Genomic DNA, 72089 nt, shown 5'->3' with positions numbered 1-72089 from the left:
TGGTTTTTGATACCTTTACATATTAATAAATATAGCAATAAATAGCTCTTAAAATGCATCAAGAACATAAAACCATCTTGAATCTTTTTCTATTAATGATGTAATCAAGAAAGAGCACTTTTAGACAAGATTGTATAAATAAAATCTACTTGAATAATGCCTTTACAATATTAAGATGGGTATAGGCATTAGAATAGATTAATCTATTGTAAAAATCCTCAAATATTTAATCTATTGCCATCAAATTTCTTTGGCATATTGATCTTTGATTTCTTTAAATTTATTATAGAAACAATTTTAGAATCTAATTATGATGTTTTTTCACTTATACTTCTTTCTTGTAATTACAAAACTTCTTGAAAAAAAATTTAAATTTTATTATTAATTTCTTTTCATAAGCATTGATATATAGCTTCTATAGTTAGAATTGCTAATATGTGACATTTTAATTCAAAGAATATTAAAAAAATCATAAAGATTTGTAATTTTAATAAAATTATTTTCACTTTTTCTATGCACATTTTATTTTTTTTCAATTTGCAATAATATTCTTAACAAAATAATAATCAAGAAGTAAGATAATTTATTCACTTCTCAATATAATAAAAAATAAAATAAAATAAAATAAAAAATCTAAGAAGTAGAATAATCTACTCACTTTTCAATATAAAATAACTTAAAAAAAAAAAGGGAAAAAAAAAAAAAAAGAAGATTGAACTTGAGTAAAAAAAATTAGTTTTAAGCATTAAAGACTAAGATTATATATAAAATAAGTAAATATATAAATAAATATGAAAAAAATAACTAATGATTAATATAAAAAATAATAAGGTCTAAAAGCAACAAGAAGAATTAAGTCAAGTGATGAATTGATAAGATTGAAAAGAGCCTCAATCTTGTCTCTACTTATACTATTTGCAAGACTTAAGGCTTAGAGTTTAAACCTCTTATGTTGTCTTAAGCAAGCTAATAAATGACTTCTTAACGAAGTCTCAAGAAGCCTCTCAAGAAGCCTCTCAAGAAGCCTCATAAAAAGACTTGCAATCCAAATTAAACCACATTGCTTGATTATCAAGCTATTCTAGAAGTTTTTTAGAGTGCCATCTAAGATAGTTTAGTTTTTAAATTACCTATTATATACCTCTAAAATTTTTTTAAAATATTCTAGAAATATCTATTATAATATAGAATATTCTTTAAATATTTTAGAAATATCTATTATAATATAGAATATTCTTTAAATATTTTAAAATTTTCTTTATATGATTATAATAGAAACCAAATATATAAGCAAAAAAGGGTGTTTCTACAATACATATTAAACATGTTAGTAGATCTAAGTTCTTTCTTATTAATTGATTTGAATTCTTTCTATAATTAATTCAAAGTAAAATTTTTAATGCCATTGGAGTAAAATAATATATATATATATATATTATCTTCAAAATCAAGTTCATATATATTGGAACAATAGAGATGTAGAATGAATAGTTAAAAATATTAATTAGAATAAATAATCTTGTACATAAATTCTCAAATATCTAAACTTTTACTATAAATTAAAATCTTGTTTGTTATAATGTAAGAAGGATAAATGATTTAATTAAGGTATTAAAATTAAAAAGGTATATTTATTATCTTTAATCTAATTATAATATCATATTTATGTAGGACAAAACAATAGTAAATGAATCCAAGACCTAAAAAGAACAATATGATTTTAGACTAGTTTTTATTTTCTTAAAGTATCACTCAATTATGTTGTAAACTTGGATGGAACTAGAGCCTAAAGACTATGTATATTTATTATGTCTTAAATTAAAAATTAATTAAAATATTTGTAGAAAAATAAAAGAAATAGAATAAAAGTATTAGAAAAATTTAATAGATTTTATTAGAGAAAAAACCACTTCTTTGTTCATAAAATTAACTCATATTTTATTAGGGATATTATAAGTCTCTTAAATCACCTTCTAATAAAAATAATAATACAATTTAGCTAAAGCTCACCAAGAAAATTATCTTATAAAAAATTTATAAGATATCAACAAGACATTGAAGTCAAAAATCAAGTATAGGAGACATTATGCTATGCTTTAAGAGATGGCGGTTATTCCAAAGAATTAGTACAATTCATGAGATTTTATAAAAAATATTACAAACTATATATATATATATATATATATATATATATATAATAGGCATATTTATAAGCAAAAATTCAAGTAAAAATAGTCTAATCTAACCTACAGAAGGACTTATGAAATTCTAGATTGCAATAAGCTATCAAGAATATTAATCACAAAACAACCAAAGAGTTAATGCATTCTTGTGTTACTGAAAAGAAATAAATATTTATTCAAAAATATTTATAATATTAAAACTAAAATTACTATTGCTAGGAATCCTTGAATCCTTGAAATAAGACTAAAAACAAAAAAAGGTGTTGGTAAGAATAAAAAAGATTTCATTCTTGTCTCTATATATATTTTTAACTAAGAAGCTACATAGTGACGTTCTACAGGTCATTTGATACAAGTCTAATTTACAAGGCAAGTTTCCAACATGTGCAATATATGGCCAACTTATAGGCCAAATTTTCTACCTACCAATCACCTAGAAATACTTATAAAGTCAAATTTATTTCTATTAAGTTTTTCTATAAGATATTATTATATTTACCTAATTTTATTTATTTCTACTTAGCTATTCTTATTTAGATAATTATTAGTGTTTAAATGTATGTATGTGTCATAAAATCTTAAAACATCTAAGGAAAGGATATTAAATTATGAAGATTAAAAAATTAAAGTCTAAAGAATGAAAGTTAGTATTAGATGGGAAACATAAGGCAATATATTCTTCAAGATATTTTTCAATAAAGTCAAGGAAAGACATCAAAAAGTTTAAATATATTTTCTTTAAGTTCTATATAACAATCAAATAAGTAGAAAAGAATAAATTAAAAAATATATGCAAGAAATTTTATGCCAAAATTTATATAAAAAATGATTAGTTAAATCAAACTATTTTAATACTTTAAAATACATATTAGAAAATTTATATTTAATAGCCTAAGAAACAATAAATTGGACTAAGAAGTCTAATCAGTTTTAATCACTATTAAAGCTAGATTTTTCTAAAACTTATAATAGAATGTTTTAGGATTTTTTTTTATTTATGACTAGAAAAAATGGAATTTTGACAAAAATTTATTTATAAGATTAAAAAAAATTCTAATTAGGATTAACATCAATTAGTATCAATGAAAACCAAATCGACTACTTTTTATATACGAAGATCTAAAATAAGAATATCTTTTAGATCCATATCTATATTTATTTTAGTAGAAAATATTCTAAAGATGGCTATCCAATTTGATATTAATTCTAAAAGACTAAAAATAATTACATTATGAAATTGCAAGGAGAAAAAAATATTAAGTCAATATGTAGATGTTTCAACTTTTATAATAATTATAAATAAATAATTTGTAATTAATTTAGTAGAAATCATGTAAAAATTTAATTAAGTATCTATATTAGAAATTTATCAGGTTAAATTTATAATTTACTAATATTATAAGAAAAAATCAAAGCTACTATTGATTAATCATTTTGGTTGGACTTGTACAAATAACTAAAAATCTAATAAACTTCTAGACACTTTTTTAAGTATCTTCTTACAAACAAGACATATTAACTAATTCACACAACAAAAAAAAATCAAAAAAAAACAAAAACAAAAAAAAAACAAAAAAACAAATTCATATATTTTTTAAAAATTTATTTAGGCATGCTTCTAAAAACTATTTGAAATCTCAAAGAAATGATCAGAAACTTTATATGAAGTGGCAAAGAAAGATTTATATATGTCAAGTGTCTTAGAATATGTTTTGCAAATCTGAAAAAGAAGAAAAGCCTAGAAATTGTAGACATTAAAAAGATCATGACTATCTAATTTTGTAAATAGTTAATAAAATAATTAAATCTAAGAGATTCTAATATCTAATTTCTTTTTGGAAAAAACATTTATTGAAAGCTGTATTGTGACCTAAATTCAAAAGATAGATTAATTTTGAATAAATACTAATTTATAATTACAAATAGAAATTAGGCTCCAAAAATTGATTAAGGATAAGAAAAGCATGAATCAAGATGGTATTTTATTTTAAAATAGAGTATGCTCTTATTGTGAGACAAAAATTATCAATTATAGACTCCATTATTTATCTCTAAAGATCTTGATTCCTCCATATCAAAGAAATATAATAAATTTATTACATTTTCTATTATGATTTGCAACATTTTTTAAATAAAGAAGAAGCAAAAATTTTAAACTCCAACCAAAAGATTTTGTATGTTGGAAATATATTATAGACTTCTACATAGAGTAGCGACAAATATTATTTATAGGGGTTCTAAAGCCAAAACCAAAACCAAAACCAAAAGTTTAAATAAGGATATATAAATAAAAAATAAAGATAAAAACTTCAATTTAGTAATAGTTTTCTAATTCCAAGGCCAATTGTACAATATTGAGATAGACAAATGGTTATAATTCTAAGACTATTTATAACTTAAGTCTATTAAGTTGTTATTCAATCAAAAAATATATATTTTAATGTCAACTTCATTAAGATAAAATATATTTTAATGTCATTTATGAGATATATGCTGAAATTAAATGATATATTCATCAAAATTTGATAGAAAAATTCTGAAAAAAAATCACACTAAGATAAAAAAATTTAAAAAAAATAAAAAAATAAAAAAATACTAAATACATACTTCATATCTCTAAAACAAATAAAATTATTCTGCACTTCCTGCAGCTCAAAGGCGCAATCAAATCCTTCGTTCAGCTAGCTCCTCCCTTCCTGCTCATGGAAGAAACTCTTTGCTGCGTTGTGTTGAGCGTGGACCGATTAGTGCCCCGGGTCAAACAACCAGCTCTGAGAGCACAGAATGGATGTCCATGATCACGTACATGATGAGTGGCGCTCTTCATGCCCAGGTTCACCTTGGATGAACGCTAGTGGGTCAACTTCCCTCCCCCTATGATAGTGCATTGGTGAGGAATTCGTGAGGTAAAGCTTCATACCCAAAAGCTTGCTGATCTCAGTATCAGAGGCCCAGGTGCAAGGGTGGCTGTGGGGAGTTCTCGTGAATGGAATGAAGAAGGCATGTACATGAGGTGTCCGGTGCCAAAAGTGTAGTTGAGCAATAATTTCATTAAAACTGGTGGTCACTGTCTTTTGTTGAGGACTACTGAGGCTGCTGATGATTAAAAGTGAACAGGGTCTTCATTCTAAAAATGTCTTTTTTGAATTCTTAATGTGTGTTAGACTTGGTGAATTATTGTCAAATTTTCAAGGCCAATAATGCTCCAATATGAGTGTGCGTAGATAAATATATATATATATATATATATATATATACGCAACCAGATACTCTGTTGTAGTTGCCTTAATACTCCTAGAATATATTCATGATAATCAAGAAATGGTTGGATTTTTTTAGCATTTTTGGTCTTCAAACATTTGCGGATGCATACAGAATCCAAGCATTTTTGGTCTTTTCAAGCCAAGTGTATAACAGCGAGAATCTTGGACTCAAGACTATAAATATAATGTTCTACGATGTAAACCCGATCCAATCAAGCTATTTGTTTTTGGTCCACGACTTGCTTATTTTTCTACAGGACTTTCAAGTATGCTTATACTACGAAAAGGAAAGAGAAAAAACTAGAAAATTTAAGTGGTTTCGAATGCTGGGAGGCAGCAGGTTTAGGCAGATTTTGATTGAGGAGAAAGGGGGTGGACTGCTGGTGTTCTTTTTATCGATATTGTCTTCGTCGTCGTCTCCGTCACCGCGGGGGATCGAGAGCCAAGCTTTACAGATCCTCGCATCATGCCCAATATCTCGCAACAAGAGACTTCGAACTGCTGCACTTCCCGAGTCAACCAAATATTCCGCGCTCAGATCGCGCGCCGCCCGGTGGCCGGCATTAAGCTGGATGAAGCAACAGGAGGTCGCCATCTCGCTCTCTCGCATCCCACCCCAGCCAATCTCGATCAAGTCTCCTAGCATCGGATAATTTTTCGTGTCTTTCAGATTGATGACAACTTCATAGGGAGGACATGCATCTAGACAATAGTGCTCCACCGGCAATGGGGAGAATATTCAAACGCCTGGCTCCTGGTGCCATGCATTGGTGGCATGCGTCCTCGGCGTTTGTTCGGTGACCTTGTCATAGCGACGGGCTACCGACCCATTTGTTTATATTCAATTGATGAAAAACCATAAAAGAACTGAATATTTATGAGTATGGCCAAAGATGCGACTTGACATGTCACATGACGACCTGCAGACAATTTCCTGCCATGATATAATAGGAAACGCCGATCGACAATTTATGTGCTTCGTGTGCGCTGCGATGTCAGAACACGTGAAGAAGCTAGCCATCATCCACGTTGCTCACAGCTTCGGAAGGTGGTTAAAATATAGAATAAAATAATAAAACTTGTGCAAAGATTGTGTAAACAGAGAAGTAGAAGCCGACAACTCTTGGAAAGGAGAAACAGAACCCATTATAATGCACATGATGCATAATCCGCCGCAATTCGCGTCGACGTCGTGCAATGCAGAAATCTGCATGATGAATCCGAGGCGGTGACTTGAGATGAACTGATTTCGGACATTTGAACTTATCCAAACTCCACCCAACCGGCTTAGATCATTTCTTTCAAGAGCATTGCCTTCAGATAGGACATTAGCTAACGTACTACTTCAGATCTTGATTAGGCTCGTTTGAAAAGTTCGGCGCGCCTAACTATATCGTGACAGAGGCGTGGTTTGCAAATGGCTGAGATGTCAGACTTGGCTCGACAGAGCAGAATCCGCGTGTTGGACTCCTCGCCCATGCCACGAGACTCGACTGACGACAAATCTTCGCCTCCACTAGCCGTTCGTCGAGCCGCGGTGGTGAAACCGACGCGAACAGAAAAAGTCACGCCAGATCTGATCGCAATCCGAAATGGTGGATTCTGGGGTTCGAGGAACACAGTGGGATGGTCGCACCGCCATGATGAGCGGTCATCAGCGAATCATCGACATCGAGAACCGGAACCTCGTCGTAGTCCACTCGATGGACCGCTTTCAGCATCTCCAATGATGCTTTAATACTAATCTCAGCGGAACATCGTGACCAATCACGGGAAGTCGGGAGAGGTTTTTGCTTCGATCGCACTGAGCAAGCAACCACGAGGTGGAAAGCGTGCAGCCCCGGATATGCATTCCAGGCGCATCTCGATGGAACCGGGCATCCCGCGGCGACAAGTCGCCGAGTGGAATCTCATGTACCGACGCCGATCATGAAAGGTGCGAAGGATGCATTGGTGATGTCGATGATAGCGGATCCGCTTAGGAGAACTTGTGATGCGTGAGGGTACTGCGCATTCGTCATCGGCTGAGGCATCACCGACACCAATACATTCACGCGACCACCGCAAATAGTGTTGTGGCAGAGTGCTTTTACGGATTAAAATAAGAGAAAAACAAGAGCTTCAGGAAGTTCGTCAGGATTCTAAAAATACAACAAATTGTACATTGAATAAAATATTAATCATAATTTTTAAAAAAAAACATAATTGAAAGCTTATTAAATTTTACGAAGGGAATTAGAGTAACGTCTATATTACTACAAGTCTCGTAATAATTATTTCAAACCTCTGTAGTTGATGTGGTTTGTGGTGAGTGTTCTTTGTTGTTAGGAGTATTATGTATTTATCAACCAATCGGAAATTCCCACTTTCAAAAATGGATATTAGGTTCTAAATGAATAGTGAGTAATTCCATTTACCGTAATTTTTCATAATAATAGTCAAATAACTTATATTGTTGCATGTAATCGTGCACTAATGTTATCAAAAGTTATTGGACCAAATCAAATTTAATGAGAACTAACTAATACTTGCAATAAGTGAAATCTAAATTTTACTCTTTAGAAAAATATTTGTAGGTTTAAAATTTAAATCTTATTGCACAAGGTACTGTCTTAGAACATAATGTGTAAATTGCATTAAACATCAATTTATAGCATGTACACGATTGGCCACGTGTAGGAGTCACGCTTCTAACTAATTCTTCTATTCTGCTAATTTAACTATTAAATTTTTTCCACTTTCGTTCAAAATACTATATGATAATTGTAGTATGATTCAAATTCAAGTTTATATATAATTTGACTTGTAATTCAAGAGCTACTTCTGTGTAAATAAGTCAATCAGAATTCAATATCATTCAATTTGAAAGTACTGCTTCAAGTTGGATTGTAAGTCTGCAGACAAAATATTCATTTCTCAGTACCACAGTACAGATGAGGTTGAACAATCAAGCAATTGTTCATTAGGTGTCTTTACTCTCTAGTGCATTGTCCTCCACTTCAACTACACACATGCATTGATTGTACAATATCTCAAAACATTCCACATAACATCATCAACCAACATACACATCAATATAGAATTGGCACTCTTGATTGCGGCTCCACTCACTATCGTTTTCTCTTCTCTTGTGCAAGTGTGCAATGCAATGAAGCAGAAATTTGAGACTAAAACGTCGTCTCATTTGATTGCCGCAAACATGTAGACACAAGCATCAAAGACGGAAAGCCCATTTAGCATCGAGCCATTAACTGCATGAGGCAACAGCCTGTCCGTCAGACTGCTCTAGAAACTTCACTATCAAAGAAAGGTTGCGACGGTGAGAAAGACGAACTATTTCACAGGTTTACATCAAGCAGAATGATGGAAGACATGTCATGGTGAGAGGAATACCGCTCTTGTTCGATCAAAAATATGCTTCCGTGGGAGGAGCTTCACATATTCATAGAAGGAAAACCATTTACAAAAAGAGGAAAAGGAAAAAGAGAAAGGCACCAAGCGACCCATCCTGCACCATCCAATAATATACAGGCTCCTCGCTGGAGGACTCAGAAGGCGTGCACACAGTAGCTCAAGTAGAGTTTTTGGCTCCCACAAACTGTCAACTTCCTAGACAGCTTGCGTTCGGTGAACTCTACCATAAGAACTTCGTAACAGGGGAAAGGAGAGCAGGGTCCATGAATGAATTGTTCAAGTGACACTAGCAACGTGTAGCAAAGTGGAAGACGGGGATGGGAAAGATGGAAACCTTCACACAAGCAGCGATCTTCACTTGCACACCACCATGGCTGGTCATTCAAGCCATGAAGCTTCCGTTATTACTCAAGCCGTTACAAAAACCATCTACAGTCTACCACTCCATTCACAAGCTCCATCCGTGTGGGACTCGCGTCATGCTCTCATGGTTGGAACCAGAACCCTTCAAGCCACTCATCCGAGCATAGAACATCACAACCCACCTTGATGATCATTCTCTCAGCCGACCAGCGTCAATTACGCTGCGTATCGCTCTAGCTTGAGGAAGGCACCCTCGCCCTCTTCGCCGCGGAAGTAGCCCTCTGCTTCACGAGGGCGGCAAAACTCTCCCAAGGCAGTTCCGGGGGGATGGGATATAGCTGCAGCTGCTGTGGGGAATCCTCAAAATTGTACGGGATCTTCTTCTTTGTGTAGAAGATGCCAACATCGTAGGCCCGGGCAGCTTCTTCCGGAGTTTCATATGTTCCCAGCCATATCTTACGTTTCTGAGATGTGGGTCGAATTTCTGTCACCCATTTGTTTAGCTCGGGCCGGTGCCGAACCCCCCTAAAACTGGTCGTATCGCCAGTGTTGCTAGCAGAAACTTCTTCGGTATCCCATGCCGATGGGGCCTTATTTAAATCAATATTCCGAAATTTAAAGGCATTCCGACCGCTAGTGTCTTTCGCCGCTAACCGCATTCCCTTGGATTCTTCTTCCAAACTAGATTCAGACTTGCTTTCCTCAACTTCTTTTTTCACTTTCGGGGATTCTATTTTAGTCGTTAACTGCAACGCCTGTTCTTTGACCTTGCCACCACAAGGATCCCACTTCTTTGTTTTGGGCTTCCCCTGTTCAATAATGCTGGAAATTGTCAAATTCATGAACTACCCAATTGCAACCCCTCCCACCGGGATGGATTGATCGCCAAAATTTCGTAGTAACTGCAGGAAGAACATAATAAAGCGTTAACAAATCATGTTCATAGCCGCGTAATACACTACAAATTGCGCTAAACTTATCGTACGAGCAAGACTCAACAGAAGATGCACAGCCATGCTATCTCAATTTCACTCTTCATTTAGCACCGATGCACAACGGGAATGTGTGCGATGTACAGAAGTATGCAACCCACCTTAACTTTCATACAACAACTTGAGTTCCTTCGCTATTAGGGACACGTGGCAGAAACTTGGACGTGCAAGCGTATGTACTCATCAGAGTTTGACAGCGCATAAAATCATATAAAAAGTCTTGAAGAAGCGTTGTTTAATTCATGGGTAACCTGCATGTCAAGAGAACCTGATTAGTATGCAGTCTTCTGATGAAGATATCCTAAAAGAGCTACAAAATTGGACCTCAATCTTCAAGACCAAACACAAGGCACATGAAATCTCGCCGTAGTGGGCAAAACCAACACCACTGATATTAAAACCATAACATTGATGGGGTATTGCACCCCAGCTGTGCTAAGGCGCTGTACATATTAAACTAGAAATAATCTCTTGCCTTTATTCAAATATCTGCCTCACTCAACTTGCACTACAGTAAGAGCATCAAATCTACACTACATATTGATTAGTAAACATACTGGAAGACACCAAAGATTGGTAGACACGAGCCGTTACTAACAAGGACACGTAATGTGCAAGCGACTTGTAGGATCAAGATTTGCGAAATCATTCAAAGAGTCCTCGGTGTGTTTATCAACACGACATAGAAACGGAAGAAAAAATTATAATTCAGCGACGGGCTCTCCTACTTGGATGCAATCGTAGTCGTGACTAGATATCACGATGCATTTCAACAGAAATTCCACTAAATTCCTAATGTCCGCAATTTCCGCCTACGAAGTCCCATGACAGATGCCCGAAAACGCGGAGAAACCAGAACCAAAACCAAAACCAAACTTGGAGCGCCGATGGCCCGACGACGACGAAGGACCTCAGGTCAAAACAATTTAAATCGACACATCTACTACTACCACCACCACCACCACCCAACTTCACAAAGTCCGAACTCTGACAACAATGACTCAACTATCGATTTTGAACACCACGCCCAACAACGATTCACACCAAAAGCATCAAGGTCTTTCACCTCCTAACTCCCACAACCCCTGAGCATCATCACCGACTTCGAACCCGTCACACCAACTCCACACACGCACACACACACACACACACACACACACATGCACATAATAGGACAGAAGGGATGTTACAAGTGAGTAAGACACGTACCACGAGTTACGCGGAGCGTCGGCAGCAAGGAGAGGACGACCAGGCGGCAAGAAGATGCGTCGGCAAGAGGAGCAGGAGAGGAAGAAGAAGAAGAAGGAGAAGGAGCCCACTTTCTTGCTGCAACACAGTCTCGGCAGACTAACACTCGCCTTCACCTGGCGATTGTGAATGGTTTGATTTGGGAATGAGAGAGGGAGGGGGTGGTGGGTGGTGGTAGAAGAAGGGGAAAAGGGTTCGAGAAGATGGCATGGAAGCCTCGACGACAGTGCAGCGCAATGGGACAGACGCCCCGGGCAGGGCAGGACTCAGATTGCTGCAGCTGGGGCCTGATTCTTCCTCCTACTACCCCGAAGGCCCTTCTACTACTTCTTCTCCAGACCCTCCTCACTCTCCCTAGACAATGGCCCCGTCTAATAGCCAGGCAGATAACGTAACGTTGTAGGTTGGACCGTTGTACCGCCCCGCCACCGCCACACCAGTACTTGTCACGCATCCCCACGCTCACCTCCCCCCACCTACGTTCACCGCCGTTATAACTACTTCCCTTCATCCTCCTTTCCCGACGAATGATTCCTCCCCTCTTTCCTTTTTCATTTTCCCTGTGTGTCACCTCGGTTGCCTGGCCCGCTCACTGGAATGTTCCACACCGATTTGGCAAAACCCACCCCCCGCGTTCCTGCCGGATATAGGCTGAAGCACAATAAATTCCTGCCCTGCCCCCCAATTTCGGGTTAGTGCATGCTCATTTACAGACACTCGATGCGCCTATTTAGGGTCCTAGGGAGAAGCCAAACCCCTCTGGTCGGAAGAGATTGAAATTGTCCACAAACAGGCCTCTCCATCGACGAGCACAGCGACCTTTCGTCAATTTCATCCAGACGCTTAGGCTTCGTAAGAGAGGCTTCATCTCATCAGGCCTTGACCTTGGTTATTAGTAGTACTAGTGGCAGCACGGTTGGGCCAACCCCCCTCCGTGGTATGAATGGTATCTTTTTACCATGCCATGATTGACCACTGATTTGCCATTTTCTCGCTTCTGAAAGAACGCAGTCAGGTGAGAAACCCATGGGCGATGACAGGGTTAAATGTAATGTGCCGCTGGTGGTTGTTGACAAGAGTTCAAAGTGGGCTCGACCTGTGAAAGTCAAGATGCCGTGAGAAAACAAGGGACTTGTGTGTAGAATGTGTGCATTACAGACATGCAGTCACACGAGCTTAAGATTACTGGTGCTCGTCATCGTCGCACACCGTTTGAGCGGATGATGGCCGCCTACTATGATGTAAGCTTCACTCCACTCCATCCATGGATTTTCCATGTTCTGAGGCCAGGCACAGTTGCACTGTCTGTCTGACTATGAGTGTGATGTCCACCGAAGTTGACCGCAGCCTGAGTTGGAAAAAGCACCGCAGGTCTCGTAATGATAGGGTGGAGAATTTGCTAGACGAATTTCCTGGACCCGGTTTTATCGAGGCCCACAATTCTCTCTAGACTCAACATACACTCAAACATTAAAAATAATATTTTACTAAACAACCTAAGCTTTCACGGTGACGGGCTTTGACAACCCCCATGGCACCCTACGCTTCCGGCAACTTGCAGCTCACACATCACATCACACACACATCAACATGAAACCAAATCCTGATGGGCTTCGAAGGGATCGTGATGCTTGCTGCAAGCTTCGGAAATATAAAAAGATAAAATAATATTTACAACAACATGAAATTGTCGAATTGAATAAAATGAAATTCAAGCTAATTGTATTTTAACCGCTCCAACAAAGATAAGTCATAAAACAATGATATTGGGATGTTAAAACTTAAAACAACTGATGTTGCAGACACAATGTCGTGCAATCAATATATAGTTTTGTTTTGTTTTGTTTTGTTCATGTGTGTTTCTGTTTCTTTTTATTTTATTTTTTTTACTGTCAAGTCCTACTAGAATCGAATTGCTAATCCTGTTCCAAATATGCTTAAGAAAAAGCTATAGGAGTAACGATCACATTCTTTGAACTAAAATTCAGATGATTCAATATCATTTCAATTATTAATGATTGTGTTTGTGTGTGTGTGTGATTATATATATATATATATATATATATATATGAGCAGTACACGTAGATGACAAATTTCTCCATAGATAGTGACATGATTTTTGTCTTCACCCCCAAGTGTGAATTAAATTGAGAAACAACTCCAGCTTAATAGTGGAATTTTAAGCACCAATGACACAAGCACGATGATTTACTTTGTTTTCAAGCAAGTGGTGAACAATCTTTGAAGAAGTCCACCTTTCGACCTTGGAACCCATGTCAACAAATCGCATCTAAAAATCGTAGAAGTGACGGTTTCCTTATTCATATCCGGACCGCATCGTTTGTTCATCAGACTTTTGCTGATTCAAGAATATTCATATTTAGACTGTTCCGTTTGTTTGTTTGTTTGTTTGTGAAGGTACTTTTATATTTTATAATATTTTACCACAGTGCAGTTACCACCACTTCAGAAGTTTGCCAGTTGTTCATAAATTGAGTTGCGACTTTCCGAACCATACCAAGTCTGCACACTCCCTGAGCGAAAAACCCCAACTCGACACTAGTCTTTGAATTGTGAGCAATCCGCTCTGCAACCTTCGATTTGGAGTAGTCCCCGCACATGATTGGTGTACCACCCAGTGGCGGGATTCCCCAGGTAGGTCAACAGATGAGTTGGTGCTTTGTGCATCAAACGAGATTGAAACTTCGGAAGATGCACCACACTGAAGATGACATTTAACACTCCATTGAAAAAGAGCCTATTATAATATATATCCTATTCATGTTTTTCAGGCGGACAAAGCGGAGTGAGGGGACAACGTATTCTGTTAAAGGTTCTGCTTATGTGGTTTATAAGGATAACAGTGTTATAATAGTCGAAGTAGGTGGCTCGTAGAGTCCGACAGTAGCAGTGACGCCGAAGACTACAGTCGCGCATCGGTAAAAGTGAAGGAGTTTTAGCGAAAGACCTGTAGCTGCCTACCAATAATATAGTAAAAAAGAATCCATCAGCCTCACCCAGCTGTGTCCCCCAAACCTCCAGTTCAGTCGGTGGACAACAGTGCTCGATCATCGAGAAAACAAATTCGGTGTGCACCACTTTTCCAGCTGAATCCCAGGAATGGCACCACTCCCGACTACACTAACTTCTTTTCCAAAGTGCTTCCGTCGTCGTCTCGATGCGGTTCCCCATCACAGAGGTGGCTCTGGCCCCCCCGAATTCAGGCCAACATCATGGCGATAGATACCAGCCGATCCTCCCTTCTCTCTAGGATCGGTGTCTATCCGCACCTGCCGCTCATTTCTCCCTTAATTCAAGCCCCCGCGAATGAGTGAATCGAGTGTATGTGAGTGGAAGACTGTGCGAATGTGCGTGCCCAGGCACATTCCCGTCACGGCCGGCTTCTGGAACACCCTAAACTTGACCCGAATGAATGCCCCCTACCGTATTCTGTACGACGATGGGCACTTACGAGACGATCCGACTTCGGCAACCTCTTCCAGCAATTCTTTGCTTCTGTCACGCCCACGGAAAAAGGACGAAAACGACGAAAAGAAGAGGCTTCGGCATCGTTGAAGAAGGTTAGGGAGGAAGGTGGGTAGGTCGCTCCGTGGAAAGGACGAGGAAAAGCATCACATTACCGACTATTTGGTGTCGAATTCAAGCCCCTCCTCAACGCCGAGTCCTCCTCTCTCCCTCACGCGTGCCGACGCCGGTCTAGAAGCATGACGTCATGGTGCACACCGAGACCCTCGCGGACTGTGACGTCATCGCTCAGTCTGGCGGTGACGCATCAAGCCTTGTCCCCAGCCCCCTTCTTTACCACGTCTAAATTCCCCTTCATTCTTCTGCAAATTTGAATCAATCACGTTTTATAATGTTGTAAAATATGGATTGGGTAGAATTTACAAAAAAGAAAAAAGAAAAAAAGATAACGGAAGGAATTGGCATGGGTTTGATTATTATCATATCTGGAATTGTTTTATTTTCTCATCATTGTTTTATATTCTTCATCATGGTTAGGTTGATTTGAGAAAAACCTTGGTCTCTTTAACATTCCCCTTCTTACGTAGAGTTGAATAATGTTGATTGTTTATTTTCTATCTTGCTAAATTGGTGCACGAATATCTTCCAATGGGATGAATGTTTTAGTGGGGATAGATGAAGATTTCCCATCAACCTCACATTCCATTTGTGTGTGAAATGAGGCAATATAGTTTTCATACATCCACATCCAACAATAGTCTGTACATCCAACTAGGGCGGGAATAGGTTGCCAATTTCCCATGCAATCATTCCAGATCGTGGCAGCGTTCCGGCGGACAGTTGTCACGTTCATATTGGACATGCTGATTCCGTGGGCCCCCAGTGGAGAGAGACAAGCGCATGGGGATAGAAACCCGCGCCAACGTTCCCTTTAGCTTTAAAGCAAACGCTTGAGTCTGAAACTGAGCCCCATATGCATTTATATTATACAATTGCTATAAAACGGGTGCTGTGCACTGATACTTTGTTTTAAATTTTTACAAAATATGAAATGTACATTACGTACAAATGAACGTATTTTTTTTCGCACCCGTTATTTTTTATATTATAATAGATATCAAAATGATCAAAAATAGAAATGTTGAAATATACACTCTATCGAAAAGATTTAATTTAATTTAATTTAATTTTAAAATTTGATTGATAGTGAAATTTTTAAACTCAATTTTTTTCAATAAATATAAGAGAGGATAGTTATAAAGTAGAAAATACTGTGTGTTTGATTCTTTGCACTTATTATTGAAGTGAGCTTAAATTTAATTCATACAGAAAATTTACAAAATAATTTCAATTATATTATTTCTAAAAATAAGACTTGCTTATTGAATTATTGTATATAATTCATTTGTGTCATGAAAAAGTGAATCAACAAATAGCAGCATCTGTAAATTTCGATTAACCCACAATTACACTTTCCTCTACAGTAAGATTCCGACTTCCTTATAAAACATCAACTTTTGCATATCACTGTAGCGGGTGTTATATTCGAAAAAAATAAGCATAATCTGCAACCAATATATTACACAAAGGGGTAAAATCCAATTTACTTATTTTATAAATAAAAAAAATTCAAGATATCGATTCAACTATGAATTTAGATAAGTACATTATACCGAGTTATTATTATTATTATTATTATTTAAATTATGTATGTATTAAAAGGACAACATGTGATTAAAAATAGGTATTATAAAAATGATTATAAGGCTTTCAACCACATACATTTTGTGCATATCTTTTCTCTGTAATTCTTGTTTTTATTTTAGTTTCTTTTTACACATATATGAATAAGGAAAAAATATGTGATTTTATTTGAGTTACAGGTTGGTGTGATTTATTCACAGTTTTTTAATGAAATTATAAGTATTTCCTTTGAACCTGTAGTATTTTCATTTGAAATTGATTAGAAAATCAAATTAATGTTTAAAATTTTGCACTACACTTCTTTTATTGATTATTTTTATTTAATGTAATTGAATATTCTAGTTTATTAATTTCATAAAAATAGTTCTTTTTGTCAAATTTGACCAAATTCAATCACCTTGTCTATAGAGTCATAAAATTTTCTTCAATTCCAATACCTTACAACTTTCCATTTTGTATAGTGAATTAAAAATAAATTATTTACCTCACAATTGCATCTGTTTTTTAATTGTTGCTATTGTAGTAAGGTAAAAATAAAACACTGCATTATTTTCTTTTCTAGGAGAGATCATACTTTGTATTCCTACAGCAAGTATTCTTAAGTACTTAAAAATATAATTTAATTAAAATTTCATCATTATCATTTTGTATTTGATTTATGTCTTTTCAACATTAATTTGTGAAAACAAGTAAACTTTGTAGTAAGAATAAAACATAATAATTTGAAATGGATGAACAAGTTTGTTTGTTTATTTTTATAATTTTAAATTTTAGATTTAGATATTTTATGATGGTCATTCTTGTTCCCTTCTTTCTTCATAAAATATACTATTAATTTATTCATGTCAAGGATGCAAACTGGAAGAAGATGCATAAACTCGTGGAATCTGTCCCAAAAAGAAAGTTACAAAATAGAAAAAATATATGTATATTCAAGGAAGAATTGGAATGGTTATTACCAAAGACTAAAAAATATAAGACTCTTGAAACTAGACTAAAAGCAAGAAAGAAGTTGTCAAGAGTGAAGAAGGCTTCACTCTTGTCTCTATATATACTATCTAACTAGGGGCTATGTGGCGATGTTCTATAGGACCTCTAATATGTGTTGATTTTGTAGGACACATGTCTTGACTTACAAGGCAAGTTTTTCTACATGTAGGCAACATGGTTAGCTTGGTCTTCAAGCTAACAACATATGTGGCACAACAAGTTGGCCATGTGCCATACATTTTTTTTTAGATCAACATGTTTATAATCCAAAAAGTCAATTACAGATAGTTATAAAGTCAAAGCAGCATCTATGAAGCTTCTAAGAAGCTTTTATAGAAGATATTATAAAATTAACTTATTTTTACCTACTTCTACTTACTTCTACTTATTTATATAAGTAATTATTGAGTTACATGTATATGTCCATGACAATTCAAGGTTGTTTGTATCAATGAAGAATTGAAAAGTGCATGTAGAGAAAGAAGTCATAAATAACTATCCAAAATAGAAGGACTTCATAGAATAGAATTAACAAAGAGAATTGAAAGATGGCAGAGTTTGAAAACTCTATGACATTCGGTGCTATAAATGAATAAAAAAAATACAAAAAAAGAAAGAAAAACCCATTAACTTACTTCACTAACTTACTTACTAGTAAAGGCTTTGTGTACATTTATCACAAGACTTCTTTAAATTAGGACTTTTCTTAAAATACCTAAGTTAGCTTATTTTAGGATTATAGCTAAGTTTTATTTAAAATAAATTAAAAATAGATGAAATTCATTCATAAAGCTATCCAAAAATATTCATCTTTGTCAAATTTGTTAGACTTAGTCAAATTTTTTAGTATATAGGATATTCTTGAATGAGAAGTTCATGAAGTAGGAGCTATACTTGTCCTTCCACTCTATGACAAAGAAGTCAAATTTGACAATGCTTGAGATAGGCAAATCGACCACAAAATTTTTGAAGTTGTAGAATTTGACTATTCCAATGAGTCCATTTGGTATGAAATTTCGTTTGCAAATTGAAGCACTTGTCGATGATGTCCTTGAAGATTATCTCCTTGTTTTAGATACACATTATGGCTTAGTGGTTATTTTCAATATCCTTGATGGATTGAGCATTTCATTCAACCAATTCTAACTGCAGCTTATGCTGATAAATAGAAATGTACAATGAAGATGTTCATAGTGCACATAAATCATGGAACAACACTTTCAAAATTTCCTCGTTAATGACATTGTTGTTTTAATTGCATTAGGTAATAATGGATGCTATACCATCAATGAGCTCGGCAAACAAGGCCACTATATTATAAACCATGGTATTGGCCTCTATTGCAAGTAGCAAAGCCATGAGGCTCACTACGAAGGTGCCTTGATCTTCAATGAAAGCCTCTACACTCATGAAAGCCACACACCAAAATTTGCACATGACATAAGCTAGGTTTTTTATTCATGTAAAAGGTTGCTCAGTTCTTATAAGCATGTCACAAAGGTGGAGATTATCTCAGCAATGTTGTTGAGTGTAAGCAATACTATCTACCAAAAAAAAGGAGTACATACAAGCAACTTCTATATGAGATATTTACAAATTATCATGTATCTATTTCATAAAAACCTATTCAATTTTCTTATAGACCACTATTGTGTATCTATGAATTTGAAGCATGTAAAATTCTTCTTTTTAATGAGATTTTACTATCGATAAAAGTAAGAGACAAGTCCTATTAAGATATTGACAAACTGGACATCATACAACTTGACTTACTTGACTTGGACTACGAAGTCAAATTGGTGCAGAGCATAATACACTTGTGCAATTTGATCACCACCCACCTTGACCATCTTCATTGCAATGCCAAAAATCTACTTAATGATTATTTTTTTATTATTTGTGCTAATTCCAATTAGTTATGTCTTACATTTTGAAGCAACAACATCCAAAAGTTTTGCACCCACAACAAAGATTACTTTAATTGTCTTATTATCAAAAAAAAAAAAAAAAAAAAAAAAAAAAAAAACAAGAAGATAGAGGTTGTATAACTTCAATTGATACTCAAATTAAATTCATAAGTTAAGATAAGAGATGCCTTGCTTTGAGCCGACATCAAAAGTGAGCAAAAATACCTATTGTATGTAGACGAGCTCAAAGTTTTTTTGTAAGCTTACAACACAAACTACCCTCACAAATGAAGTCGCACAATTTTCACTACATCCATTGAAACACCTTGTGTGCAATATAATCTTTGTAACATCCACAAGACATGTTGCCATTTAAAACAAAACTCTATAAGAAACAAAACCGATCACAAGATGGAATAACCACAAAGAATGGATCTCTTCCTTATACACTTTGCAGTTCAAATCTTGTTCTTCATTGAGCTCAATTTAGTCCTTGTTTGCATCTTCAAACAACTTGAAAATTGACTATGCTTATTCACAAGTTAAAGCAAATTCCTTGTTATCCACATTGAACAATATGTCTTTAATGACCACGTCTACAATGTCCCGATTGATTGTGGATGTGAGTACCTTTTAGATCTTGAAATAAGATGTGATGGTGTTTTTGAATTTCACCTAATCAAAGAACTACTTCTTTAAGGTATTTGCGAAGGCATTATACTTTGTCCATGTTTTAATGTCAAAGGTATTAAACTATGTCCATTCACCATTTGGTTACACCTTGTGAAATTGACCTCTTTATAATTGATCTTCTTACAAAATAAGTACCACACTAATAGAACTTAGTCGATATTATAATCTCGTGGATTTATCCCCATAGAGAATTTCCAAGGGGTCTACAATTCCTTCACCTTGGTAATTCAACATGAATATCTTGACATGATTGCTGTGACTACAAATCAATATTCTTTCTTGTAGATTGCATCATGTGGTGCCTCCTCCAACCATGTGGAGGAATACCATTGGGGCCTTATTTTAGAGCTTTTCCTAAGCTTATTTAAAAAAAAAAATGGATTTTTTGGAAAAAATTCCTAATTTAAAGAAGCATGTTCATCACTCCTATTTTTCTTCTTTTATTTCTCAACCCCTTGAAGTCTTCAATGTGGAAAAAGATGATATTGGTAGCTTCCTTGTCAATTCATATAATCAAATGAAAGAATTAAAAAACCGTAAGAGAAGCTTACTTGCTTACTCACTCACTAGTAAAAAAAAACCCATGTTCGTAACTCTCATCATTTTCTCATGTTCAATCCTTTATTGTGACCGATTGTTTCACAGTTTCTTCATCCCAAATATTTCTACATGCATTTCTATTCATGAAATTAAGGGGGGTTAGTCGAATGGGGAAGAATGTGCGCCGAGAGCATCGGTGAGACACGAGCAAATCCCGAAGCGATGGATCTCGGATAGGATTGCGCCGATGTCGCAACACCATGTTTGTGATGAGACGAAAGATGATGGCGCAATAGACTGCAGCATATGGTCAGGGATTGAAGGGCACCGCCATAAAAGCTTTCTTCCCGTATCGGAACCGTGCCCACAGGGAGCCGTAGCGCCTATCCGCCTCGCCGTTTCTCCACCACCGACTGGAACCGCCCCCCACCTACCCAGTCCTATGAGTCTGAGTCAGGGAGGCTGGTGGTTGGCGGAGGTGAATGTTCTCATGGGGCCCATGGAGCAGATTCGTGGCAGCATTGAACGGGTAGATGGGCTGTTTGGGACCACACTACTCCAGTGCCACCGACTCCAGAAGGTGCTTCATGCGCGACGACTACCTCGCGTAGAATCATCGTGCGAACGGCATTATCTGTCCCGCTCGTCCACCTCATATAAAGTTTATTAGAGAAGAAAAAGAGAAAAAAAGGAAAAGGAACCAGTCCAGCTCTGCGCTCATTGCAGGCATGATGCGTTGGATGCCATAGGTGTCGAGCCCATATGGGCTTCGGCCTCCAAGATTCCTGTGCTTTGACCCCCTCCTGCTGAAAACTCATCATGCCTGCCTACGTTGCTGACCACTAGGGGCTAGATTGAGCCCCTTGCAAATGCTTACGGGTGTGTTGTGATTGAAGATTCTACTATTTCGTGGTCGGCATTGCTTTTGGATCTTTTCGAGGTGGCTGATTGGGGTGCGATTGACGTGCGGTTTCGTTTCGTTTCGTTTCGTTTGTTTCGATTTTTTCATCATTTATCTTCTCAGGCGGCAAGTAACCAAAGGTGGCGGAAGATTTAAAACCCTGCGTAGCAATTGCAGCCAGGTTATGAAGTGAGCAGTGGCAGTTGTGCATGTGTCGATGACGTGCCGCCAGCTCGTACCAAAAAGGATTGGACCCAAAAATCATCGGAAAATCATCGAAAAATCATCGGAAAAAGACGGAACCGAATTAGAGGAGGGCCAGCTTGGTGACTTGTGGAATGGAGCAGGGAATACTGAGGTGTATTTGAGCGACGCAGCGGTGGTTGATCCTACATGTGCTCCCTCTAGCCCGATCTACGTATGAACAGGCAGGAAGATACAGTCGAATTTTCTAGACTCGGCTTCCTGCACTGAAATTGTGTGCACCCCACCCACTCCTCACCCGCCACCTGTCAGGATCCTTAACGCCAAACACGACTTGCCTTTCAGCTGCGGTGGGTTATAGCTAACGATTGGGTGCTGCTTTGCAACAAAGAAAGCAGATTCTTCACGTGGGTCGACCCCACCATAATATACCGATTGGCGGTGGGGTGCCAGTAGGGTCGGTAGAAGGTTCGTGGCTCGGCTTGGCCCGGTCTTTAGCACAACCATCCGAAAACAGTTGCTTCTTGCCATGTTCATCAATCTGCCTTTTTCCTCTCTTGCATCGCGACGTGTCACACATGAGTTGCTTAATTAACTTCAACTTTCTATCTTCATTGTCACTATAAACGCCAGATTATGGATCTTCGAGCGCACGATCGTCTGGAGCCTGATTGAAGTTACTCCCTACCTTGTCGTCAACGACATCATATGAAGAGTGGGAATCGACCCAATTTTTTGTTTTCCTGGAACTTTGTTATCGAATCCGTGTCATACGACTTCAAAAGCGTGATTTGGCGGGCTATTTTATAGCTTGGGGTGCAGTAGGCATGCGAAAAACTAGGGCAACCATGTGTGAAATTTGAATCGGAGTGATCTAGATTGATGGACAAATGAGTTAAACCAACCCCAGCCACCGAATTATCCATATGAATCTTCGATGAAAACTGGAGGACTCACAGGAAAACGTAATCAGACTTGCAGCACAAGTATTTTCCGAAATTTTATACAAAAACTCATTACTCATTAAGTGCCGTTCATCGCTACGACCGAAATATCTGTTTCGAGATTATATGGTAACTGGCGTCTGGGGACGTGAAAATGATACCAGCATGGCAAAATGTAAACGATGCTACTATCTAGTAGCAGGTTATTTTCTGGACCTGACCAAGAACATGGGGTTGTTGATAGAAAGTAGCTGGTAAAAGTCAGTCCAAAACTGCAATGCTCTGGTGATACAGTGAGCTGGTGGATTGTAGGGTGCGGCTCATTCTGGATCATGACCAAATCCAATTTGGCTAATACGTGCATGCTGTAGTTCCAGTCTATTTGAATGGCCGTTAGATACACAAGTGTACAGCAACCCATGTCGCCTGAGATCAACGATCGATCACTGCATGTCGATCTACGACTAAGTCTGAGCTCGTGGATAGAAAATAAAATCTAGTCGGCAACCAATTGATGATCGCAAGTTGCCATCGTGGTGGCAACTTGGAAGAATTAGGACAAAGCCAATTCGCTTCAGTTCGACTCACGCTTGACTTGGTTTTCCAATCGGCCGTAATCGCCGCTATGCCACCGACAAGTATGTGCGTCGTGCCTGCCTCGTGAGACTCGCCCGTCGGTGTTCAATACAGTGAATGGGGTCCCAAATCAGCCAAACGATCCTCAAGGAATTGCCAATTGAAACTTAAGGGAACTGATTTAGCTCTTTTGTAAGGGAAAAAACCCTAGTTTGGGTTTTATCAGATTGGAAATCAAAAACTTAGTGCAGAGGAAAACCGATTGGTCATGGGAAGATTCATGGAAAACCTTGCCTAGTTTTCTTCGAAGGCCTCCCACTTCTCCTTGGCAAATGTCTGTTTTTCGCAGTTATGCAGTTTGAAGTCAGACCGTGGATACTTGTTGCTTATTCGTGGATCCGCACGAGAATCATTCGTAGAGGATGGGCATGAAGAGTTACGTACGGTTTGCATGCGGTAACATCCTATTTCGAGGAATAAACAGGACCCAGTCGTGGGATATACCCACCTCGTCAGCATGGACTAGTTTCTACCCATCTCGCGACGGTGGTACGTTGCACTTGCCACAACTAGCCACAGATCCATCTTATCTCGCAATCTGGGTCACCGAATACGCAAGAAACTTCAGAGTTCCTCCCTATTTCACTGGTAAATTGTGCGTGGTATTCTCTTGAGCACGGATTCGGTGCACATTGGCTAACTCACTCTTGCATGGTCAGCTCAACTTTGGACTACCTCCTGCAAAAGACTTCAAATACAAAAAACCATTAGAAAAAAGGCATTACTATCCAATATGATGTACTATCAAATATTTCCAGTTTTCGAACCGGTTTAAATTTGGAAAACATGGAAAACAAGGAAAAACTAGTTTGGAGCATATTCATGGAGAATCTCTCTCTAATACTGAGAAAGAATCTGGCAAGGCATTCCAGTGTGACAGGAACATGTGGGAAGCCGTCAAATCAGCTGGAAATTCATAAGTTCTGAGACTCTCAATCAGCAGAGTTAGTAGCCATGGTGCAATCTGCCTGCACTCAAGGCTAAACTCTGTGCGACGTCATGGCTGGACGAGGAATTCGAACATAGAACTCAGACTCGATGATGCTCGCAGTACGTCGGCTGTGCATCTTGCTCTTGTGCTAGCAGTGTTGCGCCCACTACGCATTTCCAGTCTAAGTTATTGCGATCATCCTGTAAGCATTCTTCGTGGAGATTCTCGCTTCTGATACTCGAAAGGCAACAGACACCGAGGAATCACGCCAAAGCTCTCCTTGAATCCATCCCAGCACTGCCATACGTGACTGTCGGCGAGCATAAGAGCAAAGTTGCGAGGAGCACGAGCATCTACCTCTCCATAGTGGATGTGTAGCTGAGGTTCAAATGTGGTGGCCACACGATGAAGAGCGAGCGTGACGAAGCCAAAAGATTTTATTCTAATTATGATTTTTTTCCAATATTAATAAAAAATTAAAACTTTATTATATATTTATTGTATTGAAAATACAAACAAAAACAAATCTTCAATGATTTCATGATATGTATTTTTATAAAGCTTAAAGTAAAATAAAATTAACATGAAATTTTAAATTAGGAAATTAAAAATAAAATTATGATTTAAAAATTACATATAGTGGTCTTTATTATGGAATAAGTGATATAGCCAAGGCTCCTTGAGTGTTTAAGTATATTTTCCTTAACTATAGTGCTTAGTTATGTTTGCTTAAGGAAAATTCTTGAATTATCTTTCTAAGTTTTTTCAATATTAATTATTTTTATAAGAGGATTGGAAAAATCAAATAATAGAAAAAAAATCTGTTATACAAGATTAAAATTCAAAATTAGGGTAATATTTTTGATTTTATTTAAAAAAATAAAGTAATATATTCTTCTTCTTTCGTATAATCTTTGTCTTCTAAAGTCTCCTACAAGGGCCATTATTGGCTCTAAAGTTGTATTCTTCACAGTATGCATATAAATTGCAATATAAAAAAATCACATTATGTTGTTATGAAAAATAAAAACTATAATAATAAAATTAGTATATATATATATATATATATATATATATATATATAATCTTCTACTTGCAAGTTTACATTTTATATAATATCAATAAGAAAGACACATGAATTTGGCTACAAAAGTTGCCAATAATCAATAAGATTTATATATTCAATAAAAATAAATGCAACAAATGATACAACATATATATATATATATATATATATATATATATATTATGTATAATTATTCAAAAATACAAAATGAATGTGCATATCTATTAAATGATTTTTTTTATATATGATTAAAATATATACAAAAAATATATTTTTTATTTTTTATTTTTTCTAATATACTATATATAATTATTTTTATATTTTTTATGATTTTTTTGGTTTTCCATTTTAATTTAATATAATTTCTTATTTTAATTTTTACATGCTTATATGCTTTTCTTCAATTTCCATTTATGTTTTTGTCCAATCTGCACCTTTGTATAAGTGCTTCAAAAATGTATCTTCTTTGCAAATGTTTTATACCTTCTAAGACAAAAGATGGGTTGCAACTTCAGTTTTTTTTTCTATTGTAATAGTTTGTTAAATCTATTCTATCAAATGGATTATCTTACAAGATTTTTACATTATATATTTTTCTAATGATATTTGACTAGAAATTATACTAGTATTAAAGCTAAATTTTACATTATATTATATTTGAAAATTCTAATCCATTAATATAAACTTGTATAAATCTTAATTTTAGAATATTTAAAAAATATTTAATATTATTTTATAAAATTCACAAATTAGAATATTTTATTAAAAAATATTTTATTTTTGAAATCATTTAAAACAATAAAAGTAACATATTTTTTTTATATGCATAAGTTGTCTTTTGTTTTAGTTGATATATTGAGTAATACTTTGTTGGGATTTCAAAAAACTTAAAAATACAACCTTAGATATAGAGAATACAATTTTCTGTGGAATTATTTTATTAAACAAGCTCAAGAAATTGGAAACAAAATTTTATTTATTAATACGATGCTAATATCTTGTATAATTAGCTAACAATATTTATATCAATGTAAAATTAGATGTTGCTATAGCATCTTTATTTGGTCAAACAATTTGTTCAAAATGCCAAAAAATAGGCAAATGCCATTACAAGTTAAAATAGTCTAAAGAAATATTTTTGCTAAAGTAAAAAATACACATATTTAATTTTTGTATAGAAGATCTAATATTGTTGTTAAGAATTTTAAGAACTTTATGGCGTTGATTCAGGTTTGAATATTCACAAGAAGAGACCTCTTATACACCTTTTGATGACCAAAAATTAAAACATGTTTAAAATTAGTTTTATAATTTACTATTTTGTTTTTTAATATATGTATATAAAATCACTACTTTCTTATGCTTTTGATTATTTAATAATGTGTTTATAGAATTACTCTAATCTAATATAGACATGATAATTCTTTGTAAAAAATTTAAGCATCTAATAACAATGGCATGTTGTCTTTAATAAGTGATAAATTGACATTTTAAGGTGCAAAATATCATTAGTCAATAAGTTTGCAAAGTATCATTAGTCAATAGCAAAGCATTCTTTATCCAAAATCTAAGTGAATTATAGATAGTCAACTATTATAAGAAGAATACAATTAATATAGAGTTAGTTTTATTTTTTAGAAAATCCCTTTATAGATGCTAAATAGATAGTTATTGTTAAATCTTAGAAAAAACCTTATAGCCATCTTTTACTACATAGTACTCATAATAAATAGTGGATACATTCTTTTGAATTTACTAATCACATAATGAATGAATGGCATTAAAAACATAAAAAACATAGCATTTTTATTAATACTAGTTCTTAATTGGTAGTAATAATAGTTGGTTTAATGCTTTATAAATATTGGTAATGTATTTGAATGCATATCAATGATATAATTCTGTTTTTGTATAAAATAATGCAACTAAAATTGTAAAGGATTTATTAAAGCTTGCCATATCAACAATGTGAAACATTAGTATGCATAAATTAGTTAATTTCTTTAATTAATATTCTCTTTAATTAATTAATTTTATAAATATATTCTATAATAAGATATTAAAATATATTTGTACAAGCTCAATATATTTAAAAATTACAAAAATAAAAGAAATAACTTCATTATAGGTATTGCATTTATATAGTAAAATTAATAATTGATAATTTAAAGATTATTGAAGAAAATATAAATAGGTGGATGTTTATTGCAAACAATATGTTTCTTGTTATAAATTGTGTGTACAATAATATGTAGTTTAGAATTTTCATATTGCAAAAATGTCAAGATGTATTTTGGTGCAATCTCAACTACTAATTTTTGTAATATTTTGACTTATTAGTCTAATTATAGATAATAAGCAACCACGTGCCTAATAAGAAATTGAGATGGTGGATTATTACAAATGTTACTTCTAATTAAAAAATATTGATATCCATAAGATTAAAATAATTTTTTATAGAATGTAAGAAGATAATCTAATATTTGTTTAGTACTATTCCAAAAACATTAAAAAAAATATATTGTGTGCATTATGTGAGTTGCTATAATTATATTTGAGAGTAATCTCCTACACTACCTTCTATAATATATTATTTAATGATTGTATAGCCTTTTGCATTTGTACAAATATTAATAGTTTGTTTTTGTCTTTTTATGGATATTAAGAGATGGCTTAGCACGTACAACTATATTGAATTATAAGTGAATATTACTAGTAATGTATAAAGTATGAGAGTAATATCTATGATTATATATTTTTTTGTTATACAAGATATAAAATATTAATAAATGAAATTTAATAGTATTTACACATTTATATAATCTACAATTAAAAATTCCTTTTAAATCATTATATAAAAAAAAATCAACTAAATAAAAAAACTATAGAAGATTATAAACCAAATAATATGACATGTGTTGGAAATTTCCTAAATACAAAGTTTTATTTAGCCATGAATAAGAAGTATTTTCTACTTAAAGTGGTTATGTTTTAAAAAATCTATAAAATATTTTAGAAAGGTTAGAAAATAATATATTTATCTATTCTATACTATATAAGATTATTTGGCTAATATTTCTTTCTTGGTATTCTATATTAGGTTTTTAAAAAAAATTGGTTAAATCATCAATCAATAGTTACATAATATATCATGTAATAAATTGATTTACGAACTAGATAGATCAGTTTAATAATTTATTTAATTATATCATTCCTATGTCTATCATAATATTTATAAATTATTTTTTGTAAAAAATGCAATATACTTGTATCTTTTAAAAAATATGATTATTTTTTTAGATTTTTTATGGTTATACATAAAAATATTTTCTAATATAATACTAATGTAATAATATACTTCAATTTTCATAGAAGCATAGCAAATTCTATTTATTTATGTATTTATTTATTCATTTTTTTAATGTAAATAATATAAAGGTGATTACATAATTTAATATAAATATGTAACAAAAAAAATTTATCACTAAATACAAATATTTTACTTGCTATGTATTTATTTAAATTTCTTTAGTTATTTATGATTTCAAATATTCTACTATCATAGAAAGGCCCTAAAAATATCCTTATAGTATATGTAATTAATTTAACACGTTTATATATAATACTTATTTTAAATTATAATTTTATTTAATAATTTTTTTTTATTATTTATCTGTTTATGATATAAATCAGTAAACATGTGCAATGTATATAGCATTTGTAATTCCAAAAATTTATCAAAATGCGTTGTATTGTTAAAAATTAAGTACTACCAGATTTTTTAATTCAAAAATAATATTTATTAGTTAGATTCTAATAAAAATGGAAAATTATTTCTAAATAAAATAAAATTTCTAAAAATAATCCAAAATATTTTTATAGTAAAATTCTTTAATATTGCTTTATTATACCTGTCAACTAATTTAAATAAAAATATTAATTGGATTTTTTCAAAAAAACATTTATTATCTAAATATATATTTTTGAGAATATTTATATTTTTAGTATTACTATATATTTGATGAAGTAATTGAGAAACCATTCAAAACCTCTCTTAAAATCTTCCTTCCACTATGTGCTGAATTTATGTGTATGTGTGTTTATATAATATAAGCTTTATAATTTGATGCCAAAACATTATAAATTAACAATTTATTACTATGAATTATATAAAAATTCAAGTATAACTTTATACTTTTTTATCTTTAAAACTTGTTGTTTTTCTGTTGTAGGTACTATTTATAGTCATAGCATCCTATGTAATATTAAAATTTTAATATTGATTTGTTTTGTTGTATTATCAACAATGTGTTCATTAACTAAATTAATAAAACTGTGAAATTCGAATCTATTTTTATTAGTAAAATGCCAACCAAATTTTGGAGAGTACTACAATACTCTATTAATTTTTTGAATACATATATATATATATATATATATATATATATAACAGTTTTTATAAAATTATAATAATAGAAATGGAAATGTAAAACATAAAAAATAATTTTAATTATATTTGGCAAAAACACACGAGAGTGAGCAAGTGAAATATTTTCTAAGGTTTATACAAATGATAAAAAGACGCAACTGTGTGTTATAACGTAAATCTTGCAATTTTAACAAAGGGGAGGTGGATGGTGATCCTTGTATGCAATCTCTGCTCATGGTATGGAACCACAACATACATGAGAGCAGCAATCTCATCATCAGGTATTCATTTCTTTCTACAAGCTCGGATTGCAACCTCAAGATAACCTTGTGTTTTTTTTGTTGCTACAGTTCACCAAAACAATCACTGATTGCAGTTATTCACTTCCTCATAAATCAGTTCTCTGCAATTGCAATGGAGATAGATTCCAGTTGGGTCCCACAAGAAGATCCGAAACTGGTGGAAGAATTCTTTGAGAATTCTGGTGCAAGTTGTGCAATTACATGATCCTGAGCTTGATGTCAATTTCATTGCCTTTGTCCTGCACTTCCATCACGTATTCCTCTGGGTTGAGCTTCTTGTTGCCCATGCGCACATTCAGTTTCTCAGAGCTCCATCTCTTGGCTCCAGGACTAGTACTCAGCGCTGGACTCGGCGTTGTTGTTGTTGCAGTCGAAGCAATCGAAGGACATGACGATTGCCTGTTCTCCAACACTTGAAGCTCTTCTGCCAGTCGCTCCACCTCTGATTGTGATTTTCCAACCCCCACTCGCAGCTTTGATGCCTCCAGTTTTTCGATCTCTCTCGACAGTCTGGCCACTTCGGCGTGTGCTTTCCGGGTGGCTGCTTGCAGCCTGGAGGCCTCAGCAACCACCTCCTGTTTTTTTATTTCAACCTTCCTGAGTTTTGCTGCCGATGCTATCTGTTCTCCGAATCTGCCGTCTGCGTGGACTTTTTTGGGGCTTGGTACCGCTTCTGTTTCACTCTCGTCTGTGACACTGAACTCTCGTCGTCGGATGCTACTGCTACTTCTGATATGAGATTTTACCTTTCTGCGAAGTTTTATGCGTGGGAGTTTTTTTCCAAGAATTTCGTTTGCAGCAGCAACTTTTTTCGTTTGCTGCAGCTTCTTTGATTCCGGGAATTCGTTGGATATGTTCGGAAGCTTATCCAGAATGTTGCTCAGTGCCCGATTGTCATTTGTATCCCCCATCTGTTGATTGAAGGTTAAAGTGTCAGATTGTCTATGTTCATTGAGTGGCTGAATATGATATAATCTAGAGAGGTCGAAGCGACAACCGATTACTAGCGTCACCACATATTTTGAAAATGACGAGTTGTTTATGGATGGGTAACGTGTGAGATGTGTGATGTGCTTGTCAAAGAATGTGAGGAAACAAAGATTGAAATTATTAACGTTGGACTTACGGAGACATATTGTGAAACGAAGCGGCACGTCATTACTGTTACAGTTACAACACTAACTGTGAATGGTATCTTGCGGATATTAGGGTTACGGATATGTTGCCAGATGCAGTTAAAGAATACTCTCCCCCGGGCATCAAAGCTAGGGTTTATAAGCATACACTCATTTCCAATGAAACGGCCGCAATGTATCCAGCTGCTGCTGGTCTTGTAACTTGAGCGCCCTATTGGTCTTGAGCAACTTCCATTTCCAAACTTAAGTCATGTGAGTGCCTAGCTGGGTCTTCTATGTAGAATAAACTGTGTTTGAGCATCTATGAAGAAAAATACGACGTAAAAGGTAAAAACATCCGGTACTTTTAAAATGGATTTTCAGGAGACCTCTGTGAGGCAAACAGTTGTTCTTCACATTGATAACGTTTAGTAAATGAAAACGCCACTCAACAAATCCAGGGCACACATGTTTGCAAGCTAAACTCAAAGCAGCTAGAGTACAACATATCCACGAGAGACAAAATGAACGCGCAGCAATCGTCTGAGCATCATTAAAAGCTCTCCTGGTGACTGATTCACGAACTCAAAACACTGCTCAACGGTGTGGCTCCCTGAGTATATTTTTGTGTACATCCAAGATTGCTGCAGCTTTTTTTCGTGTTAGCTGTAAGAACAGACTTGGGCAGACTTACACCCGTTAAAAAAATAAAAATAAAAATAAAAATGCTAAGTCTACTTGAAGGCTCTAGTGTTCATGACCAAAGTCAGCTAAGCTTCTATGAAGCTACAGGTGTGGGGGAGGGCCTGCTCTCAAGAAGCCGGTTTGGTGCCGGTCGAGCTATTAATCCTTCGCAGATCCATCCAACACCAGCAATATCTTGCCTTATTTGTTCAAACTGATTCACCACAAAGTCATGCGAAACACGAAGTACACCTCCATTGCCAGAGTCGTGCATAAGGTTGCGGTGGGATGTAAAACCAGTTCCCTGCAAGTAGTCGAGATATATTGCTTGCATCATGGCCCGCAGCATGTCGCGTGGCGTAGCTCCCTCTTTCAATACAACCTGCATTAAATTCAAATTTCTGAGCCATGAATTTTGAGATTATGCTTCGAAAAAAGCGCCTAACAGTCGAAGATTAGACGTCTGCGGGTCCATGTCAAAATAGAATGATATCTCAGACGCAGCGAACAAAGACCACAAAATACACACACATCGAATCTTTGATAACATCAACTCAGACGATCCCAAATATCAAGCATATATAAACCTAAATCTTGGTTGAAGTCCTCACGCACAAAAATCAAATCAGTCATGAATTTAACGGGGAATACCAGAAGGCGATCATCATGCTGTGATAAAAGATAACGTTCACTTTTGTAAATATCGAGTAGAGCGTCTGCTTCTTCACGAGTCTTGACCGCAGCTCCAAATGTAGCCCCGAATTCAAGGTGATTTTCTATAGAGTGTGCCACAGCTTTCGATTCCTCCGACAATAGTGTTCCATCTCCCTGTAATAGAAGACAAATGGATAAGGTACGAGCATAACACAAAAAGTAGGTGGACGCCACAGTAGCTAATTGAGAACGATACATCAGTATTGTGATCTACACATATTAAACACCTTGGTAACAGAGAAGCTTGAAGAACCTTTGATCCTCGCAGTCTGAAGTTGAAGAACGAGAAAGGAAATATGGGTTCTTCTCCATTGACCTCCCTAACAGATACCACATTGCCGCTTCTGAAGTACTCTGCAAGAACCAGACCTGATCCAAGACACTAATAAATCAGCCAACAATCTTTTCATTTATCAAGCTAAACCTTAAATAATTCGTTTTAAGAACGCCCTTGACTTCATCACCGTCGAATTTATACTAAGGAGAATTTACACTAGGGAGAATCCTTTGCAGCAACCACCAAATTTATTGGAATATCCACTGGACAAAAGTACCAACAGTAATGGATGTGAACACGTATATACTGTCATGAAAGAAGGGTCGTCAGACTGTTTTCCCAAAAAAAACATTTGTCTTACTTGCACGGTACGGATTCAGAGTTCGCAGCTGCACCGCCTGGTAAGACTTGAGATTGCAGAAAATATGAAGTGCCGTGACTCCAAAAAAAGTACCCACAAGAAGTGGACCAGTGCTGCCAACATATGCAGACACTGCAATACCAAGTGCAATTCCGATAGACTTGCTCACCATGCCCTGGGCCTCTCCCTTGGCTATGATCTGTGTCGGGTACAAACCAAAAGTAGACACCATTTCGGCAAAACGTGTAATTTAGAAAAAGATTAACCTCCCTTTCCCATTCTCTACAACCTTTCCGAAGATACAAACAGACTCGACAAGATACGCATCAAATGAAAAAAAAAAAAAAAAAAAAAAAAAAAGGGAGGGGGGAAAGAGAACTCTTTTGAGTGTCATACCTCAGCAAAGTTTCGATTAGCCGCCATCCCGGCATTGAAACAGCTCTTGGTTGCGGCCTGTACCAGCCAACTCGAATTAGAATATCAGCGGGGACTGGAGAGAGAAGGACGAATTTAGAGCTCATCATGCAGCTATTTCGATACAATATTCAGAACTAACCTACAATCTCCAACAAGTCCAAATTGAAACTCAACCACATTTTCAGCCCACCCTTAAGCATGTATACCTGTATGAGGCCAGATGCGGAACGACCAGCCCCAGCAGCTGCTGCCAGATACACAAAGAGATGGGGAAAAGCGGGTGTCAGCAGCTCCAAACCATACGACATGTTTTCAATTAAGTCAGACACAAGTCTCCATCCTTTGGGATGCACATCAAAATGCCGACCATACTTAGAGAGCACTATCTTGCTCAAATAACCAATGCCATCCCTGAGCACCCAGTTTACTGCAGCTGCTGTTGGTATAGCGCCCTTTCCCAATCCCACTGCATATAGTAAAGCCTGCAGAAGGTAATACAACCACAAATCTAAGTTCAAAATCGAGCTACAAAATGCAACATTCTAAGCATACTTCCGTTGCTTCACACTGATCATAAAGAATTACTCAGGTATCAAAGCACGCAGTCGCGATTTACATCCTATTACCGGAACGGCGCCTCCGATTTAACAATCGAGATATTATTTACCTATTTTGACCTACTTTTGAGCTCAATATTATTATGTGGAACAAACTAATTAAAGCTAGGTGATTCATATCATCGTCTTTCACCATGTATGCAGGTCAAATTTGCATTTGACACTTGCAAAGATGAAGAAAAAAAAAACTGAATATAAATGCGCCATTTGTGAAGGACATGACGGGAGTCGTCACAACCTGCGTAGTGAGAACTCCACTAATCTGGCTGGCAATAACTTGACCCATCCTCCAGAGGGTGTACTCGAAGTAATCGTCCGTCACGCTTTGGGGATAACCGTCGGGCAGCACAATCTGCTTTCCAAGTTCCACAAACCGTGTAATAACACTATTCACCCCCTTCTGAACACCATCACGAGGAGCTGCCTCTTTTGGTTTCTCATTCGCTGTTTCTCCCTTCAACTCTTCCTCGTAGGCGAGAGCTTCCTCTTCACTATTTTTCACTGTCTGTACCACAAACTCATCTCTCTCAGGATGTTTTACAAGGTACTTCCAGCGTCCGCCTTTAACTTCCCAAATCCCTGTGCGAGCTTTATCAACCACTTCTCTCGGTCCGAGGAGGGCAATAGCAGACTGTTGTTGTAAGAGGAAGACAGCGAAGCCTGCCAGGGCAATTGCTGATGTTCGGCACCATTTTCGAAGCCCCTCATTCATGGAGGAAACTCCACAGAATGCAAGCAGAAGTCCTAAAAATTTGTGGTTTTGAGTAGACTCCATACCATCAGCGTCATCCTCATCTCCATTTCCGTCCCCATCCCCATCCCTACCCTTACCACCACCGCTGCCCCAACCCCCTCCTGAATCTCCAGATCCGCTTCCTCGTAGAAATTCCACATTGCAAACCACGTCTTCTCCATTCTCGGCTATATTCTTCCCAGACTTGATAGACAAAGAAAAATCTCTAGTCACATCACCATTCCTTGAATGACCCAAAAAAGGCACTCGTTCACGAGCTCCAATACAGCACCAAAAACGACCATTCTGTGAGAAAATACGGCTGGGTCTCTTCAAATCCTTCCTCCCCACCCCGGATAACGAAGCTCTCGTTATCCTACTATTGCTTGGACGAAAGCTGCTCCTAAACTCGCACGCCGGCGCAGTAGAATTCAGCTGCGTCCGCATACATAACTCCATTGTTCCAATGAACCCAGTCCAAACCTCTTCTTGGAATCAACTTTTTTACGAAACGTCACAATTCAAAAAGCATTCTACCAGCTCAAATGCTCAAAATCCCACTCCAAAACTCCTACCCTTAAATCCTCCTAAACCCTCGATCATCCCTACAATTCAATCCCCTTATATTTCTACATGTCTCCAACATACTTCCGCATGCCGAAAACCACAAGCTCCTACCGGAATCCGTTACCCTTCTCTTCGTCACAGCCTCGAGCATACAATTACACAACAACCTTCGCAAAACCTTCTAAAACCACTCTTAAACCCCACTTGCACCTCACTAAGACTCTACGAAAATTCTTAACTGCCTCTAAGTTATTCAATTCCCTTTAACAGAGATGGGACTACGACTCTCTCAACACTTGCGCCATCGGCAGGATGACTCCGAACGATGAGATTCCAGCGCCGGAGTTGCTCACACAGTGACAAGCTTGCCAAAGGTTGTGAGTTCTAGGTCTTGAGCAAACCCAAGGCGCCAAGGCGCCGAAGTAGAGCTGCAACAGAGGTCCTACGTGGCGGACCTCATCCAAAAATGTGCTGATCTGGACGATATAAGTTAAAAGATAACCCAGTTTTGTGACATTATGGTGACCTTTCGGCGGCATACATATACCCGGCGGATACAGGTATCGATGGAAGCATTCCCCTATTGATTTCCGGCTTCAAAGTGGAGTGATAGTTTACACTGCCATGTTGCCGACAGCTTTTAGCTATGGCATCGTCTGCTTCGGCGTCAACGTTGGCGGTACTGCTACTCTTCTCTCTCTGCCTCGCCTTCGCTCATGGAACCTCAATTGCGGTTGACCACCTGATGGGCGGCTCGGTAATTTTAAATTCTAGTTTTTTTCTTGTCTGCGTTGAGTGGTCTTGCCGTTTGGTTTATGTAGAATGCCTCACTGTGTCTGTAACGAATAATGCACCGATTGGGCTTTAGGTTTCGTTCTATTCGTATAGTTTTTGGTTTCAGAGTTTCTGAGTAGGAATGACATGGATCGGTGTCAGGGGAGTTTATTTTAAGAAGTTTGAGTAGGAGTGAACCTTTTTGTCTTTATAAGTGACGGGAGGGCATGGTGATGGTTTGCTGTTCTGTTCAGGACAGGGAGATTGCAGATAGAAAGGTGCGGTGCTATCAAGACATTGACAAGTACGAGATTCTTTTTCCAAGATGCACATCCTCTGATTCTTACCGAATTTGGTTTGTTGTTTCAATTTCCATTTACAGGGAGGGAGCGGAGGGTGGTTGTTTCTATAGCTTTATTGTGGCGACGCTATTGATAATGTTGATGTGCTTTGATCCTTAGCCTGGTTTAGATTTTTGGTGTTTCACAAGGACAATGCGTGTTGTATGTGGAAACTAGCAGTGGACTATGGGGCGATGCCTGTAAAGCATCAGAGATTGACAAGGAGAATTGTGCATTGGCCTGTATCTCCTCTACCTGCTACAACTCTGTTTACGGCGGTGACCCTGTGAGATTCTCCTTGCTTCAGGAATTATTTGTAATTTTATTCACCTTTTCCTGTCTGTGAAGATCTATAATCGCTTACGCCGTCATACTAGCAGGCATTACCATTGTCAAATGTCGTGTTCGTAGTTTCGGAATTTCTCTTTTGATTTTATGTTGCAACGTGAAGAGTTGTGATTGTTTTTGCATCCTGTCAGCGTTAGCGATTTTGTGTTAGAAGAATGAGGTTATTGGGATTTCCTGGGATTTTTGTGTGTTTTTTTTTAAGAAGAATCGTTAGTAATTTTTCTTAACAGACTAAGTTTTTCAGATTCAAATTCACATGGATGATAATTTGGATCCATCATTCACATGGGTGATGATGATGATGTGGAGTTGCGAGTTTTGTTTGAACTAAGTAATACTTGACTTTGAAGATGAGATAAACATGGATTTCTTATTCTGTCTACGATTGGTCATTGTATTGATGCAGCTAGAAGAAGGAGAAATAGATTTGAGAAGAGGTCGACAATTTAAAGCTTGCATCCAAGGGTAAGGTTATTCTAAGCTTTTTCTCATTTATAACCTAGCCCATCTCTTGTGAAGCGACAGATAGATCTATAATCCTGCTCAAAGATTAGATTCATCACTTTCAGGTGATGATGTGACAGTCTACCCACCTTGAAGGTGAGGTTGGAAGTTGGTCTTAACCACACACAAGTTTCACAAGGGCATCCATGGGAAGAGGTGCTTCCTCTCCTATTACACTGAAATAGTTACGAAGTCTGCAAATTCTTTATGAAGCATGAAATAGTGATGTGTGGACTTTGTGACTAAAAATCTTGCTCAAACGGTCGTGTGTTTTCTAAATTTATTGAAATGCTACCTTGCGTTGCAGGCTATTGAAGAGTGAGAGACTGGCAAAAGTTAGAAGCACAACGACTTATCAGTGAGAAAAGCACTGCATTCTGTTCAACCTTCCAAGTTGTAGTGTGTGTTTGACGTTTCATGTTGGATTCCATACATCTGGCTCAAAAAGTTTAAAAAAATTATATTACTTAAGTACAACTAGACTTGGGATTTTTGTGGATGGACTATGTCTTATCATTTTATTATCGTTCAATGAAACTATGGGAAAGGGGGTTACATTTTTTTCTGAAATTTAGATACTGTATGATTTACGGCCTCAACATTGAACAACCATTTCACGACCACTTGCATCACTAACGCTGCAAATTTAAGGTCATGAGACCATCTTTATGCTGCCTTTTACATGGCCTGTATACACACAAATTGAATGGTGGAGATGCCTCATTGTATTTCGCTAGGTTCTCCACCATCAGAGCTGTCTATGCAGGCCATATACACGGTAGCGCAAGAGATGATTCAAGGTCACAGAAGATTATCTCTACATGCCAAAGTTGAGGTGCAGAATGTGGCATCCATGATTGGTGAGAAAGATATGAACAAAGAACTGTCGGGACTATGTCATTTCAGTGCACAGTAAGCATCAAAGTGAAAGGCAACCAATCGGAATCCAGTGATTCAAACCGATGACGTCTAGAAAACCGAAACCAGAGTAAAATTGAGGGACGAGTAATCGGTCTTCCCGATACTCCATGGTATCAGATTTTCAGGTGAAAGAGTGACTCCTTGACATGTAACACACAGAAACCCATGGGCCAGGGCCACGGGAAGAAAAGCATTATTGGTAGAACTAGGTCATCGATCGACTCTTTCATTAGAACATATACGAAATACGCATGTGTAGGGGCAGCAATTCCCTGGATTCATTTGAAAGTATAATTAAATAACTCCTATGGTTTGCAGAATGAGACCTCCGATGACATAAAACATTCGGTACTGACAAGACGGAAAGCATGATCCGTTTTCGCCACAAGTGGCTGTTGAGGCAATCAGGAAGATACTTCTATCCCTCATGAATCAACAGGAGAATCTCTGAGAAACGGCAATCTAATCCCGTGATCATATATACAGGGCCCAGATAGTAATACTGGCAAGCATACTAGAAAACCGTGTCTTAAGTCTTTAACATAGCTCATAAGTTAGTGGTATGTAGTCTGACATGTTTGATTGATTCAATCGTTCCAGCCAGAATCCAAGGTTCCAGAAGCAAAATAAAGGACAAGCGTGGTAAAAAATTGATCGTTCCAATAGCAATCTGCTCAAGACAATATTTGTCAAATCAATAAATTGAAATTAAAAACGTAACTGTACATTTGTAAAACGTAGCTTGGTGAATTTCAGATACAACCACCCAAACTCCACAAGCTACATCATCAATCTTCAACTTCTGTCGTGGGAGTCAAAATTACGAGCGAACATTCGGACTATGGCGTACCCATTCTTTAACATACTGGGACCATGAATTTGGGTCGAATTTATGAGCCATAGGCTTTGAAGAGCGCAAGTTTTCCATCACCAGGGCCAAGACAACAGCCTCCAGTCGTGGTTATTATCATCGTTTCCGGCAACAAAAGAGCGAAAAATGTGACAGGCAGGACACAAATTGCAAACTGAAATTATTAAAACACAAATGAAGCTACTCGGGTGAGAACACCTCACCCGACGGTAGGTTCCAGGTGTATGGTTCTCTGATCACTTCAGAAGCGCAATGCTTCAATGTTGTTCATCTCGACCCTCAGGAGGCTTGTACACACTGAAATCACCAAATTCTCGACGTCCACTGTTCACAGATCAAATTCATTAGGTTGATTTCTTTTTTAAAACAGGATTAAGTATGCTGAAGAGTAATTTTAAACTTAGAAGGCAGTTAGGACCTCCTTGAAGGGGTCATTCAGTATAGCGCTTGGAAAGGACTACATGCAAAGAACTTAGAGATACAGGATGTAAACCTGTGAGTTACGTCCCATCCAGGCGGAAGAAATGCCGGTTGCAAAGCATCCACAAACACTGCCCTCCATAACTGACAAAATTGGCGTATTCCTTCATCTCCTTCTTTCTCAATAATTATATCCACCACCTGCTTACCGTGAGGACCGTGACCAAGGAGGGACTCTTTGTTAATAGACCGTCGAGAATGCCTTCGACTAGGTTCTGCTACAAGAGACTCTTTAATATCTTCATCGCTACCTGAAGCGTCTGCTTGGAGGTCTTCATTTGATCCACTGCCTTTCTCTGCTTTGTCAGCTTCAGATTTTATTCCTAATTCCGGCTTCTCTTCCTGGTTAGACTTGGAGGGAAGAAGTAGTGTACCATCTTCCATCTCATCCATGATACTGTTAATAGCATCAGAGACGATTTGTGACATTTGAACCGAACCGTGTGTTTTGGTATCAACACTATCGACGTCTTCACTCCTATTGGTGTTACTTGCACGTTGTTGCCTTTGCAACCTCTTCTTTAAAAAACGGCGATGCTCACGTGGCCCCATTCCAACTATAAGAGCTGCTTTCAAATCCTCAGGCCCGATCTCCCTGCCTCCATAATATGTTTTCAGAATCTACACTCACAGGAGCCTCAAAATCAGACCAAATATCTTCGCCTTTCGCACCAGGATTTAGCTTTTTCCAGAATTAACATCAACATCCATGTTTTACTTGCAGAAACGTAAGAGTAGAGTCACATTCTAGTACCGCTGCTCAAAGCTGATGCAAGAGCCTGAACAAGTCAGGACTCCGTTCTGACAAGGAAACTTGCATCGAACTGATGCCCAAGAAAAGAGCTGAAGCAATATTTATCACTCTGAAACTCTCCCGCAAATATTCAGTCGTTTCTGGCTTACAATACGCTTTTTGAATAGTACAAACTAGAATGCAACCATCTGACGAAGGAGAAAAACATGGTCTGTTAAAAATCACGACACCAAAACAACCTTCTTCAAGTTAAAAAATCATATAAGATACCTCTTCCAACTGCTTCCGGCGTTCCACTGGCATCGTTGGTCCATGACGAGTGAGCGCCATGGCAGCAGTTCGAAGTTGCAAGGGCGACACTCCTCTTGATTCTCCTTCAGCCACAAAAGAAACTTCATTTGAACCAGCAGTTTCATTACCACCATCAACCACCCGATGGGCAAAGAGGGGAACCCCAAACTGGACAACGATTTCACGCTTGTGTTTCTCAGCAGCCTTGTGTGCAACTTCGTGGCAGTCTACACAGAGAAGCACTATATCATGCGAGCGGTGACTTTTTAAGTGTTCAGGAAAGTGTTGCCGATAGCATGAGGGTATGATGCGATACCGAAGATAGTGACTACTCTCTCCACAGCCAACACAGCGGTTGCTTTTGCGTGATATGTAAAACTCATTGTTCTCATCTTCAGGTCGCCCTTTCGGTTCAAAGAGCAATCGTATAGCTGGAGGTTCCTCATTCATGTCTTCTGCTAAACCTCGTTTTATATACCTACGCAGGAACATGGCAGAACGTACATCTCGGTCATGAAATCAACCATTTTTATACAGAGACCAATCCCAAACTAAATACGAGCAGAGGCAATCCTGAGATACAGTAAACAGGCAAAGCCAACTCAACTCACCATTCGAGTTTCTTGCGGTCACAAAAGCAAAGAAGACGGCCATCACCCGCATAAATACGGCAGTTGTGATAAACTGGCGCTTTGCAAGAAAACTTCTTCACAAATTGTAGACGCGCTTGCTCGGCATTACCGACACGCCATTTCTTAGGAATGGTTCTGCGCACCCAACTCTCTTGTCCCTTTCTTCCAATGGATTTCCCATCCTTCTCAGTGACCAGAACTACATTAGAGCTACTACTACTACCCCAAAGGAACGATATTGAAGGGATATGAAGTATACTGCAGAATTTTTCGTAAAGGGAATCGGCAGGATTACTTAAATTTGTGGTGCTCCTCCAAGGCCACACATCATCCTTGGGGTCTTCTGCAAAGTCCCACAGAATATCACAAAGAAGACCAACATGCTCTTGAACAACTGGAGATGGTGATGGTAGAGGTTGCAACCCGGGCACCGCTGTCTCCGAGGCTCGCGACAATTCATCTGTGGAAATTATTGTACTCAAGATAGATTCCTCAGTGAGAGGTCTCTCTTTAGCTACCGCTAGTAGAGCTGCGTCGGACATCACAAAACGCAAACTTTCATCCTCTGCACGTGCCTGCACAACGCAAGTCGTTTACTCAGCTCAACTATACCACTGCCTGCTTAAAACATAGCGAGTTCAGTCTGTCAAAATTCAACAAAAGCTACACCTGAATTATGAGAATATACCCACCAATGCATCCCTCCATTCGACGAGTTTCTGGACCAACCTTCGAAGGTAGGCGTCTTCCTACACAACACAGCCATCACTTATCTCAGATAGCTAACGCTTGAGAAGACGTTAATGATGAATGATAAGAATGTCTTAAACGGTAAACCAAATGCTTACATTAAACGACTAAAGCGTCACTAACCTCGCCTCGCATTGCAGAATTTGAGTTATTATACAATCGACCAAGAATGGATGCCACCACAGCAGATGAAGAGTCTCCAACCCCTTCCTTCTCATAGAGTTGTTGGCAAACTGCATTCGACCGACGTACAACCTCCAGTAGAAGTTGATTGTCATTCCTTGCTGCAAAAGACAAATACCAACCATCCTCTTTGTAGTCCTTCAAAAACTTGAGAAAAAGGGCAGATGTAACTATCGAAACTGCAAATAATAAGCGATCAATTCACAAGTACTGGTCCAGTCCTTGAAAAAATCGTTCCTAGTGACAAGAATTCCTAATTAATGTTCATCAACAATAAGGAATAAAACAAAGTAAAATGTCCTTCACTCAGAAACATATGATAAATTTTAAACCGTGACATATAGAAACTGATTCACAGTAAAGATGGGGTATTACAAGCCTGGACTAAGTTGGCTCGCATGCATTGAGCAATGTAGAGCAAGTAGTGCGCATCTGTGCGTGCGTAAATCTCCATCTCCGCTGGCAATGGGCGCACTCGCCAGTCTGACCTCTAGTCAACCGTGAGTATCATGTTTGCACGTCTTAGTAACTTCAAATGTTGCAACGAAGATCATTCTACAGCACAAATATCCAAGAAAAACACAGATTTTGCTCCAGCTGATACGCCAGCAAATTGTGGATGGATTGCCAATACCTGGTAAATTTTTTTCGTTGATACACCACAATACAACTGCAATAAATAAGCCAGAGATCTCTGTGGCTTCCCTAAAACGTCACAAGCCTGCACAATTCTCAATTCACGTGAACTATAATTTAATTTTAAAAAGATTGTGGATAAGTTCCTAATCTATCACTGCACTACATGACTAAACATTAACTGCACATACAAGTCAGAGTAATTTTTCAAGTATTGTCATGGTCAACGAATACTCACACGAGCTGTATCAAACAAGTTGACGATGTAAATGTGAAAATCCCTCTGCAACCAAAGGCTATCATTATCTGCACCATGAAAGATCTGTCAATTTTCCAAAACACATGATTAGTCAAGCTTGGGAACCAGGCATACAAGCGGCTTATAGAGCCGAACCAGTGCCTCCGATTTCCTAGTTAAATGACCTAATTACGACATGATAGCATCTGCGGCAGTACCTTCAGAATAGCTGGATTGGCAAATATTGGGTGAAGAAGGTGCATGTCATCATGCAAAGCAATTGCGTCCACTAGATAGTCAGTCGAATAAGTTGAGATCTGTATTATTTCAAAAATCCCTCAACATAGTCAGTTTGTGCAGTACATGCCCTAAACAATCGAAAGTAAGCATTGATCCGATCTGAATTCTGATCGAATTATCTAGCCTGTAAAATAGCATCCTTGATTACGGTTTGAAAGGGCATTCCGAAGAAACGTAGCGAGACACAACGGTAGGTTTCTTTGCACTCCAACAGCAACAACAATATTGTCTATACCTGTATGAGAGGTATAAAGCCGCGAAATGAGCGCACATGGTGATGTTCAATGTCCACTCCAATTTCTTTCTCTCCTTTCAACACGTCTACAAGTGCCTCCAGCTGACTTCTCGTCTGAACCCAAAGACATGGCCCTTCCATACCAGGCGGCAAAACATTATCGCTGTAATAATTCGCAAATGACAGATTTGGATTCTCCGCAAGACCCCGAATGACATCTTCGTAAGGATGCCCCACTTGTGAACCTGAACTCCAAGATCACGCGCATGAATGGATTTCATTACTATAAACCGCAGCAATTCATATATTTAATTTACATTTACTTTAGTTAGATTTGTGATGATCTACATGCAATATTTCCATCAACTTTGAGGTCAGCATTGCAGCAGAAATATGAACAGGTCTTCTTACTGTATTTGCGAGGCGTGGAATAAAGTTATGAGCTTAAGCAACCTCGCAACAGGCAGACTACCACAAAACCAATAAATAATCCGAAAATCTTGACAGCCACCAGGTGTTACATGGGAACAAACCCGTGAGAGGAGATGGAAAATGCTGAAATGGAGAATCAAAATTGTCAGCCAACACACGCTTGAACCTCTTTTGAGGTTTATCATCCCACACTAGCTGCTTCTGCAGTTTCTCCAGGCGACGATGATGGGTATAAAAAATCGCTCCAGAGACAGCGATTACACATACGGCAGCGGTCGCAGCCACGGCCACCCTGCTGCTGCTGCTGCAGCTCCCCCTGGCTTCCTCCATTCCCAATTTAATAACCACTCATCCGCTCATTCTGTGGTGGTTCAATCCTTCCAAGCTATGTATCAATCAATCCGACCCACCCCACAATTCATGAGCACCTGCCCATTGAGAAATGGTGAGGGTTAGGCCAAGGATTAACAATAGGAAACCTAGACCCAGAAACTTCAATACTCCAAATCCAATTCATCTACCACCAATTCTCAGCAAGCATGACATGCTCCGATACTTCAAACCTAATAAGCTACTACGAAAGTAGAACTAAGTCCAAGAGAGCAATGTCGATGATGTAAGTGCAAGCTCCACCGCTTAGAACCTGGCAAAAGATCATATGCAAAATATATATGTATATAGATGTCTATATAATCTGTGCCGCCACTCGCGAGTGATTCGTAAATACGCAAGACGAGCTTGGTGAAGCCAAGTCAGACAGTATCTGTAATGCACCTGTTCACACTTGCGACTTTGTCCAGACCGGCCTTCGTTTGTTCCTTTTTGTGCTTTCACATCTAAACAAGTTCAAGTGGACTTCCTACATTAAAGCTGAGACTTGCTTGGCTTGGATACGATCATATCCCACTCAAGGACAATCATCAATCTGTTTGGATAGTGGGGTTTTTTTTTTTTTTTTTTTTTTTTTTTTGGTTACCTTATTTTTTTCACATAACTGGGATATATGTGATGTTCGAATTAGTTTGAGGTTACAAGAACCTTCATGCCTTGCAAAACAAGGTGGCCAATGAAGCTATAAAGCATGACTATCTAAGATTAAACAATATTAGAGTGACTCTTGTATCTTGTGTGTGATTGATTTGCTTTGTGGAATTTCAAGTTTTCAAAAAAAAAATTATATCATTTTTTAATTTTTTTATATATATATTTTTTTCCAATAACAAAGTATGGCCCTTGCAATTTGGAGGTTGTTTTTCTATTTTGTTACTAGTGGATTTTTGCAGCATCCAATCATGTTCGATTAAATCAGTACACAAATTTTATAGTATGTTTTTTGTGCATAATCCTTTATCAAAAAAAAGAATTGTTTCTTTATATCTAAATTAACCCAAATTTGTTTAAACTTGGTAGAAATTTCTTTTATATTTACAACTTGTTTGTGTGAAAAAATATTTTATTGTCTCCACCTTCTTGGATTTGTTTTTAATTTATGAAATACTAATATAGCTCAGCTTTATATTTTTTTTTGTGGACAAACATTCCGAAGCTTTATATGAAATTATTTTAGATTGTCTTTGTACACAAAATTTGCATTGAGTCAAAGTTGTATTATTAGTTTTTGGCATTCATACATTAATTGCCACTTTCCTCTGCCATATTACTTGCACAAATATAAATTCGTTTCTTGTTCTTTGTTTAAACAATAGCTTACTCTAATTGGAGTAGATACATTATTTTAATTGATCTTTCTATTAAAACTAACTCAAATTCCATAGAACATGCATTTTTTTTATAGATGCTTCTTATTAGGTTTTTGGTTATATATTTTATGATATTTAGTCCAAAATACCAATAGTAAGTTCAAGAGATTAAATTTAAGGGTTGCAACTTCTCTATAAAATAATATGCAATATTTTATTTTTAGTTTTTTTCATCTATATAACTATTATAATTTTTTAATATAAAAAATTGATATTTATTTATTTTTATTGGTTATATTCAATATATTTTTAAAGAATTTGGAAAAAAATAACTATAGAATAAAATTCTTTAGTAATTACTCACTATATAGATTTTAAACCTGATTAGACTATGCATTTCAAATCAAGAATATTGTACTATACTTAATTTGATAGAATAAGTTTACAAGATATATTCTAACAAGATTTTCTTAAGAATACTATGTAGACCAATCCAATGTTTTCATTTTGAAGGTTGCTAATATCTTAAATATAATTCAATAAGATGTTTTCAAAACAAAATCTTTACAATAGAATTTATAAATAATATGACTTTTCATTCTTGGTCTCCAAAAATTCTAAATTCTATATTACATGCATATTTAATTATTTTTATTTTTATTTTTATTTATTTAATATCTTTCTAAATATATATATAAATACATAAATAAAATAAAATTTTAAAATACCATCATATTAGATTATTTTATACTTTAAAGAATGATGAAAGTGAGTAAATATATAAGTAAGGAATTATTGTAGGCTAATGTATACCTTATTTAAAATTAGTCTTTTGAATTTTATTTATTTATAACTATAAAAGATAAATTGAGAAAATTAAGGCAACTAGTTTTTTGGAATTCTTTAGAACAATTACATCAATATATTGATTGAATCCATACATAACTTTGTATAAAAATCCTTGTAAGTTGGCTATATCATATTTTGATCATTTATCTTATTTTTTTAAGCACTTAGCACCTTCAATTCTCTATTTTACTTATGAATAAATCTTTTTTCTATTCTCCTATTATTCTTTTTTTAAAAAAAAAATTATGTTTTATATATTATTGAACTATTGTATTATAAAGATCAATGTAATTGCTAAAATTTATTTCTTATATCCTATTTTTTTATCTCATATTATTCTCTTATCTTTTAAAAATGCTCATTTTTTATTCATAGTATTAGTAGTATTTATTGTTTATAAAGCTTGATTTATAGCATTTCATTTTTTTTTAATTAATTCTAATAGTTTCTCATGTATTGTCACAAATATATATAGGTACTCTAGTAAATACCTATATGATTAGGTAGAAATAGTAAAAGTAAATAAAAATAGATTAATTTTATAAAACATTCTAGAGAAGCTTTCTAGAAGCTTCATTAATGTTGCTTTGACTTTACATGTATTTATAGTTGATTGGGAGGTTAGAAACTTGATCAGCAAGTTAACCACGTATTGATAGCTTGTGAAATAAGCTAACTATGCAGTGCACATATAAAAAACTTGCTTTGCAAGTTAAGATATGTATCTTATAAAGTCAACATGTTTTGGAGGTCCTATAGGATATTGTCATATAGCTCCTAGTTAAGAGTATATATGGAGGCAAGAGTAAAGCCTTTTGTGCTCTTGTCAATGCCTTTCTAGTCTTTAATCTTGTTTCAAGACTTTTTAGTCTTCTTGTTTTTGGCAATAGCTATTCTAGTTCAATATTATATCATCTTTCAGTAACTTTGTAGTTCTTTTCATTGACTCAAGAGTGTATTGAGGATTTTCTTTCTTCAAAATTTATATCTTTGATAGTTTGATAATAATGCTAATTTACTATTATTATCTTATTTTAGAACTAAGTAGATTATTACACTTCTATTGTTGTATTTTGAAGGTTGCAGACTATCTATCTTTAAATAAAAAAATCTTATTTTCTAACACTAATTATTTCCTTAAAGAGAGTGAATTATCCTTCTTTGTGGAAATTTTCAATTGGTATTAGAGGTTGTGGATTACCCTCTTTTACTTTAACTTTTTGAATTTTTTTGAATCATCTATGGAAAAAAAGATTATAGATGCTACTCTCAGTGGAAGTGATAATAGATTTATAACTATTGTAGATCTTCATGACCTTGTCAATACTCTAAGAGTAAAAATCTCATGTATTTTTTATATGAATTATGGAAGTATTATGCTTGCACCTATAAAAGAAGTTTAGAGTTTGTGGCAAGAAATTATACAATTAAAAGAAGTAGGTAGATTGACCTCGCAACCAAATCTAAGGAATTTTGCTTCTACAAGTATGATGAGAATAAGGATTAGTATGCCTCAGAAGTTTGATGGAGCAAGATCAAAATTTTAAGGATTTTTGCAATAAGTCAAGTTCTATTTAAGGTTCTATCTCTTCCAATACCTCGATGGATTTACTCAAGTCACATTCACAGGCACACTTCTATCACAAAGTGTTCTTTCTTGGTTTGTACTTTTAATGGAAAAAGATTTGCAATTATTTTATAATCTGAATTCATTTTTAGAAGTGTTTATGGCCACATTCAAAGAAAATAATTGAGAAAGAGTAGCAAAGATCAAGCTCTTATCTTTATTGCAAAGATCATGATTAGCCACCATATATGCTGTTGAATTCCAAAACTTTACTTGCAACATGGACTAGGATGATAAAATCCTTATCAATCAATTTTGATATGGATTGAAGGATAATGTTAAATATTTTTTACTAGCAATGCCAAAATCAAAATATTTGAAATAATTTATTATTTAAGCCATTACATGTGACAATTGATTATTTAAAAGATGTCAAGATCAAAGATTTGGCTAGATAGGAATAAATCAAATAATCTTGACAGCTCTTAAGTTTTTAGAAACTTATTCATTGAGGCTAGAACCAATGAAAATTAATACGATATGTTTTAAATCCCTCCCAAAATAGGAAAAGACTCAACAATGTCAAGAGGGCTTATATTTATATTGTAGAGAAACTAACTACACTGCTCAACATTGTCCAAAGAAACAACACAATCACAAAATGAAAAGCATGGTTGCCAAAGAAGACAATGTGTTAAAAAATAAATTTTTTCAACTACAATAATGACCATGCAAGTGAAATATTATATAATTCCTAGTAAAGGTCTTATTTTCTTCTCAGATCCATCACCTTGTTTTACAATAGAAGTTTATTTAAGACCAAAAAATCATAAAATCTTAGCTTTGTTAAATTCAAGACCCTTAACACGTTTTATAAACGAATATTTTGTTAGAAAACAAGAAATATTATTAGTCGAGAAAACTAAACTTGTATATGTAGAAGATATAAATGGTCATTTATTATCTTTTGGAGATGTTTGCATAAGAATGTTTCTTTAGATGTAGCAATTAAAGATCATAATAACATAGTAATATTTAATGCAATAAGATCTTCTTTCAATCCAATTATTTTAAGATTATCTTGGATTTCTTGTAATCTTAATTTTTTTAATAGTTTAATCCAAAATTCCATTAGTCAAGTAAAAATACATAAGTCTAATATATCCAAACCCTTACTGATATATATAAGAGATTTTATGTATGCCACAAAAGAAGGGTTATCTTTTGCTTTAAATACCACACCCATTTTTATGGTGAGATGACGTCAAGTGGTATTCCTAGTCAATATCAAGATTTCTAGGGCCTTTTTGAAAAGAAGAACACAAAATTCTTCCAAAGCATTGTCTTTATGATTGTTACATTGATCTTTACAAAAGAACTCAACTACTATTTCGATCAATCTATAGCCTATCACAAAATACATCGGTTGTACTCAAGGAGTATATTAATAAAAACTTGGTTAAGAATTTCATATGTCATTTTAAGTTTCCAACCAAGGCTCTTATCTTATTTGTGAAGAAAAAAGACAAATCTTTGTGGATGTGTATGAACTATTGAGGACTCAATAAGATCACAATCAAAAATAGGTATCCTCTACCTTTGATTTTAAGACTTCTTGATCAATTAAATTAAATAAAGATCTATATATAAATAGATCTATAAGAAGCATATAATTTGATATGCATTAAAAAAGGAGATGAATGAAAAATTTATTTTGAACCAAATATGGGTATTTTGAATATAATGTCATGCCTTTTGGACTCATGAATGCACTAGCTACTTTTCAACATCTATTGAATAATATCTTTTATGAATTTCTTAATGATTTTGCCATCTATTATTTGGACTATATTTTAATCTACTCTAAAAATATACATCAGTATGAAGTTCATATTCATCATGTATTACAAAAACTTAGAGATGCAAGATTATATACAAAGTTAGAAAAGTGTATATTCCACACTACTCAAGTTGACTTCCTAAGATACATCATTTCCAATGAATGACTAATAATAGATCCAAAAAAAGTCCAGACTATCATAGATTGGAAGATTCTAAGAACAGTAAAAGATGTACAATGCTTTTTGAGATTTGTCAATTATTATTAGATCTTTATCAAGAATTTTTCTTAAATTACAGCTCCACTTACATGTTTGACTTGTAAAGACAAACTTGAGTGGACTAAAGAAGCCAAAGCATTGTTTGATGCTTTGAAAAAGAAATTTACTTTTGTATCAATTTTATATTGTATTGACTTCTCCAAGGCATTTTTTATAGAAACAGATGCATCAGACTTTGCTTTGAATGTAGTATTATCACAAATGCAAGCAGATGACAAATTCCATCTAGTAGCTTTTCATTCCAAAAATATTTCAGCAGTCGAGATTAATTATGAAATCCATAATAAAGAGCTCCTTGGAATCATTGATTCATTTTAAAAATGGCGTCATTATTTAGAAGGTGCCTTAAATCTAGTCACTATGTATACAAATCACAATAATCTTCATTATTTTATGTCAACACGTATTTTAAATCGTCACTAAGTTTGTTGGAATATGTCTTTATCAACATTTGATTTCAAGATCACTTATCAACCTAAAAACAACAAGGCTTGTGAAATGCCTTTTTTAAACATTCTTATCTTGTACGAAAAAAAAGAGATGTATCTTTTGATCAATAAAGAACAATTATCTTAAAGTAAAAATATTTTCACCTTCCGGTAATAAAATCAATATTAATTCTTGATTCAATATTTGTCAAGAAAATTCAATCAAGTATGTCTTCTAATCCTTTTATCTATGATATCAAAAATAATTCTTTTAAGTCTCATTATACTTCTAAGTTCAAGTTCAAGAACAACCTACTCTATTTTTGAAAAAAATTATACATTCTAAAAGGTGGGATTCAATTAAGTGTTTTTTAAACTTGTCATAATTTTCTAATAGCTAGATATTTTGGATATAACAAGACTTTGGAGCTAATATTAAAAGATTTTTAGTGGCTTCAAATGTGGAAGGCATTCAAAGACTTTGTACAATCATATGATATTTGTTCAAGATTCAAAACTCCTTGCCATCAACCTTTTGGACTTCTTCAACCATTACCTATTCTAAAACAATCATGGTCTTCTGTTTCTATGGATTTTATCATGGATCTTCTAATCTTAAGTTTGTATAATTTTATATTTGTAGTAATAGATTATTTTATTAAGATGGCATGTTTTGTACCATGCATAAAATCTATCACAGGTGAAGAAACGGCTAAGCTTTTTCTTAACAACATCTATTGTTATCATGGATTACTTAAAGATATTATATTAGATAGAAAGAGTCAATTTAAATCAAGATTTTGGAAAATCATTTTTAAGATTTTAAAGGTGGATATGAAGCTTTCTTTGGCTTTTCATTCTCAAATTGATGGACAAATAAAAGGGATGAATTAAGTTTTGGAGTAGTACTTGAGATGCACCATCAACTATAATTAAGATGATTGAACAACTCTTTTACTACAAGCAAAGTTTGCGTACAATAATTTGTTACATTTTTCCACTCAACAAACATCTTTCTTTGTTAACTATGGTTATCATCCATGACTTGATAATTTTGACTTTTCAAAAGTTGATAATCTTATGGAAAGAGATTTGGCAAATCATTTGTAAGAGCTACATGCAACAATTAAGGTACAATTAAAAAGACTTCAAGAACGAAAAAAAAAAGTTAATGCAAATGTCCATCGCAAAGAACAACCACAATTTAATGTAAGTGATAAGATATAATACTTCGTGATAATATCAAGACTACTTGTCTTAATGACAAATTGAACTATTATAAGCTTGGATTTTTTCCTATTAATGAATAAGTCAATCTTGTTTCTTATCAATTACATCTATCAAAGTCTATGAAGATCTACCTTATATTTTACGTATCCCTTCTTGAGCCTTATAAGACAATGAATATCTTGGGAAGAAGACAAATATCACCTCCTCTTATAAAAGTGAATAATAATGAAAATTTTGAGGTAGAAGAAGTCTTAGATTGAAGGTAGTACCGAAATAGGTTGAAATATCTTGTTTATTGGTGTGAATATGATATTAGTGAATGCACATTGAAGCTAGCAAAGAATCTTGTAAATGGAGGAAGGAGAGTTGAAGCTTTCTATCAATGACATCCATCAAAACAAAGATGAAGAATAAAAAATCTTTGCTATAAAAGAAACAAGATGAATAGAAGATAACACTCTATATTCTCTTTTTCTTTATAGCTTTTGTGTATTTGTCACACTAAAGAAATGGATAACCAATAACTAACAAATTCAACTCAAGAGCTTTCATTTGCGGACTTACTAGACAAGACATTACAATTGTCACAACCTTCAAGATGACAAAATTGAGATGAAGATCCTCAAAAATCACATGTCCTTCTTTGAATAGATGGCAAGATACAATGTATTTGATATCGCGATCTTGAAAGAGACTTTCAATGTTTGGTGATTTTATTAGAGGTAAAAACAACTCCTGATGGTATTCCAAATGTTTTATTTGAAGGAAGTTATGAAAGCACCAACAACAACTAAATAGCAAGGTGGTCTTTTTGCCTTGATAAAGGATACTATTGATGGCTAAGAGGACCTATTAACCATCTTTGAAGAAAACAAAGGTCAGAATATGTTACAAATATAATTTATTGCATCTTAGATTTCTTCAACATATGAAGACTATTTCTTGTGGAACTTGTCCTTGGAAGAGGGACTAATGTTATGGATATATATAAGTACTCTAGTAAATACATATTTGATTAGGTAGAAGTAGATAAAAGTAGATAAAAGTAGGTTAGTTTCATTAACCTACTTCATAATACCTTCTAAAGAAGCTTCTTAAAAGCTTTATATACACTGCTTTGATTGTACATGTATTTGTAGTTGATTGGCAGGTTAGAAACTTGGTCAACAAGTTAACCACGTATTGGTAGCTTGTGAAACAAGTTAACTATGTGGCACACATATAAAAAACTTACTTTGCAAGTTAAGATATGTATCTTGCAAAGTCAACATGTTTTGGAGGTCCTATAAGACATTGCCATATAGCTCCTAGTTAAGAGTATATATGGAGGCAAGAATAAAGCCTTCTTCACTCTTATTGATGCCTTTTAAGTCATTAGTCTTGTTTCAAGATTTTTTAGTCTTCTTGTTTTTGGCAATAGCCATTCTAATTCAATATTATATCATCTTTAAATAATTTTGTAGTTCTTTTCAATGACTCAAGAGTGTATTGAGGATTTTCTTTCTTTGAGTTTCATATCTTTGACATGTATTGCATCATAGTCTATATGCTATGTACTTTACCATTTATTCTTTAATCACTTATATTCAAAAAAGTAAACTTAAAGAAGGATCTTGAATGTAAAAAATTACAAAATTAGATAAAAAAGTCAATTGATGATTGACTTTATAAAGCTACAACACTTCTCATGTAATATGATAAAAAATAAATAAAATTAAAATATGTTATAATTTTAAAAAATATAAAAAAATAATCCAATAATAAAAGTTAAAATTATTTTTATAAAAGAGTGCTCTTAATAGTATAGTCACTTATATCCATTTTGGTTGATGCATACATAATCAATCAATCAATCAAAGTAACATTGATTCAAAAATAGATAAGTCAATATTTTCAATATTATCTAAAAATATATGATGATAACAAAGAATAAATACACATATGACATTATAAACTTACAAAGAATTTGATATTTTTTAATAATTATCTTCACACTTGTTGACAAAAATTACCTCCACATATCACTAAATTACTAAACATTCTTTGTTATATTACTAAAGATACCAAAGATATTATTTGGAATTAGTATTGTTATTATTATTGGTGTTATTGTTATTTTATTTCATCTTTATAAGACATTCAAAGCTTGTTTTTTTTTCTAATAGAGCAGTAAGAATTTAACCTCCATATTGCATTAAAGAACACCATGATTTTATACTTCACCATGGTTATAACCATAGACTACTTGATAATAAATTTATTTTATCTAATTTTTTGAAAATTAAGTTATATTTTTTTAATCTTATTCATTACAAAAAAAGTATAATTATGGAATTGGTTTTTTATTCTTTTTTAATATTACGCACAAATGGAAATGGGAGATAAGAGTTGGGAATGGAAATAGAAGGTTGAGATGGAGAATAAAGAGTATTGAGTCAATTTAACATTCCATTATGTTTTTTATGGCTTTAATCTTGCAATTATATCTCATTACCATTCCTAGCCATTCTTTTTTGCTTCTCAAACTTTATTTTTGATTTTTTGGATGTATTAAATTATTTATATTTTAAAAATAATAATTTTATGTAGTTATATATTTAATAGTCAATTGTCTAATATAATTGGAAATAAATTGAAAAATTAGTATAATTTGTAAGGATTTATTTGTGTTTAAGTGTAACATGATTTTTTACATAATTTGGTTAAAATAAGTATTTTTAATTTTAATCCTTTTCTTAAGGCAAATGCCATATAAAAAATTAGTTTATAATTGAGATATTATTTTAACCAATTTCTAAAATCTTGTCAATGCCAACAACACTTGCAAAGTAATTTTTTATAACCCATTTAGAAACTCTTTAAATAAATCCATACTTCCTAGATTTTTTCCCAATTTTCTGCCAAATTGATTTTTGGATAGAAATTTGTGTCATATTGCTAGAAAATCCATATTTTAAACAAAGTTTTATACAATACTTGTATTAATATTCTTTGCATGTATTCTTCATATATCAAACTATTCTAGTCAATTTAAATAGAATAGAAAATTGCAACTTCTATGTTTAGATACATCTCAACTTAAAAGATACTACCACCAATTTTAATAATATGAGATTTAGTCCTCATCAAAATTTGACATAGTTTCTTGAGAACCTAATGGATTTTTTTTTTTTTTTTTTAAATTTTTAAATTTTTTTCTAAATAATGTGTTATAGGCTACCAAAGTTTCTAAAAAATTTGTCAATTTTTTTGTCCTAAATTCTATTTGTCCTAAAGTTTCTAGAATGTGCTTGATGCTCCAAAATCCCTTCTGGTTGTTATCGCTTGCATGGTTTTTGTCCCAACAAAATACCTTTCTGCATACAAGATGTATAGGTATCTTTTGCTAACCCTGTGATTTCTTAAAATAAATTGAAATCTAGCTTGACTACACTACTCGGGCAATTTTAAACTTATTTCTACCCTCTTCCTTAACAACAATCACCCAACCTGAGTGCCGTGGAGTTGGCGGAAAGGGAGAGATGTTGCAGGAGCAGATTTTCAGACTGGCAGAGTCTTCGGGAATTCGACTGAAAGAATGATGGGGTTCTGTAGCTAGAGGATTTGTCGACAACGAGGATTAAGGGCTGTTTGAAACCAGATTGAATTAATGGAAATGCAAAGTGGATGTGAAATTACATATTATGGCTTTAAGTAATGAATATGTCAGGTGTAGGTACTCCCAAGTTTCAATTCCACGTATCATCCACAGAAGGTGATTCGATTTTAGACCTCACGTAGCTGCCAATATGCTCTAATACTGGCTGGTTTAGAAAAGTATACGCTGTAATAAAGGATTGCAATAACTATTAACACCAATATTTCACTGCATGATATGCAAGCTGAAGGAAGGAAAGCTCTCGTCTTGCTCACCAACAATTACTTTTGCGAATACTATCACCTACAAATATTCGTACGTGACGCTGAGATGTGAACTTAGCTCTAAATAGATACCAGTGTTGAGCATACACTTACTGGCATTTCAACCTTCCTAAATGATTAACATTAAATCGATATAAGACTTGCAGGTCTGCAGCACTTCTAAAGTTCTGCCTGTGTGACATGTACATCTAGGAATAGCAGAACTCGTGTGTGATTAAGAGAAGACGGTATTTCTGGGAAGGCAAATAGTGAGACTCGTCCTCTAGGCTTGCCCGCATTTTCGCAAACAGTTCATTCCTTCTTCTTCATATTCCTGTTTGGTGATCCAGAAGTCCGGTTGATCCTGAAATACAAATGTAGAACATAGTAAATATCCTAGGAATGTATAAATTGTGGACGAGAGGAAAACTGGCCTGCATTGCTTGCGTGCTTCGGTGAAAAATGCTCTGAGAGTCAACAGAGTGCAAACACAAAACACCTAAAACTTGCAGGAGGGGAGACACTACAACCTCAACAGAATCCCAGCCATTATATTCGTTGCGGACAATCAATGACAAGGCATAGATCATAAGCAAAGGAGTGTCGAAAACATAAAACTGACCTTCATAATTCCAGCAAGGACAGCGCCACCTAGATAAACCATATGTTTCCGTCTAGGTGGATCTTCAATTCGTAATCTCAATTTCTGAAATGCCAGTACAATTTTCATTCAATTGCTGTTCTATGCACAACTTTAACCTGCTAGCTTCATATGGGATGTATTCATTGATACAAATTCTCTTTAACGCATTAACAAAATTGTGTACGAATAACAGAGACAAGGTTAAGGTTGTACCTTGAGACCCTCTCTATTCCCTTTCAGGACAACACGCACAAACTGTTCACGAACCTCTTTCTCCAATCTGTTTGATGTTAACATCCGATGTTAAAACTATGAGGGGTAGGTCTTTAATTCTTGCTGAAGTTCAACAGTCCAGTATTTCGTATCGTATCACAATATAACTTCTTTTTTGTTGTATCCTATCTCGAATAAAATATTGCTAGTCTATCGTGAGGTCCAGGGAAAGAACTCATAAAACAGCCAAAAAACCAACTTTAAAGATGATCGAAAATCAAGAAAAGGGAACAGTACCTGCTAGGAAGTCCGGGATACATTGTGCTTCCACCACTCAAAACTATGTGTTGGTAAAGCTGCCATGACACTACAAAGTAAGCAATTTTTTATGAAACACTACAGAGATGAATTCTACCACTACGCAAATTGGGCAGTAGGTATGAGAATCGTTCTTAAGTGAAATCAAAAAGACGCTGTTTGCTTAACAATTTTTAGAAGGAAGAACACAAGCAAGTAATGTATTGAGCCAGTACGTCCTAGTGATCTCAAAACAGGATAAGAAATTTCAGACACCAACACAGCTTCCTTGAACTGTACTGACCGACATGCGATTATCAATGTCCATTTCTTGAATACAGCGAAATACAGCGCCAGCCAACCCGTCACCCTCCATGTCTATCAACTCCTACATGAACGTCACGTCAATAAAAGTGAGAACACATCAAAGAGACTTCTTGTGTCATATTATGACCAGTAATTTATATGTTGGATACAAGATCATCAATTCGTGCCTAAAGAGATATGAGAATAAAACCAAGAAGCCACGAATATTACCGGTGAGAAGAGAGCTTCAGGAGCTTGAAAACGTTCTGAGCCAATCTTAATTACTCTCCCATCAGGTAACTGCATTAAAAGCAAACCAAAATATGAGCGTGACTGTGGGGAGACTGGTTAACGCGTGAAATAGTCGCAACACATATCGTAAACCTGAAAAAAACTGCGAACATAAGTGATCAGCTGATTTGAAACCAAACAATGTTTTTGTGTACTCACCGTATATTGTTTAACCAATATTGTCGTTTCAAGAGCAAGTTGGTGTTCACGCTTGTAATCGATGCTGCCACCCAAGTTACATCATGAAAACTATACCCCCATAAACTACTGCAGATGACTGGAAGGTTGCTTTAGACTTTCATATTTCGAACATGAAACCGAAAACAAGACACAACCTCGATGATTTACACCTCACAGACATTTTCATTGGAGACAGAAACATGACACCTTAGTAGGGGTTTAACAACATGAATTTAAAGAGAGTATACCAGTATGCCACAAAGTTTCAGAAGTCAAGATTATAAAGATTGCCTCAACAATTATAATCTGCCACATTATTTATGCATATATTACACAAGAAACAAGAAAACTCAGTCATCTCACGATAGCTAAATCCATGCTAAAAATTAAAAAATAAAAATAAAGAAAAAGAAGTCTCTTTTCGTTACTAAAGATGGAAACCTGCAAACAATGTATCGATCTTAAGGCGAGCCAGTCGCGGTAAAAGATATGAGTTTATTGAAGACTCTAAGCTTACCTTACATAACAAAGTTTCTCTTTAATCTCCCTGACCGTCTCAAAATCTGCTGTCCTATTGAATGCATACCTATAAATTGAAACCCAAAATATCAACACAAGGAGGTCAGTAATGATTGTCAAAAGTCATTTAGGTTTCTGATTGAGCTGTAGGACCAAATCCATATAAAACGATGCAAGTTAACTTTTGACAAAAAAAAAAAAAAAAAAAAAAAAAAAAAAAACTTACGAATCCTTTCCAAAATAGCAAACCTGATTATCCATCAATACCCAGGGAAGTAAGACCCACCCGCGCCGAAGTAGGAGATCGATGAGATAAGAAGTAATATGACGCCCCGCAATATTGAGTCGCTTGGTCAAGTGAGGGAATGAGTATCCATCCACCACCGGTACCTATCCACAACATCACCAAGGCATGCGAATGAAAGTTGGCAAGTTGTGAATTGAAGTATACTATGAGAATGGTGTCACAAAAGACTTGTCCAAATATGACTCGTTTCAAAAATAGGAGGACACACAGAATAAAACTGCACATCTTTGGCCTAAATAAATCAAGTGAAGTGAAAGTAAAGCATACCACATGTGTGACGCCATCGCCAGAATCGACAACCAAGCCGGTCAGCAACCCTGTCATCAAAGAAACCCAAGAACGTTTAATGACCGATACGTACTTGTGCCAGATCATTCATACTCGAGGATCATCACAAAGCCCAACGCAAAGAGAAGCACAACTGTAACAATGTCTATTCAAAACAGAACAACCTTTCTTCGCATCACATTCTTACTAAATGGAGTTGTGAGGCAAAACATTGATCGATAGTAACTAATAACTTAATTAAAGAACCCTTGCTTCAGGCCCAATGAGAGATTTAGCAGAGAAAACGAATCTGGAATCAAATCTTAAGGTTGAATGACGACAGCGCTGTTCAAAAACTTCAACCAACGAACATTGTTCGCCACAGTAATCCCTACCTACAACTACCTAGTCCACTTTCGCATGCACCTGAGGGTGATGAGTGTTATTTCTCGTTATTGAAGTTCCAAAGGCAAATTGAAGCAACAAAAACTCTTTGAGTGTTTCATCTAAAAACATACTGTGCGATGTACGAGTGTAATTCAATTTAGACTTTTGACTTCTACTGGTATCTCAAATAAACTGAGCTTCTACTAAATTCAAAAGTTTGGATCAGAAAAAACTTTCACCTTGTGCATACAAAGTAAGGACTGCTTGGATTTGGATAAATACAGCGCCAAAATTGTATTTCTCAAACATAGTTTCAATCTGTTAAGTAACCAAAAAATTCACATCAAAAAGCTCCATGCTCTGCCCTACCGCCAATAATTAAGGCGTGTGTTTTGTGGTAAAACACAAGCACACAAAGCTTGGTCTATAAGTACACACAAAAAACTGTAAGACTGTCGGCATACCATTTTCTCGCGGTTTTTGGTAGGGTTCAGAGGTGGGTCCGTGAGCAAAATTTTGCATTCTGAAGGATCCACCTTAACATTCAATAAAGAAGAGTGATTAGTGTAGTTGAACACAGTGCAGAGTACGAACACGGACAAAAGCTTACGCTATTGTACAAAAATCGACTAAGTGAGAAAAAGAGTAGTTTCGGGAGAGAAAAAGCTACGAGCCAAAAGATTTGATTGGCACACAAAACATCTTACTTTCAAGATGTTGTAAAAGGTATGGTCCCATATGTGGCCCATGTCTTCCCAGTTTTGCACAATGCCATTCGTGATCGGATAAGTAACTTCCAGCTGCTGCCGGTGTTCGGAAGCTGCAGTTCCCACAACTATGTCCTGTCCAACAGAACACAAAACAAATTTTACGTCGTTACACGCACTGCGTCATATACCTTAGTAAAAGAAAGCGACGGTGTTTCAGGTGCAGAGTGCCACTCTAGATTAAACAAAAAACTACCCGAAACCACAAGGACACGATCCTCACATAGAATTAAATCTACAAACGCAAACCAGCAGATTCATCATAGAGAAATGAATATAATCAAGATCGATTATGAATTGGCTCCAAGTGAGCAGTCTCCATAAAAGCTTGAATAATCACTAGATAAATTAAGTGTCACATATGAAATTGATTCCAGGAGTATCTCAGCAATAGACACAAATTCATCTCACACTTTTCGGTCAAAATGGATTTCCGAATACTGATGGTCTACTCAATAAATTTGCACACAACTTGTCCTATGCAAATTGTATTCTTCTATCAAATACCCTCTTTGCCATCAAGAGGCAACCAAGTTCTCTTCACAGCGAATATACTAGAGGCCTGCCAAAGAACTTACTCTCAATTCATTGTCTCCAAGATCTTCCTCGTAGCGCAGCATAGGTCGACCCACTAGACATGGAAACACTGCAGCTGGAAAGTTGTCCCCTGCAAATCCGCACTTGACAAACTGCACACGGTGTTAAGCAGTGGTGAGACGACCATTGATATACTTACACATGCCGGAAAAGGCATCAAATAATGCACATTGACCTTTGATTACTGTTTCTGCTGGTGAGATTGCAAAAGCAAACCATCAATAATACATGATGAACACGAAGTCAGGTTTCCTGAGCTATCATCCAAGATGTTCATAGTAGCTCAACCATCCCGAATGCTTATCAAGGGTACTGTTATAGACCAAGAGGAGCAAGGACGTCAAATATATGTAAGGGATATACAACCCACTAACTAGTCCATATGGAGGTACCCAGACAAGTTACAATTGTAAACCAAATTTAGTACATCCATTACTAGTCACAGTAATCAAATGATTAATGCAAGCCATTGATGGGAGGAGTATTCACTGCTTCTCATTTCCGAGAAGCAGTAGGGTTGACTTTAAAAACTACACTGCATATGACAATACGGTTGCGAGATTTGATCCTTGCAGTGTGCAAAATAGGTCAAACAAGGAATTAAGAGTGATTCTCCACGGTTTTTCTAATCATAATTACATTAAGAATAATGAGAGTATTAATGTCAATTCGAGGACCCTGAGTTTTACAAAAAATACCAATACTCATTTAAATTCTGTAATGCGCCAAAAAATACTCAGCACCGGGCATTCACGATGCTAAATTAGCATTGTAATCCCAACAGGTCCATTGCTACCGACCAATAAACTCAATCCTAGTTTACACGAACCAGTGATTGCACACCAACTACAATACACACCTATGATAGGTCCACAATCCAACGAGCTGCAAACCCTTGCGAACCCAGTTATACTAAGTTCTAAGTACTAAGAAAACAGCTTCGAGGGACCCAAAATTGTTCGAAGAATCACAAAGAGCCCTGATCCAACCAACATGATCTCAATACCTCGGCGAGGATTCTAACAGGCACAAACCAGGACCCGCACCCCATCTAAACAATTCCCTCAATGATCAGGATATACTCGAGGGCAAGCCCGATTTAGCGTATTTTGAAAAAAAAAAAAAAAAAAAAAAAAAAAAATCTATAAAGTTCAACGAGCGTTGAGAAGCATCGGACCATACACGGAAATCAAATCACTAAGATCCACCTCGACACCCACACTCCACGAAGGACGAACCATGTATAAAAGGACCAGGCGCATGCATTGGCTTCAAGCATCTGAGAAAACGCAATGAACAATCATTCAACGTACCCCAGTGCCATTGTCGCAAACCACGACGTTGCGTGAGGACGTCGCCATTCCAGCATGCTCGCGTCAACTGCGAAATCGGTGCGCTTTCTCGCGATCTGCGAAGAAGAAGAAGAAGAAGAAGAAGCTGGTGAACAATCACACGAGCACGAAGCCGGTGGGTGTGGTGTGGATGGCGTCAGTCCATCTCTCCCGGTCTCGTCGTGGTCGCACATACCCTAGCAACAACGACGACATGGTCGAGGTCGGTATGGCATTAAAGTGGCGATGATGCTTCGAGGAAATAATAGCCCCGGACGGATTCCTGTGTGGAATTCTTCAGTGTGAAACCCTAATTTACACTCACTCACTCACTCACTCACTCCATTGAGTGATTCATTGATTGAGTGAGTGAGTGGGGGTTGAGGGTGAAGGTTTGAAGTTGAAGAGTGCCAAGAACTACTCCTAGTGGATGATTGTCTAACAACACAAATCATTCTTCTTTTATTAACTATATTTCACTTTTTAATTTTTAATTCTATTTTTGTTTATATCTCATGAAGATGAATTGGGTAGTTGTTTCTAACCTTTTCTTTTCTTTTTTGAGTGTGTTTTTTTAAAAAGTAGTTTTTTTAATAGTGATAGCATAGAATTTTGTTACTTTTTGTTTGATTGTGTAAGAATTGATATGAAAGTTGATATAAATTGAATCTATTGTTGTTTAGTAATATTCTTTATAATATTATTATATATTTTTTTAATTTCTATTTTTTTATTTATAATTTTATTTCTTTGTAGCAAGATTGTTGTTTTAATTATAAATCAACTTAAATTGATTTTAAACCAATTTTAGATCTAATATGTAAAATATTTTCTTATTGATAAAAAAATTATTTTTATTAATTTATATATATATAAAGATATATATATTTATTTATTTATTTACTTTGTATTTATAATTAGAATGTTATTTTTTTAATAATATTCTAAAAAATCAAATAAAGTTATATTAACATGATTTTTGATGAGATAAAAAATTAAAAGACCAAATAAATAAATTTAAAAATAAAAAAGTTAAAAAGATTTTATAACTATCATTTATACAATTAAAAATTAATTTTATTGAATTGAATATAAATTTAAAATAATTGAAATCTCATGAATAAAAAATTATAAAATAAATGTAAGAATTTAGTATTGAAAGAATTATAGAAGAAGTATTTATACATTAAAACCTAAAATGTTCAGTCTATTTTAAGTTTATTCTAAGATATATAAAAATATAATACAAATGAAAGTAAATCCATTAAAATAATTAAATAAAAATGTAAAGAAACACATATTGGATTTAATCAAAATTTATTATTCTATTGTTTGAATAAATAAAAAAATAAAATAAAATTGTAGTGCAATATCACAATTTATATGGTTGTAACATAAAAAGTGATGTAATTTAGTTAAGTTTACACTTACATCTTGCAAGAGTACCTCTCCTTTTCTACCTCCATAATCTCGCTTAACAATGATACTTGTTCAAAATCCTTGAATCCTTTAACAATTCTTGGCAATAGCTTCTTCTTCAATTTATCTCAATTTTGGTCATGATTAGAAGGTACGGTTAAAAATTATACTATTTTTTTTTTCCATCTTCACTATGTATCTATGCATAAGCTGAACCATCATCAAAAACTTTTGTTTCCATTTGTGTCGCTGTAATGTAAGGTTGTTCTAAAATCATTGGATATGATGTTACATCTTTAATAAAGAAATGTTGTTCTATTACAACATCTTCAATCCAGATTTTAAAATCTGAATAAACTCTATATAATTCACCTTGTCTGTTATTAGATACTCATATTGTCTATCTATGCTCCGTATCAATTAGCCATCTTCACTTCTTATAAAGATCTTTAAACAAAAGTTTTATTTTAAAACCATGGTCAATTAAAGTAACAACCAATTCTTCTATATCTCCCATCTTCACCAATATCTATATAGTTGCTCTCATTCAATGCTTTCGAGTATAATGGCTTAAAGTATCCATTTCTTTATTACTATAATCTTTAAAATGTACTCGTTGATTATAACTATTCATTCCATTTGTTGATTGCTTGTGATCATTATCAACCTCTTCTTCACCCTTGTATATTTTTGCATCAATAGTATAACTCATTCCAGCTTCATCCATTAATTGTCTCTTCTTTTTAATACTGTGAATAATAACATTATGAAATTCCTTCTTTGTAATCCTTAAAATCTCTCTTAATGTAAACTCTACCTTAGCATTTAATACACACTCTTCCAATACTTCCTTTAAATCAATTGCTACTTCAATATCAGAGAGTAATTTATAAGCTATTGATTTATTTTTATCTTTTTTTTTTTTTCTTTTAATATTGTTGAAGTATCTTTTGTGAGTAATTCTTAAGAAGCCACCTCACAAGCTTTGTTTCCTCAAGTTTGCCTCTTAAAAGAATTTCCTTCTTTTATATTGTCAAAAACATTTCTTTTCTTTTTTTCCATCAAGGCTTTATGTTGGCTCATAACAATATATGCATGAATCAAAAGAACTTCTACAAGATCTTCTCAATCTGTTATACCTCATATTGTAGCTGTAGTTCTCAATAACACTTCTCAATCATCTTTTCTTTTTACATCGTAAAAATGGCCAAAGTCCAAAATCAACTTGTCTCTACACTTTTGTCAAAGTTATCATCTACCCTAGCACCATAACTTGTATTTTTTCATGTTGCTATTTCATGTGCTATTAAATAGTTTTGAATCAATGTTCTCATATCTCCCTTGTCAAAATTGGTTTGAAATAGGTCTCTTGTATCCTTTATAGCTACTTTTCCATCTTTCCAAAAAATAACTCCTCATTGCACCATATTATCAAATTCATTACAATTCTTCCTAGTATAAGAAATATCGTTACACCAAATGCATCTTTGTATATTCACTTGTTTAGAAATAGCTTTCAAATTGGTTGTAGAAGTCTTTTCTTCAAGTCTTGTCAATTTGATTTAAAGATCTCGCATGCCACATATAATTTTTTTCACCTCCTATATCTTCTTTCTTGGATGTAGATCCTAAAGATTGAATAATAGGCATTATTGGTCAAGGTATATGCACTTGATTTTTAGCTACTTGTATTAATCTTGTCCTTTATCTTCTCTCTTTTAACAAGTAAATTGACAACACCTTCAACATTTTTCTACTTTGTTGTTAATCCTTCATCTTTTTTTTTTTTTGTCATAAAGTAGCAATTCCAATTTTTCTTGTAATTCTCCATTGGCTGCTTGAAGAAATAACTTAACCTTCTTTGGTTCCAATGTCAACTTCTCCAACTTTGATAATTGAAAATATTACCTTTCTAACTTCATTAATAGCTTTATCACTTGTAAATTCTTATTAGGTTATTCAATCCATCCTAGAAATAATTTCTTAATAACATAATTAGTATCTTCTAAGAAATATTTGTCTTTTAATGCAGGTAATGATATCTCCCATGAACTTCCATAATGCTTTATAATTGATATAACAAGTTTTCATATCTTTGGTACTGTAGCAAGTCAAATTAATTCAATCATCTTCTTGTCAAAGATCCAATTTAATTCCATTTTTTGCACATAATATCTTAGATACTTTGACATGTCTCTCCCATCAAATTGATCAACTTTGTTAACTATTGCTTGCAATGCTTTGGTTGCCAAAGCTTCGTTGTAATCATTGCTTTTTTTTGTTATTGCATAGATAATATAAAAGCTTGGAACATGCTTGCAATGATTGAATCTATATAAATATCTTATTCTTTAATAGAAATTCCACTAGCAGCTCTATTTAAAGTTTCTCCCATAGTTCTTTCAAAAAATTTACTTGTATTATCCATTAAATAAATAAAAATAAAAAATAAGCAACTCCAATACCTTTCATCTCAAGATTTCATGTCAAGTTCACTACTTATGTCATATTACATGAAGTCTTGCTTGAAAATGTACTAAGCACCTGGATGTAGAAGGTAGAAGAAAAATTACAACAACAAGATTTTAATTCTAATAGAATTCTAAATAAATTTAATTAAATCTTAATAATATTAATCAAGCTTTAATCAAATCCAAAAAAAGCTTAAAAGAATTACGAAAGAAGTATGAAAAAATCTTAAAGAAATTCAAAAGAAGTATTAGAATAAAATCCTAAATCTATCTTGAATTAATTCCAATCAAGTCTTAATTTAATTTTAATTAAAATTCTAGTAGTCCTTAATTAAATCCTAAGTCAAATCCTAAATAATTTTAAATCCTAAAAAAATTCTAAATCCTAACCAATTCTTAAATCTTAAATCAAATCTTAATCAAATTTATCTAATTCTAAAGTAGTTTAGACTTCAAAATTTCTACACACATTTATAACTAGTATACCAACATTCTATCTAAAATTTATCTGTACACATACTAGAGAACTCAAGAGACGCTCAATTTTATAATCATAATTTTATTTTTCAAAATCTAATCCAATTGAGAATATTATTAATTTTAAAAATCCTCCAAAAACTAAATATTTATTTAATTGACATAGAATTAATTCATAAAAATATTTTTACGAGTTTGCTCTCAAATCTTACTCTTTGATCTACCAAAAAATCCTGGAGTTGTTGTAGGTATGTGGTTTTGTACCTTAGGATATGATTTTGACCTAGGTTAATAATTGGTCCTCTCTAAGTATCAACATTTGATAATTTGAGATAATTTTTATTCAAATCTATTCATAATCCCCTTATAAACATGTCTATATTAATCACTTATGTCATTTTCTTTAATTTGAGGTATTTATACTCCTATAAAATAAATAAAATTATTTTTTTTAAAAAAAATATTAAGATTAAATCTTTTATTATCTTTCTATCATTTATCCTTATTTTTTTATTACAACTTTTTATTAAGCTCTTCTATAACAACATCCATGTTTTTATTTTTCATCATATAATTGTGTTACTACAAAACAACAAAGATATAGAGATAATTAAAGTTGCATCAACATTTGTACCAAATCAAGTTCTTTTTCCTATAGTAGAACACCCTTCAAGTATTAGAGAACCAAGGATTACACTATCTGAGAAGTTTGATGGCATAAAATCTAAATTTTGAGGATTTATCAATTAAATACAACTTATGATTGAACTTCAATTCCAAAACTATGCAACTCTAGGATTGCAAGTTAAATTCATTGGTACACTTCTTTTAGATTCAACATTATCATAATTTTTATCTTTTTTTGAATGATAAGATCCAATATTAGATAACCTAGAGGCTTTTTTGGCAAATTTTTGATCCATGTAAAGAAAACATGATTTAATTTGAGTTGTAACTAATAAACTCTACATTTTATGATGAAGCAATCAATTAATAACATTATATGCTTCACAATTTTGACAACTTACAACTAATATCAAGCGAAATGATATTATATCTGTTAATCAATTTTTCTACAAATTATAATATGAAGTAAAAAAATTGATGCTTAATTTACTTAATCCTCAAACATTGAGTCAAACAATTTACTTTATTGTGAAGTATGACAATTGACTTTTTGAATTTTGATATGAGAGTCACACAAGTGCGTCTCAACGTTACTATAACTTAATAGCAATACCTACATTTCTTCAATACATACATTTAGAAATAGAGGATATGCAAATTGATGTGATACATTTTAAACTTCTTATTGAACAAAAAAAGACTTGTCATCGTTGTCAGAAAGGATTGTGCTTGTATCATGGAGAATCTAAATATACTACTTAAAATTGTCCAAAGAAGCGACATAACCACAAAATGAGAAGTATGACTATTAAAGAAGATAATATGTTAAAAAATAAGTTTGTCAAGCTACCATAGGAACCATGCAGTTGAAATCTTATACAATTGTCACAAACATATATATTTATCTCAATAGTTACTTATATGATTAAGTAGAAGCACATAAATATAGATTAATTTCATAAATTCTTCTAAAAAAGCTTCTTAAAAGCTTCATAGACGTGGTTTTGATTTTAGATGTGTTTGTAGGTTAGAAATTTGGCCAATAAGTTAACCACATGTCAATAGCTTGTAGAACAAGTTAACTTCATATAGTAGCTTGTAGAACAAGCTAACTATGTGGCGCATATATAGATAACTTATCTTGTAAGTTAAGACTTGTGGCTAATAAAATCAATACATGTAAGAGGTCTTATAGAATATTGCCACATTATCATGATGTAAAATGGCCAATAGGTGAAAGAGTGAAAAAAATATCATAATTTTGAAGATCTTATTTCAAATATATTATAACAAATTATCTTGAAAAAATAAATAATACTCAAAGGATAGAAAAATTAAAGGTGTTAATACTACCTTTTTGCAAAATAGGCTTCTATTCACTTTGTAGGACCACAAATAGTGCAAAATAAGGTAGAAGAGAAAAACAAACAACATAGACATCTTTGGAAAGAAGTTAAGAGTAGTTTCTAGTAAAAATTATCTAAAAAAACTGGATATTGATATCCAAAGAGGGCCAATTATGAACCAGGATCAAAATTAGACCCTGAGGCATACAACTGAGCTCCGACAACGATTTTGGGATTCTTTGGTAGATCAAAGAGTGGAATTAGAGAGAAAACTTGATAGGATTTTGATAAGTATTGGCTTTTGGTAATTTGAGTGTGTATTGACTTTGTAAGAGCTTCGCAAAGTTAAGGTTTATTTTGGATGACTTTGGATTTGTGAAATAAAGTGAATGATAATGTTTTAGAGAATTTTATAAATTTGGCACTAGATCTACACGTAAAATTTTAAGGTTTTTGGATATATATATATATATATATATATATATATATATATATTCAATATATGCTGTGAGTTTGAACTTGATTGGAGGGTTGGATCAAGGATTTTTGAGGTTTAAGTGGATCAAGGTCTTAGGAAGTAGAATTTTAGATCTAATGAGGGTTTTTAGGTTTTTTTGCAATCTATCAATTGGATTAGAGTGAAAATTATGTGTGTAGATAGTAGACTTGTTTTTCTATGTATATGAGGAATTTGAGATCAATCGAATGGTTTAATAAGGAGATATTGAGGCTGGAAATTTAATATTTAGATTGAAGAAGAAGGCCAGCTAATAGCCAAACAAATATTAGAGTTGATCTTCTTTTTGGTGAATTCGATCTTCTTTATTTTTTTTTGCTTCTTTTTAATATAATTTTTAAGAGGTTTGAAAAATTTGAATTAAAATCAATGGTTCATTCATTAATTATTGAAGTTTAAATTTGCTATAGAAATTACTTGGGATTATTTAGGATTTGGTTAGGATTTTTATAGGATTTTTTTAGTATTTATTTAGGAGTTTGTTTAGAGTTTGTTTAGGATTTGTTTAGGAATTGTTTAGGAATTATTTAGGAATTATTTAGGATTTTTTTAGGATTTTTTAAAGATTTTTTTAGGATTTGATTAAGATTTTATTAGGATTTGATTAGGATTTGATTAGGATTTTTTAGGATTTTTTCAAGATTTGACTAAGATTTGGTTAAGATTTATTTCAAGTTTGATTAAGATTTGATTAGGATTTGATTAAGATTTATTTAAGTTTTGATTAGGTTTTGATTAGGATTTATTAAGATTTAATTAGGATTTATTTAGGATTTAATTAGAATTTGACTAAGATTTAATTATGATTTCTATTTTAATATTTTATTAAGATTTTTATTTTAGTATATTTTTGAATTTCTATATTATTTCTTTATGATTTCTTTAAAGGATCTTTAGGAATAGTTTGTATTCTTACATAATTCCTTTGCAATTTTGATTGAATTTGATTGATATTTGATTATACTTACTAATCTTTAATTTTAATTTGTTTAAGAATCTATTAGAGTTGTTAGAACTTATTGTTGCAATTTTTCTTTTATCTTCTACAGCTAAGTGTCCCCTATATTATGAAGCCAAATGTCACGTATTATGACAACGTAGCTCTTAGTTAAAGAATATATATGGAGGTAAGAGTGAAGCCTTCTTCACTCTTGTCAATGCCTTTCTAGTCCTTAGTCTTGTTTTAAGACTTTCTAGTCTTCTTGTTTTTTGGCAATAGCCATTTTAGTTTAATATTACATCATCTTTTGAATGACTTTTTAGTTTTCTTCAATGATGCAAGAGTGTATTGAAGATTTTTTTTTCTTCAAGATTCATGTCTTTGACAACAACATCAAATAAAGGTTCTATTCTCTCCTCAAAATATTTTCTTTGTTTTATAATAAATATTATTTTACAATCTAAATATTACAAAGCCTCTACATTATTAGATTCAAGAACTTCAACGTGTTTTTTAGATGATGAATTTGCTAAAAGATATAGCATACTTTTAGTGAAGAAAACTAAACTTATTTATGTAAAAAGCATAAATGGTTGTCTATTATCTTCAACAGATATTATTCATAAAATCCTTCCTATAGAAGTCACAACTAATGGATATAGTAGCTTTGTAATATTTATTTTTATTGGATCTTTTAATCCACTCATTTTGGATAATTATAGATTAAAAAATATAATTCTAAAATAGATTAAATTTTTTGTAATGTTGACTTTTTTGAAAGTATAACTAAGAGTATAGTTAATCAAGTAGAAAGTCATAAGTCTAGTATAATTAAATCTATATTTTTAGATTTAAGAGCATTTTTGCATGCTGCAAAAAAATAATTATCTTGTATCATTTATGTCACACATATTTCTAATGGTAGAAAAGCTGCAAGTGGTATTTCAAGCCAATATCAAGATTTTTAAGATGTATTTAATAAAAAAAAATGTGAACACCTTTTTGGAACATTGCCCCTATAATTGTTCAATTGATTTTCAAAAAAAACTTAATTATTATATGGACCAATCTACAATTTATCACAAAATGAGTTGGTTGAATTCAAGGAATATATTGAAGAAAATTTGGTCAGAAACTTCATACACCATTCTAAAACTCTAGTAGGAGCTTCAATTTCATTTGTAAAGAAAAAAGATGGATCATTATAAATGTGTATTGATTTTCAAGGATTCAATAAAATTATTATAAAAACAAGTATCCACTTCTTTTGATATCTAAACTTCTTAATCAATTCAATCAAATTAAGATCTTTATAAAAATAGATCTACAATGAGCATACAATTTGGTATGCATCAAAAAAAGAGATAAATAGAAGATTGCGTTTTGAACAAGGTATGGACATTTTGAATAAAATGTCATGTCTTTTGGACTTACAAATGCACCAGCAACTTTCCAACATCAAATGAATGATGTCTTTTGAAAGATTTTAGTTGACTTTATTATATAGAATTTAAATGACATCTTAATCTATTTTAAAAATACAAAAGAGCATAAACTTCATCTTTGTCATATATTACCAAAACTAAAAGATGTGAGGTTCTATGCCAAAAAATAGATAGATATATATATATATTTCATACTATCCAAGTCGACTTTTTAAGATACATCTTAGGATACATTTCAAATAATGGTCTTATAATGGATCTTAAGAAAATTCAAACTATTATAGATTGAAAGATTCTAAAATAATAAGAGATGTCTAATGTATTTTGAAATTTACCAACTACTATTGAATCTTCATCAAAGACTTCTCTCAAGTTGCAACACCACTTATATGTTTGATTTATAAAAACAAACTTCAATAGAATTAAGAAGCAAAAGCAGCATTTGAAGTTTTGGAGACAACCTTTATTTTTGTACCAATCTTATATCATGTCAACTTTTTTAAGCCATTTTTATGGAAATAGATAAATCAAAATTTTCTTTGAATGTAATATTATTTCAAATGAAAAAAAATGATAA

At 34.2% G+C, this 72089-nt stretch overlaps 5 protein-coding genes across 13 annotated transcripts; 1 reads left to right on the top strand and 4 right to left on the bottom strand.

Moving 5' to 3' along the window:
• Positions 1–8844: 8844 nt before the first annotated feature.
• On the bottom strand, positions 8845–11597 carry LOC112295421 (uncharacterized). The gene is made up of 3 exons (XM_024546987.3): positions 11425–11597; positions 10317–10466; positions 8845–10125 (listed from the first exon to the last, which is right to left on the bottom strand). The coding sequence occupies exon 3, from the start codon at positions 10063–10065 to the stop codon at positions 9457–9459; it is 609 nt and encodes a 202-aa protein (XP_024402755.1). The 5' UTR covers positions 10066–10125; positions 10317–10466; positions 11425–11597; the 3' UTR covers positions 8845–9456.
• Positions 11598–31705: 20108 nt separating this feature from the next.
• Positions 31706–36047, bottom strand: LOC112295094 (protein root UVB sensitive 1, chloroplastic). 2 transcript variants are annotated; one of them, XR_016498246.1, is made up of 7 exons: positions 34620–36039; positions 33971–34246; positions 33744–33800; positions 33348–33546; positions 32937–33078; positions 32647–32823; positions 31706–32377 (listed from the first exon to the last, which is right to left on the bottom strand). XR_016498246.1 is itself a non-coding variant. In XM_024546269.3 (7 exons), exons 1-7 carry the CDS (start codon positions 35571–35573, stop codon positions 32090–32092), a joined length of 2067 nt encoding a protein of 688 aa, XP_024402037.1. In that variant the 5' UTR covers positions 35574–36047; the 3' UTR covers positions 31706–32089. The 2 variants fall into 2 exon arrangements, 1 of the variants encoding a protein (XP_024402037.1); XM_024546269.3 differs by having other exon boundaries at positions 32963–33078; positions 34620–36047.
• A 257-nt stretch (positions 36048–36304) lies between these two features.
• Positions 36305–38218, top strand: LOC112295095 (uncharacterized). 8 transcript variants are annotated; one of them, XR_002973538.3, is made up of 6 exons: positions 36305–36438; positions 36710–36759; positions 36977–37082; positions 37551–37609; positions 37714–37804; positions 37956–38218. XR_002973538.3 is itself a non-coding variant. In XM_024546274.3 (6 exons), exons 1-6 carry the CDS (start codon positions 36328–36330, stop codon positions 37968–37970), a joined length of 369 nt encoding a protein of 122 aa, XP_024402042.1. In that variant the 5' UTR covers positions 36305–36327; the 3' UTR covers positions 37971–38218. The 8 variants fall into 8 exon arrangements, 6 of the variants coding, with proteins under 6 accessions (XP_024402042.1, XP_024402039.1, XP_024402038.1 ...); XR_002973537.3 differs by having other exon boundaries at positions 36977–37112; positions 37956–37985; XM_024546274.3 differs by having other exon boundaries at positions 36305–36360; positions 36977–37112; positions 37729–37804.
• Positions 38219–39254: 1036 nt separating this feature from the next.
• On the bottom strand, positions 39255–45153 carry LOC112295093 (protein RRP6-like 3). The gene is made up of 12 exons (XM_024546267.3): positions 44473–45153; positions 43940–44184; positions 43623–43721; positions 43405–43488; positions 43165–43251; positions 42906–43020; positions 42471–42631; positions 42290–42346; positions 41577–42172; positions 40945–41443; positions 39934–40541; positions 39255–39764 (listed from the first exon to the last, which is right to left on the bottom strand). The coding sequence occupies exons 1-12, from the start codon at positions 44699–44701 to the stop codon at positions 39698–39700; spliced, it is 2847 nt and encodes a 948-aa protein (XP_024402035.1). The 5' UTR covers positions 44702–45153; the 3' UTR covers positions 39255–39697.
• A 10931-nt stretch (positions 45154–56084) lies between these two features.
• LOC112295614 (actin-related protein 2) lies at positions 56085–62633 on the bottom strand. The gene is made up of 15 exons (XM_024547426.3): positions 62253–62633; positions 60921–61031; positions 60283–60417; positions 60040–60111; positions 59815–59893; positions 59189–59238; positions 58901–59004; positions 58613–58681; positions 58075–58138; positions 57856–57924; positions 57623–57706; positions 57319–57377; positions 57022–57088; positions 56788–56871; positions 56085–56529 (listed from the first exon to the last, which is right to left on the bottom strand). The coding sequence occupies exons 1-15, from the start codon at positions 62298–62300 to the stop codon at positions 56449–56451; spliced, it is 1176 nt and encodes a 391-aa protein (XP_024403194.1). The 5' UTR covers positions 62301–62633; the 3' UTR covers positions 56085–56448.
• Between the last annotated feature and the right edge of the window lie 9456 nt (positions 62634–72089).

Source organism: Physcomitrium patens, chromosome 18 (assembly GCF_059467195.1).
Source record: "Physcomitrium patens ecotype Gransden chromosome 18, ASM5946719v1, whole genome shotgun sequence".
In the NCBI taxonomy this organism is placed as follows: Eukaryota; Viridiplantae; Streptophyta; class Bryopsida; order Funariales; family Funariaceae; genus Physcomitrium; species Physcomitrium patens.
The sequence above is the reverse complement of the archived record's forward strand: the minus strand, read 5'-3'. Positions and strand labels throughout refer to the sequence as shown.

Coding starts and splice junctions, on each gene's coding strand:
- LOC112295094 (XM_024546269.3), bottom strand. CDS start 35,573: ATGGAGTTATGTATGCGGACGCAGCTGAATTCTACTGCGCCGGCGTGC. Junction 33,801..33,970: donor CCGCATCTGGCCTCATACAG/GTATACATGCTT, acceptor TGGCTGGTACAG/GCCGCAACCAAGAGCTGTTT. Junction 33,547..33,743: donor CTAATCGAAACTTTGCTGAG/GTATGACACTCA, acceptor TACCCGACACAG/ATCATAGCCAAGGGAGAGGC.
- LOC112295421 (XM_024546987.3), bottom strand. CDS start 10,065: ATGAATTTGACAATTTCCAGCATTATTGAACAGGGGAAGCCCAAAACA.
- LOC112295614 (XM_024547426.3), bottom strand. CDS start 62,300: ATGGCGACGTCCTCACGCAACGTCGTGGTTTGCGACAATGGCACTGGG. Junction 58,682..58,900: donor GATCTCCTACTTCGGCGCGG/GTGGGTCTTACT, acceptor TTCAATTTATAG/GTATGCATTCAATAGGACAG. Junction 56,530..56,787: donor TCCTTGCTGGAATTATGAAG/GTCAGTTTTATG, acceptor TTTGTATTTCAG/GATCAACCGGACTTCTGGAT.
- LOC112295093 (XM_024546267.3), bottom strand. CDS start 44,701: ATGGAGGAAGCCAGGGGGAGCTGCAGCAGCAGCAGCAGGGTGGCCGTG. Junction 44,185..44,472: donor TTTTCCATCTCCTCTCACGG/GTTTGTTCCCAT, acceptor CTTGGAGTTCAG/GTTCACAAGTGGGGCATCCT. Junction 40,542..40,944: donor GCCGGAAGCAGTTGGAAGAG/GTATCTTATATG, acceptor CTGTGAGTGTAG/ATTCTGAAAACATATTATGG.
- LOC112295095 (XM_024546270.3), top strand. CDS start 36,328: ATGGCATCGTCTGCTTCGGCGTCAACGTTGGCGGTACTGCTACTCTTC. Junction 36,439..36,709: donor ACCACCTGATGGGCGGCTCG/GTAATTTTAAAT, acceptor TGTTCTGTTCAG/GACAGGGAGATTGCAGATAG. Junction 37,113..37,550: donor CCTTGCTTCAGGAATTATTT/GTAATTTTATTC, acceptor GTATTGATGCAG/CTAGAAGAAGGAGAAATAGA.